The 72089-nt window shown below is 37.0% G+C and overlaps 4 protein-coding genes across 4 annotated transcripts in view; 2 read left to right on the forward strand and 2 right to left on the reverse strand.

Moving 5' to 3' along the window:
- Positions 1 to 10615: 10615 nt before the first annotated feature.
- LOC140138741 (CDGSH iron-sulfur domain-containing protein 3, mitochondrial-like) lies at positions 10616 to 14173 on the reverse strand. The gene is made up of 3 exons (XM_072160501.1): positions 13493 to 14173; positions 12429 to 12519; positions 10616 to 10925 (listed from the first exon to the last, which is right to left on the reverse strand). The coding sequence occupies exons 1-3, from the start codon at positions 13568 to 13570 to the stop codon at positions 10693 to 10695; spliced, it is 402 nt and encodes a 133-aa protein (XP_072016602.1). The 5' UTR covers positions 13571 to 14173; the 3' UTR covers positions 10616 to 10692.
- On the forward strand, positions 13953 to 57678 carry LOC140138738 (eEF1A lysine and N-terminal methyltransferase-like). Its single transcript, XM_072160499.1, has 13 exons — positions 13953 to 14057; positions 19734 to 19855; positions 20481 to 20709; positions 22317 to 22528; positions 23541 to 23676; positions 28785 to 28906; positions 30495 to 30635; positions 32332 to 32518; positions 33264 to 33444; positions 35674 to 35894; positions 54168 to 54303; positions 55327 to 55464; positions 57353 to 57678. The coding sequence occupies exons 2-13, from the start codon at positions 19767 to 19769 to the stop codon at positions 57637 to 57639; spliced, it is 2079 nt and encodes a 692-aa protein (XP_072016600.1). The 5' UTR covers positions 13953 to 14057; positions 19734 to 19766; the 3' UTR covers positions 57640 to 57678.
- Positions 57679 to 61172: 3494 nt separating this feature from the next.
- On the reverse strand, positions 61173 to 66871 carry LOC140138739 (uncharacterized). Its single transcript, XM_072160500.1, has 5 exons — positions 66560 to 66871; positions 65008 to 65077; positions 63586 to 63636; positions 63003 to 63158; positions 61173 to 61284 (listed from the first exon to the last, which is right to left on the reverse strand). The coding sequence occupies exons 1-5, from the start codon at positions 66731 to 66733 to the stop codon at positions 61223 to 61225; spliced, it is 513 nt and encodes a 170-aa protein (XP_072016601.1). The 5' UTR covers positions 66734 to 66871; the 3' UTR covers positions 61173 to 61222.
- A 2735-nt stretch (positions 66872 to 69606) lies between these two features.
- The window catches only part of LOC140138735 (agrin-like), a 21553-nt gene continuing 19070 nt past the window's right edge, over positions 69607 to 72089 (forward strand). Inside the window, exons 1-2 of the mRNA XM_072160496.1 lie at positions 69607 to 69959; positions 70598 to 70759. Coding sequence (XP_072016597.1) covers positions 69872 to 69959; positions 70598 to 70759 — 250 coding nt within the window. The 5' untranslated portion in view covers positions 69607 to 69871. The remainder of the gene's footprint in view (positions 69960 to 70597; positions 70760 to 72089) is intronic.

Consider the following 72089-nt stretch of genomic DNA (forward strand, 5'->3'; position numbering starts at 1 on the left):
AAATAGACACAAATTAATCGAGGGGTGTAGTACCCCCTTAATGCCTTAAATTAAACAGCTAACCAGTTAAGGGCTGGGGTGTGAACGCTTCGACAGTATTTTTGTGGGACATGAGAGCACATCAGGCATATGGAATTGAATATTCTGATTACGAGGAATGTCCTTCAGACATGAAATAATTTTGACTTTTTGTTAATTCGCGATACAATACAAAGTCTATGACAAATTATTAACATTTTATATTTTTTAAATTTTTAATATTTAACAGTACTCGAAGTAAACTTTCCAAATTTAATGATATGTACTTAAACGGTATGTAGCTGGGATGAAAAATCGACAATCAAATATTGATTTTTCAATATTGAAGCTATACATGTTTTTCCCAACTTTTTTTTTGTGTTTTGGGGGAAAATCTATATCTTCAATACGAAAGGTCTCAATTTTCTATTGATCAGCGGCTTTTCATCTCAGCTGCATACACTTTAAATACAAATCATTCGATTTATAAAGTTTACTTCGAGAATGTTAAATATCAAAAATATCAATTTTTAATCATTTGCCATAAAATGTTAAATATCAAAAATAGGCTTTCAATCTTTAATCATTTGCCATAAAATGTGTATTATATCGCGAATTTCAAAAAATCAAAATTATTTTGATATGGGAAGGACATTCTTCGTATTCAGAATGCAATTCGATATGTCTGATGTGCTCTCATGTCCCACAAAAATACTGTCCAAACGTTCATACCCCACCCCTTAAGTTAAGCAGCCAAAATAGGAAGTGGGGTTCGTTCAATGTATTTCATTATTTAAGCTTAAAATGACCCGAAAACCTTAATGGCAATAATATCTCATAATTGTTGGCAACAAATAACGAACCTAACATTTGACCGAAATCGTATATTATGGCTTTAAGTTAGTACTACACCCCTTGATAAATTTGTGACTATTTTCTCAAAAAAATAATAACACACTCTGGTAACAAAAGTTATGTATATTATAGGGGCAAGGAATCCAGTTACTACACTAGAATTTCATAAACTCAAGGCAAGCGGTACATTATTTATGATAAGAAAAGAGGTACCTTCTAGAATGTACAGGGTGTCCCCCCAAAGAAAAAGGCCCCTCATCTTTTTCGCCTATTTCTGAAAAGTTGATCAAATATATTTTGGTATGTAAAGAAACCTTTAATTGTTAGCTTTAATAAACCAAACAATTATTTCAATAGGCTCACAACTTTTGAAGATATGCCCTTTTAAAGACAAGTACCCGTTTTTCACTCTGTCCACGGAGTGGTTGGGATGGGTCATGCTGTGGAGTGGCCTGCAAGATCACCAGACCTCACACCACTTGATTTCTTCATTTGTGGCAAATTCCAAGATCTTTACAAACGTATTACTGCTATATTCGCAAGTATCCGGCGCACAAGGTTGGTACGCAACGCAATTGATGCAATGAGGACTAGGGCTGAAACCTGTATTCGTCAAGGAGGCAGCCAGGTAGAGGGCAGAGCAGCACAGTAAACTCACTTCAAAAGAACCAAAGACAAACTAAACAGCCCTTTTCAGGGCTACCTTTTATTCCAAAAAGAGAAATGACTTATGTTGTCAATAAAAAGAAAGCAAGAAACAATAAAGTAAGAACATAAGAGACATAATAAAACAAAAAGGCATACAATAACCGAGAAAAATACAAGTAATATTTGCAAGTATAGCAAACGAAGTCCCATCCCACATCAATTTCGCCCAAATTAATGACACTAAAATCCATAACCCATAAGCCCACCGGTAAAGCCCATTCCCTAAAATAAAGTTATTATTTTATAAAGTTATCATCGAGGAATGTTTTATATTCATGCATGGTATATGCACTTTTCAATCTTTGAAGTAGCCAAACCTCCTCCGTGGACAGAGTGAAAACAGACACATTTCTTTAAAAGGGCATATCTTCAAAAGTTATGAGCCGATTGAAATAATTGTTTCGGTTTATTAAAGCTAACGGGTAAAGGCTTCTTAACATACCAACATCAACTTTTCTGAAATAGGAGAAAAAGAAGGCGCAATGAGGGGCATCTTTTTTGGGACACCCTGTACCTCATTTCTTAACATTTATAATAAACCACTTGTCTTGAATCACTGAAATTTCAGTGAAGTAATTGGATTCCTTGCCCTATAATATGCATAACCTTTGTTACCAGTGTGTAGGTATTTTTTGAGAAAAATGCAAAATTAGTCACAAAATTTATCTGGGGTGTAGTACCACCTTAAGGTTTAATAATAATGGCATTTCAATACTCCCTTCCTTTCATGTAACTTTGCCTCGAGTATTATTTTACCATTTTGTCTGTGAATCCGAGTTCTCATCAGCGTCCGTTTTTATTTCCTTTGTAACGTCTCTTAGATGTCGTCGGTTCTTGGTCTTTGTTGGATCCTGATGTTTATTGCAAGTGCTGCAGACGTGGAAGTAGTCTGGTGGATTGCTATCATCATTTCTTCTCTGCAAGGCGTACATATTTTCTTCTCGTTCGGTTTCAATGATAAAGCGCGCCAGTTATGGAAAGACTCAGCCCGCAAATAAATTTCGGTGGAGCCAAACTGCGTTTTATTAACTTTTCAATGTTATCTACCTCATCGATTCACATAATGTTAACTTAAATACATAAGCACTTAACATATATAATATAATACGCACCAAAGAATTGTCACGATAATTGAAATAAAAATCAAACTTGCACAAGTATTGTAAATTATATATTAATGTGTTGCTGAGAAAATAATTGTTAATGTTGTTGAGCAATGCTCAACACAATTATTCACATAAACCCGATTTGAAAATCTCACCATTTTAGAAAACGTTGGAGGACATATTTTCACAACTTTCCATTATTAAGACTATCTAATGGCCTTTGCTGGCTTTTGTCTTTTTTAAACATTCAATAAATAACAGTTATTCTGAAAAATATACGTAATTCCGGTTAACCCCACTGGTAACTATAAGAGTGCAATTTTTTAAGTCAAATAAGTAAAAGTCTAAACCTATAACAAGTTGTTCGTAAGGTAAAGCTTCTTGTTCTTAATATACAATATATAAAAAGTACAATACCCTAACACAACTTTCCATTATTACGACTCTCTAATGGCCTTTGCTGGCATTCTGAATAGGAAAGAGTATCCTTGTTTCGGTTGGTCTAAAATATATAAAAGTATACATTAGAATGGCAAAGACATCATGAATCCATCTGTGAGGTCAAATAGGGCAAAAATGCTCAGTTTTGGAGAAAATTCAAGAAAACCGGTCTCTTTTTTACCCAATTTTTTTCGGGCAATGTAACAAAATGATGTTTTGAGTAATTTTTTTGAAATTTCACCAAAAATGATTGAAATAATTCTCAATTTTGCCCACAAATCATAAAAGCCTAATTTTCGCCCAAATTGCAAAAACAAATTATTGTGAAGTTGATCAAAATAACAAAATATTTTGAAAGCGATTTATCTAAAGGAGCTCACACTTTTTGTACTAAAAACATCAAACGTGCTATATAAATGTAATAAAACAGAAAGGGTTCTTGCAAGAAGCGTGAAACGCCAATGATCCTGTGTCATATACTGCGGTACCCAAAAAAGCGGTTTTGTTACATTTTGATGTGCAGCTTGGACTTTAAAACGGTGTCGCTTGAGTATTCCTTCACTTAGAAGATTCGATTAGGTCTTAAATTGAGGCTAATTTATTCTATATTACTCATGTTTTTATCCTGTTTTAAAATAATTTTGTAATTATTTTCTTATGACGTTTGGCATGAAATGTGCCAAGAGTGGTTGAGGATTAGGAGGAGGAGGATTAGGAGGAGGGATTCGTATCGTAAATTTGATCTAAAACCCCAATTAAAAATTTGAATCTAGTAAAAAAATGTCTAAATGAACTCCAATACATCTAAACCAAGTAAATAAATACAGAAGGTCATTTAAAAGACTAATACTTACTCAGAATGATTGTAAATGTGGAAAAAAGAGGTGGGGTTAAATCCCACCTACTTTGTGATTAATTTTGCCCGCACTCTCTCATTTTTTGACCGATTTCCATTTATAAAAAAAAGGTGTCAAAATGCTCAGGAGGAGGATGAACCACTTCAAATGAGACGTGTAGGTAAATAATATTTCATTGTTTTACTATGTAACACAAAGATACAGCAGGTTGTGACACAGGACCCAATACAATTTTATGTAAATAGCTGTTCTAGATATCTTGAGACTCAAGTATGCTCATTGCTTGAAGACAACCCATAAAATATTAAAACCCTGATGGTTTTCAAGAAATGTGAAGTACTGAATTACAATAATGCTTTAGCTGCATTTAGCTTTAAAATATTTCGCTTAAAGCAGGGAAATGAGCATAGAAGCTCATAGTGTTTCCAGTAAATTTCAAAGTGAACATTTTGTGCTAGTACTGTATACTCAGGGTCTTTTTATCTTTTGGGTTTCGGTTCCTGTTTCAGTTTTCGGTTTCAGATCTCATTGTTATTTTGAATGGTACTCATGCAGTCATGGTACGTGTAAACAATTCTTTTATTCTACATAGTCTTTTGTTGCTCATTTAAAGGTTAATGAAGAAAATTTCTGTTTTCGGTTTGTTAAGGGGGTACTACACCCATTGCATTTTTTTTGCATTTTTTGCATTTTGTGAAGAAATGAGAAAAGAAATTGGACAAAGTGGTATGCAAAATGAAGGGGCAAATCTTCTCGTTCAATTGGTGGCATCAGTATCAATGACGCGTACATGCTTCTAATGGTATAAGCCAAAAAGTGGTACATCACTGATGTTTTAAATTCACTTCATTTTGGAAAGCTTACTATCAACGGATTTCGTTAAAATTTTGGATATGTGTTGCTAACACACTAGGGAAATAATGTTGATATGTAAAATGGGAATAAGTGGTCCCTGATTTCTTTTATGACTTCATGAACTTGGTGCTCCACAACTATCAAAAAACGAACCGGTTAAAATGCTTCTATTTTCAATGTTGAGCTATATTTTGTATTTTGAACTTGCGACACTATTTCACTGAAACTTAATTAAGCCATAGGTAACAGGTTATCACAACCACACTACAGCAATGTTGAAAAAGATTGTATTTTTTTTTGTCACCTATACCACCATATTAGGTAGTTTTCCGTAAGCTTCATTTTTGTGATTTTGGTAACTCTTTTATATTTATTTGCCCAATCCATCTCAACTAGGCAATCTAAATTGTACTCACCATTTACATCCCAAGGTATTTTAGTATATCCACCTCACACATTTCCATTATATATCCAGTAACAGACAAAATATCAAAATTGATGCCTCATTATGACGTGTATGATATCACAGACTATCACATGTATTCAGAATTGATGCCTGAATTTGACCTGAACCAATTGACCTATAACCTGACCTTTGATGACCTTATAGCCTTTTTTAATCTCTTTTCCTAACAACACATTATTGAAGATACATACATGGTGTAGTATTAAATTGTCTATGTGGAAGAGATTAGGCCTATTTAATTTATTCAGTGTTATAATCAGTGAGTACATTTCTATAGATAGTATAACAAAGGATTAAATGTATTCTATTCATGTATTCTACTTGGACATGTTCAATAGAATAAATTATGGTTTGTTATGAAACACACATCTCAGTTACTAGGTTACAGTAAACAAAAAAATATATAGGGCTAAAATGATTTTCTAAAATGGTTTAAAATCACTTTGTAGGTAGAGATATTTTATAAGTTTAGGACATGAGATGATGAACATATTTATGTAGTTCATAAATTTGCAAGAAAAAAAAGAAGAGGGGTACTGATGAAAATCAGGGTATTGGCTTCAATTGACACGCATTTGGTGTATATGGGCCTAGGCACTTCCGCCTAAGCGAGAGTGGCTCGTGAAATAGCCTAACATCGATACACTAATAAGTGTTGCCCGAGGTGTTGCCAAGAAGTATTGGGTAGTTTTAAGCATGTAGGTATAACTGTTCGTACAATCGCTGGGTCTTTATCTTTTTAGTTTCTGTTTCTGTTTCCGTATTCGTTTGTCATTGTTATTCTGAAGTGTTGGCCTCCGGGGGAGGGCACTTAACACAAATGACCATACGGGTATGTTCCCCGGAAAGACCCCCTGTTTTTGGATTTCGCAGCTCCGAAAGACCCCCTATATTTGACCAAAATAGAGCTCCGAAAGACCCTTGATTTTATAATTTCAGCTCTAAAACACCCTAAAATTGCTAATTTCTCATCTGTCTGGTTTTTTAGGCAATTTTCTACCGAAAAGCCAAGAAAGACCCTTGATTTTGACAGTTCGCAGCTCCAAAAGTCCCCATTTTGCTTGAGGCCCGGTTCGCAGCTATCAATGCCCCCATTTTACCGGTACACCATCAGCTCCCAAAGACCCACCACCTAAAAATTCCGGGGGAACATACCCACCAATTTTCTTTGATGTACCCCCCCCCCCCGGGTTAGCCTCCTAGGTGTGACCAATCTTTTATTCTAGCCCTTTGTCACTTAATAATAACTTGAAGTGAATATTCGTATTCGTTTTCGTATGTATGATGTAAATTTCGGACTTAAAAACTCCAGGTAAGTGGGTACGTGCGCATTTAGACAAAAGAAGTACCTCACTTTACGCTCCAAAACTCACGAGAAATTGCAAGGCCTCATTTACTTGTGTGTACTTACGAGCTCTTACGCCTAGGCGTGACTTGCTCGCAATATAGTCTAGCATCGAAATATATATACTAATCAGTGTTGCCAGGAAGTATTGGGTGGCTCTAGACATATAGGTATACTTGAATGAGTGGACGGTAACTCCTATGCGCTCTGGGGCAGGCCGCATGCCGCACCCTCGGGCTAAGGGGGCACCCAGGCCTGGATACACTTTCGACACGCTAATACTTTGTTATAGGAAAGAAGTGGAAACCTTTAACCAACTTGCATAGAAATAAGAAGATATACATAGATACGAGGGTAGGGCGACACTCCGGCCCTGCACAGGCCCGTAGCCAGGATTTATCGGCATGGGACCGGCCCATAAGCGGACCTTTTCCGATTTAAGGGCTTACTTGGACCCTTTCATTCGGATTGGAAGTTGTCACATTAATGTGAACCAATTTAACATTAACATCAAAGACGAGATGGGCGCTAGACCAAGTACTCAGGTGTTCCATAATCTTCTCCAACATTTATTGACACAGGCGTCTACCTTTATTGAAATAAGGTGATTGATACTTCAAACTTAACAATGAATTCCACTGTAGAATAACCACCAGTCTTCTTCTTGTGTGATTATGTTCTGTTACAATGTTCTGGCTGGCTGAAAATCCCTGTTCAGCGAGGTCCATTGTTCACTTGTATTTATATATCCTTTGCGTATAAAATCCGCGCACAGAAATGGCGCTGCTTTCTCCAAATACTCAAACCCTCGCACATATGACACTTTATCCTGCAGCTAAGATTCTTCTTTCGCCAATTATTCTCTTTCTCCAGGAAACAGACTTCTTTCTGCACTGATCCACTTTATTGACAGATGTGTTGTTTTATAACAAGCAAGTGGACAGAAGCATTTTAATCCTTTGGGGGAGGTGAAGTACCTTCATATACTCAAAACCTCATTCGGTGCTGTATTAAAATAGCACATTATTGGCCATACAAACTGATTCAAATGTAATCCTACCTCTTTTTGAGCAGCTTCAAATTGCTTTCACCTTTTACTCACAAAACCCCACAATCTATTCTGTCACATTCTATTCCTGGGGAAATTCACAAATGTCATATTCACTTTACATTATCTGAGATTCCCATACTGGTGCAATACACAGAACATTCTAGAGAGCAGGGGATTCCCAACAATCCAAAATTAGATATGATTCAATTTGTTTTTCATTAACTTGATGCATGAGATGGGATTCCCAAAATTCTCTCATTAAAAAGATTTTACGGTAATTGTAAAAAACATAAATATTCAAATTAAATTACTCAAGGCACATCACAACGATCTGGATTCGGAGAAAATCACAACCAACTATGAAAGAAAACCTAATGAACGTCGACGAGGGGCCTACCAACCGAGTCACGTTTATGATTTAGAGGGCGTCATCATCTTCCGATGACGTCATACCATCCAACAAGGGATCGATTGACATACACTAATTGTTCAAGGCAACAGACTAGATTGCCGAAACTGTCTAGAAAACGTGAGTTTTTGATAAAAAAAAAATTGAAAGCATTAAAGATCATTTTTATGCAAATCATGCCTCGTGGGGAGTAAAATCTGACCTGAAAATAAGATAGGCCTACGTGGGCATGGAATCAAAAAATTGATGCCCGATCTTTAGTCCCCGGGGGGGGGGGTACTCAAGTTTGGTTTTGGTAGGGACGTGCCGCTGAGATTTTGGAAGTGGACCCATAAATATACCAATTTTTCAAGAAATTTGGACCCATTGATATACCAAAAGTCGAAATTTTCGGCTGAATTTAACCAAAATTGTCTTAGTTTTTACAAATTTTCCCAAAAAATTAAGGAAAAATTGGGCTGTTTTCCGAAAAAATTGAGAAAATTTTGAAAAAGGACCCATTCATATACCAAAATAGGCTTTGAAAAGGAGGTCATTGATATACCAGAAGGCTGAAAATGCTACCCATGTTTGCGGCACGTCCCTGTATGGTCATTTGTACTGAGTACCCCCCCCCCCCGGCTTTAGTCTTTAGAGACTAGATCTTGATATCCCTAGCGGCACTAGAACAAAAATAGGAATTAGATATTCCTAACAAGAGTCGTTTTTTTTGGATTTGATACCGTAGTCTTGTTAAAAACGGATTGAAAAATGGGTACCCGGCCAGCATCTAAGAACCTCCCGGGCTATATATTCAGTCACTTGCTGGAACCAACCTCCCCCCCCCCCCCCACACACACACACACAGAAACAAAACAATCTTACTGTTTCTTAATTATAGCTCAGTTTATTTGAAAATCATGCAATCTGAACACTTCTTCATCAATTTAGAAAAATATCCTCGCAGAGTTAAACTATACATTTCCTGATATCAAAGCAGATATCACATTTTTACTTCAAGGGCTTTTAAGGGCTCTGGAATGAGCGTTTTGAGTGTTTCGACAGTATTTTTTATGGAACATGAGACCACCTCAGACGTATCGAATTGTATCTGATATCAAATAATTTTCATTTTTTGAAAATCATGATATAATACAAATTTTATGACAAATTATAAAAATTTGATATTTTTAAATTTTGATATATAACAGTCCTCAGTAAATTTTATAAATCGAATGATATATTCTTAAAGTGTATGTAGCTGGGAGGAAAAGCCGACGATCAATTGAAAATTTTGACCTTTCATATTGAAGATATGGATTTTTTTTCCCCAAAAGACCTAATTTTTTTTTTTGGTGTTTTGGGGAAAAAATCCATATCTTCAATACGAAAAGGTCAAAATTTTCCATTGATCGTCGGCTTTTCATCCCACCTACATACACGTTAAGTATAAATCATCAGATTTATAAAGTTTACTTCGAGTACTGTTAAATAGCAAAAATATCAATTTTTAATGATTTGCCATGAAATGTGTATTACATTGCTAATTTCAAAAAATCAAAATTATTTGATATCAGAATGACATTCTTCGTATTCAGAATGCAATTCGATATGTCTGATGTGCTCTAATGTCCCACAATAAATACTGTCCAAACGCTCATACCCCTTCCCTTAAGCCCTTAAAAATGTGATGTCTGCTTTGATGAAATGGCTAGGAAAACAGTTTAGAATTGTTACTCATTTGTCAGTAACATATTGCAGATTCATAGAAAAAATACAGCTGCGTAGTGTCATAGGTGCACCGGGGGGTCGATCAGTGTTTGAAATAAACCATACAGCGCCCCAAAATTCCCCTGTTGCAATACAACTTTTAAAATGTAGTGCACAATTGTGATATCACATTGTACTGACTTTATGTGTTGAATGTTGCTTGTCTGAGATGGCACTTCAAATTGATCTGCGTCAGATGAAATCCTGATCACAAACTATTCAAGTAGGATATTTCACATGGAATTTTGTTTAAAAAGTTGGTTATTTAATTGCACCACAACTTTCAAAATGGGGTTCAAAAGTGCACTCTAAGTTAGAAAAATGAAATTGAAGACTGGATTCGATTTGAAAATATAGAAAACCAAATAGGAAAATTGCTGCTAAATGACTTGTGCCCCACCTCACCCCAAATCCCCTCCCCTATTTGGGCCCTGCCCCCTAACACTATTTGGGCCCCCCCCTAACACCATTTGGGCCCCTGCCCCTAACACTATTTGCCCCCCCCAGCTCAAGAAAAAAAGTGGAAAAAGGAGAGAGAGAGAGAGGAAAAAGGGAGGAGGGGGAAAAGAGAGGCCGAGAGAGGAGGAGGAGGGGGAAAAGCCTTTAAAATATTAGGGCGCTAGCGCCTATAAATCTTTTCTTTTTTTTTTTTGCTTTTTAAACCACAAAAAAAAAATTGGGTCAACCTTTTCGGGCTGTTGAGGAATTTTTGTTTGGTGGATTTGCCCCCCCCCCCTCCTGGAAAAAATCCCAGCTACGCCACTGCCCCTCCCCCATCGGCACACAATCATTTAAAAAAGGTTTTCATGGTGTTCACTATTATTCAAGTTCATCAAAAATCTGGCACCCATCCACAACCAGTGCACATTTTGCAGCATTCAGGATGTTCTGCTTTCTTCGGACATGCAGCTTGTTTAGCTTCCATCTCCATTGGTAGATTAACATGTGTGCCATCACAGAATGGTGGATTCTTGGTGTGCTTACAGCCGCAGATAGAATACATGGTTTGAGGTTTCTCTGGGACTCTCCACTTGTAAGATTTGAACCCTGTTCCTTTGTGTGCACCTGTGAAATATTAAAACAATAATTTTTGTATATAAATAGATTTGGCTAAAAGAATTTTCACAAGTTGTAAGTTGTTAACATTGTTTATAATAAATTGGAAAGTTTTTGATGAAATTATTTAAAAAAAGGATGCCAGTTTTAATTTGTAAGCCTTTTTGTGACACAATCTAGTCCATGGCAGGCCAAAGACAGCAAATTTGAAATTGAGATAAAGGCAAAAATATATGGAGAGATAAACTATAACATTCATAAGAAATACAAAATTTAGAACCAAGTATCCTAGACCTTTGGTGTTTTCAGTATATGATAGTCTAATGTAAAAATACCCTTTGGCCCCATATGGAGCAGATCTTGTCACATCTTGTTTTACACACTTAGTCTAAATGTGACACGTTCTAACAAAACCAGAAACAAGTCGCATTTTGGGCATTTCATGATTTGAATAAAAATAAAAGTACTAGAAATATAATTATTAAGCTTTAAAATGATACCAAAATTATATTAAATAGCATCTAGACACTTTTCAAGATATGGATAATTTTGTAAATGATACCTTGATATCTTTGCCAAATTGCAATTCTGAGTATTAAATGGGCTAATTAGTTTCCTGCCTTACACAGGATTGAATAGGGATTATCATAGTTCAACTGTTAATTATTGATTTAATAAACCTCTTTTTAATAAGAATTTTCAACGATTTGTTCCAGTTTTTGTTGGAGCTGGTCACATATCTCAGATTATTTGTGACATGTTCATATTGTCTTGCATATCAATGGAAAGCTAATTTATTCCCCTTTGCAATGACACCACGTTTGAAACAATCATTATAATACCAAATCTAATCACCATGGAATTCACCATATCACGTCTAGCTCACATTGGGTGCCCCATTCCTTTTTTAAAGGAATTTTATTCATGGATGAGTACACATCTTGTGAATGTAGTGGGATTTCATGGTTTCAAACAGAATGGGCAAAATTTACCATCATTTTGTGCAGCAGTTGCGATCCTATATCTTTACAATAATCTGGGACCTAGTGCAATTCTTTGTGATACAGATGCTTGAAAAAACTTTTTTTGAGGAGTTTAGTTGAAATCTATACAACCAAAGGAATAGTTTGCCATATCTCAGGTGTTTCATTACCTGGGTAAAGGCAAACAAGTCAAAGCCCATTGAATCATGATAATCTTGCCCAGGGTCAGAATTTCGTTTCTCTGTGCAAGAATCAATCTTGATTCTATCTTGATTCTTGCAGAATAAATTTGCGGGAATCATTTGATTCTTGCAAATCAGCTTCTTTGTAAACTACGACGGTTTGCGAGAATCAACTTGATTCATGCAAATCTGTTCACAAGAATCTTTTCGAGAACCATTTATCCGATTCTTCCCGAAATTCTGACCCTGTTTACCCTAATTTGTGGTGATGTTACCCATAGCTGCAGGTAATAAACCATTTGAAAATTCATAATCATTGTACAGAGGTCCCGTATTATTATACATACTATCACACCATGGCTGCTTTTTGCTGAGTCCACAGGTACACCATTTCATAAGCTTTCCAGGCTCTAGTCCTCTGACAGTGTAATATCCATACTGCAATGGAAAAGTACAAAAAAAACATTAATTTTGAAATGGACATACTTTTCTCTTTCAAGTTCTTGATAAGCAATTGGGCATTCTTATTGTGTGCCCCAATCTTCATAGTTGCAATTGCTATCCTTATGAATTAAGTAACCATCTAAGGGGGGAGTGGGGTCTAGGGGGCACTTCAATATAAAATGGATAAGTGTAGGGCTGACATGCTGAGTGCTGACACTAGCTTTGGTGAGAGAAAAAAAAGAGATGGGGTCATTGAGCAAGAGCATTATTTTTAGCATTTGGTAAGAGCAAAAAGGACTACAACTACTGCACTGGAAATTCAGCAACTCTAAGTAGTTATTGATTTATTGATCAAATATTGGTTCCATCATTTTTGACTGTAACTCCAAAACTGTTGTCTGTGTTGAAATAAAATTTCCAGTGCAGTAGTTGTTGTCCTTGCCCCTATAATATACATATCTTATTTGTGCTATAATTTTTGAGAAAAATGCAAAAATAGGCACAAAATTGGGCAGGGGTGTAGTACCCCCTTAACGTGCACAGTTTTTTTACCTATGCACGATCCTGGAACCTAGAATTGATTTTAAAGTGTTTTATTACTACCTGTCCTAGCTGTAACAGTACCATTCAATATTATGCTGTATATCACATATGTATACATACCTTACCGGTACTACTATAGTAAGAATTCCAATTGAATGAACGCAGCGTTCAACAGCTGCACTCAATCCAACCGCGATCGTATATTGCGTATTATAAACTACAACGCGAACGCACGACCTTGGATACAATGCTAACCAATCACGAGTGTGTTGGCATGGTTGGATTCACTTCCGCGTTACTCACGCACAGTCGCACACGCTGGCGTACATCGCGCAGTGTACGCAAAAATTTGTCACGCTATTGAAAGCTGCGTTCATTCAATTGGAATTCCCACTACTATAGATACAAAATGTAATTTGCATACCTGTGCAACAGCTGGACAGCGGTCTTCTCGTGAATCGACTGGTTTTGATGCATCTCTTTTCCCTGATTCACTTGCCATTGTAAAAAGTAATAGTTTATTCACACCAACGTTTATTTAAGCTTACCTTCCTTTAAGCTTACACTATTATAGGCAGATGATGTATGTACGTAGACTTGAGAAGTTCAATCAAGTTGAACTTCAGAGCTAGAGTCTCAGCCTAGAGAAGCATGCACAGTTGTATTGCTCGATTATACTCAATATACTGTACAGATATTGAACACTCTACAATCGGTCCTCAAGTACGGTAATTTACAATTATGGCTATAATTCCCCGGTATATTTTACGGTGACGACCGTTTGCTGATCATGTGCTGATCATGATGATGATATGACTTGGCACTTTTTCGTGTGTTTAATCAGGTCGGTTCATTGTTGTTGCGCACTTCTGGTTTGTGGCATGTGTAAAAATCGCTTGTCGCCCATCAAGAACTGCCTACGAGCTTGATATAAATGCCATACAAATCATGTAATTTATCACGTTTCAAGCGGGTCTGATGATCATTTTGTAAGTAGTGTAGCTTGTAATTATTTGTAAAAGCGTGTACAATTTTCATGTCATATGTCTACATATATTAGAATTGGCTAACGCTGGAAAAGCATTCAAATTTCGGCTTTGGAATATAATCATCCTGGGTCATCATTCATGCATTGGGTGACGTAAACACTACTCGGACACTACTGCGTAACTCAGTCCTCTCAATGATAGTCAGGTGGATGTCAGTTCATAAGAGCAATGTCGGGGATTATAGATCACAATTTTTCAATCGATGGGGAGAGATGAGGTCCCACCAGGTCCGACCGAGTCTCCTACACAGGTTGCGCTCCCTGTGGAGGGGCGGAACCAAACTGGCTGATGTGGAGACTAAGCCAGTTTGCGTCGGTCTGATACTCGTCTATCCTCGTCTTTGACCATGCGCAGATCTGGCTGGTCAGGAAGATATTTAATATCCCGAATTTATAATATGCCTACCAGTTCCACCGTATAACCGATTTGCTAGAGAATATTTGTTAAATAAATAGACATGTCCACATTCCTTATTATAGAGGGCGACATTCAATCCAAAAAGGGAAATACAAAAATTTGAAATTTGGACACCAGAAACTTGACGACGTAGTCTAAAATGTGCCGGTACTTTATCCTTGATACAGAAGTCAGCATGCAGTGAAAGTTAGATTTCATAAAATAAAATCGCCTTTGTGTAAAATGGATCGCCGTGGTGAAAAATGATGCATTACATGTTTTTTTTTTAAAACAGACATTTGCCCATAACTTCGCTAATTTTTGACCTACAGACATGGTTGACCCCTCATTTTTTAAGTTAAATAATCACCTTTTTAAACAAAATAATTTCCATGTGAAATATCCTACTTGAAAATTTTGTGAACATATAATTCGTATTAATCGTATAATAAAATGTGGCCAAATGTATATTTGTGTACATAGTGTGTGGATCCACTCTTCTACGGACTTGGCTACTAAGCATATCGGGAAGGATAGGCCTATGGCGGTATGCTGACCTGGGTCAATATGTTCTGGGCAGATGAGGTCCCACCAATTGCCTACGACCTTGTGTGCGATCATGTGTGACAGGCAATTCCCGATAATAATAGAGGTTCCCTGTGATAGTCAGTCATTTATCTTTTGGTCGGGAAATACGACTATCATTAGAGAACTGAGTTGTTATGATATATCTTCCGAGGAGCAATTTCAGACAATAGCTGGGGATTAGTGGCAGTGGTTATCTATTGAATCCTTTCATGACCACTGAAGCATAGTCAAGTCTGCCAAGGTCGACACTCGGCACGAATTGGCCATGTCAACTCTCGACAAAAGAATGCATGCATGTCAAAGGTCACACGACACCAATTTGGTGTTTGTTATGCTCCTCGAAATAAATACCTTAACGTCTATGTCTGAACCAGAGAAGATGTAAAAGAAGGAGATAGATCCAGCTATCCTCAAACAAAATATGTGTGTTGCCGCTCATTCAAAAGCAATCACGCTATTTAGGTTTAACAATAAAATACAACAAAAGGGTTCGAACCCATGACGGGTGTGATACACAAGTTGCTGCTTACTGGTTTTAGGGAAAGGTCAGTGTCTGTATACCATCAATAGCCCTACCATGCATACCATGCATGCAGATCCTAACATCCAGTTTATTTCAAATAAAATATGACCGAAGTTCCATGGCAAATAATAATTTTGCACGCTTGGTTACACTTTCAACCTCTACGATTTATGATACAGACTATTTTCAATTATCAAAATATCTTTATTAGGTTTGCAGGAAATGACAGGAAAATACATTAAAACAATAAAATATAGATGATCAAAAATCATCCTGTTTCTAACAAAATCCTAAAACACTCTCCTAAATAATTAATATATATTCCAAAATGGGCGGATTTTTTTGGAATCTTTACAAAACTACATTTCTTTCTTATAGTATCCACGTGCGGTATCCCTGCAGAGCAACATCAGGTACTTAACACACACGTGTCATACTTTCAAGGAATTATCTATAGAAACATTGGATATGGTTTCAATTCTGGAGTGAAAATTAATCAACCGTAGTCGGCAAGGCACATCACATCAAAGGCTAAGCCTTTCAAGTAGATGTGTAACTACTTGAGAATAAAGGACTATGAATAGGTGCGACAGGATAACCTACGGGATTATCTCAAGGATATAATTCCGTTCTTCCTCCTTGTTTTTCAACTTTCCTGGTCTGAACACTAGGCCTACCATGGATGCATGCATGCATACACATGCAAAGCATTGCATGCATGGATGATCATGATGATTGATGATGAATATGGTCATGCTGAACATTAACATAAATGTCCACTCATTGAACAATGATGCATGCATGTTTGTAGACTGTGGAAATCAGTCCTAAAATTAGAGGTCAAATCAGTGTTGGTCAATAATTTAAGTGTTGGTCATACCCGGGGGTCATACATTATTTATGAGAATGTCCTACAGTTTGATTTCAGTTTCTGTCAATGTCAGTCTTAGTTGTTTCGGGGGGGGGGGGCACCTCAAAAATTGGTGGTGGGTATGTTCCCCAGGTATTTCGAGGTGGTGGGTCTTTGGGAGCTGATGGCGTACCGGTAATTTACAGGGTCGTTGGAGCTGCGAACAAGTAAAATGGGGACTTTTGGAGCTGTGAACAGTCAAAATCAAGTACCGTACTTTTTGTCTTTTTGGTTGAAAATTGACTGAAAAAAACAGAAATATGAGGAATGGGCAATTTTGGTGTCTTTTAGAGCTGAAATTATTGAAATCAAGGGTCTTTTGGAGCTTTGGTCAAATATAGGGGGTCTTTCGGAGCTGCAACATCCATAAAGGGGGGTCTTTTTATACCACTGTGACAGCACCAAAATCAGTAAGGACATAGAATAAAAAGTTCCATCATTTGATGTGAAATGGTAATTGTCAGACCCCCCACATACCCCCCTCTCCAATTTTTTGGCTGCATCAACTTACTTAATTTTTTGGCCAATTTCAATGAAAAAAGTGTCAAAATGCTCAGAAGATCCTACTGCACCACATAAGCTGGAGCCCTACAGGAATTTAAAACATCATCACCCTTTTTTTTACTCCTATACAGCCCATTCATAATTGATTTACTAAATTTGTTAATTTACATTGTAGGAAACAACATAAAATTTCTAAGTACCGTACCATAGAAAAACCATACAAGTCAATCTTTGTTTGTATGGTGTTAACTAAACCCTGGAAGGATTTTGTTGAGTTACATTTTGATGGCCACTCCATGGTGGACCTTTTCCCCCCCCCAAAAAAGGCACTGGTAACAGAATTACAAAAATGGTACCGTAACGGAATTACATTTTCAGCCATTTACCTGGAAAAATGGGAAGTTTTTAACATTTTTAACATCAGATCATCAGAAATGGCTGTGTTAACACTTCAAATGTTACCAACTTTAATATCACATCCTGTTTGTCAAATTGAAAACTTTTAGGGGGATATACCTCCTAAAAATTGTTTATTTGGAAAACGACATGACACTGTTCTTTTAATAAAATGGTGTGTGATATGCAAGTCTGTCATTGTTTGTATGGTGTCAACTATATCCTGGCAGGATTTTAGGGGGTTATGTGTTCATGGGTACTCCATACACAACCTTTAGTTCTAATAATAGGCAGCGGTAAGGGCTCATATTGAAATAATACCCTACCACGTTTTAACACAGAAAGAAGGCAGGATTCCCCTCGCTAAGCACGTGCCTCAGGAAAGCTCAGTCATAAAACGGATGGATTATATGCATCAGTGAAAAGAAGGCTAGCGCAGGAAAGCTGCAGGATGGCGCACACCTTCCTGTGTAAGGGAATTTCAATATGAGCCCTAACAGAATTACACAAATTTGACATGATCTGGTCCATGGGGGCCAAAGGTGGCAAATTGAAATTAAGATAAAGGCAAAAATATGGAGTATGGTTGATCTTTCTTGAGCGATCAGAGTCAAAGTATACGGTAGTTGGTAACTTAGAAAAAAAAACAGGTCCTACTTGTCGGACTAATCCTTTACCTGATCAAACTGTAGCCTCCGGAAATCAGGTTGTAAATAATCTGTTACCAACAGTGTTGTAGGTCTCGAGACCAGGTCTCGGTCTCGAGACCATCTCGAGACCTTTTTTGTAGTGTCTCGGTCTCGGATATCAAGGTCTCGGTCTCGGAACTCAAAAGATCTCGGTCTCGGACCTCAAAAGTCTCGGTCTCGAACGTTTTTTTGTTCGAGACCTGTCGAGACCTGAAGAAAAAGATATGATTTTCTGTTGTTGTTCATTATTTATTCCTTACCCTAAATTTCAATGAATGTTGAAGAAATTGTTAAGAATAAAGATATAAAAATCATTTTATAAAGTTATAAAAAGTATAAATGAATCATAAGTGAGCTTGTTCGGATGTGAGCTTCCAATTTCAGTTCATGATTTAACATAGGTGGGCAGGTGGTGGAAGCGAGGATCCCACTTAACTTTTGCAAGGGGAACATTCTCCACAAAAGCAAAATAGATGAACAAATAGAAATAGTTGCCCTGTGCAGTGTGCATCTTCTTTTCAGCACGAAAACAAGTGTGTTTTGTGCCCAAATATGGTAAAATCGCTCAATTTTGTGCGCTTGGCAGACTGGCGTTCTGACCCTGCACACACTGGCCTAATTTTGCCTCCACTATCGCCAACATTTTTGAAATTTTCCCAAAATTTGGAAAGAAAATTAAGACAAAAAGTGTTAACTGCAGGTCCAAAAAACAGTTGGTACAATTATGAGTTCCTTTTCAAATTCTCAGCAGCACACCCCTACCCAAACCAAACTTGAGTATCCCAGGGGATTAAACCAAGGTCTCGGTCTCGGTCTTGGTCTCGGAACTTAGAGGTCTCGGTCTCGGAAGGGGTGGTCTTGGTCTCGGAAGGTTTGGTCTCGGTCTCGGTCTCGATCTCGGACGGGCAGGTCTTGGTCTCGGTCTTGGTCTCGGACATAGAGGTCTTGACTACAACACTGGTTACCAATACCAATGTAATTCTGTTACCAATGTTTTGATAGGAATAGGTTGAACTATATCTGAAACTGGTGTTTTAGGCTTTAAGTAGACTGATGAAGGAAGAGAATTTACAATTACAGAATAATTCAGCAAGAAATAAGCTCATGAGGAAAACTTCTTTCATAGTTAGGTAACGGAATTACAACAAAAAATGGGCAGATTTGGCAATTCTCTCCTGCAAATACCATATCCACTTGTACAAAGTGCTTTACCAAATAAGATCCCAGGGTTAAAACATGTAAAAGTAGAAAGCTTACATTAGAATAAGTTTTTGATTCAAGGATTTATTGAATTTTGTAAAATTTAGCCAAGGGTCCGTAAGTCAAGCCAAAAAAATGTTCAAATTTCTAATCAGATTTTCAGGAAAGCCGCTTATAAGTTATTCCAAAACGGTTTTCAGTTCCTTACTATGCATAAATTTGTCCAAACAGGAAATGTAATATCATAGAGGTGTGATTAACTCTAAATGTTGGTGTTTTTGTCATCTCTCATACGGAATTGCCCAAATAATAAAAATATAAAATAAATGATAACATACATGATGAACAGAGCAAATACAGAAAATAAACAAAATAATGTTATAACTTATAAACATATTCTTACACTTCAGGTGGAATTCATTATAGTTTGCCGGGAATGAGACATGGAGCTGTTGCCTACAAGTAATGCTCACGTGGAGTCAAAAGATGTGTGGACCAAGTTCTTAAAACAAAAAGAGAAGATTATAGAATGGTAAGAATATTGCTAAGGGATTAGGCCGAATAAAAAAAAATACATGTTTAGCGTCCAGGTTTTTGAAAAATAAGAAAGGAGGAGGGGCTTTTTTCCCTTTTTTAAATGGTGGAAATCCCCTATTTTGTCCGCTTTTACACAACGATCTGGAAAAAGGAGGCCTGTTTTATTTTGTTTATTTGGTAGGTTAGACCCCTATACTGGTCACAAAGAACTTCTCAAACATCTTCATTAAAAAGTTATAACTGAAATTTTAGAAAATGAAAAGAAAATTTTGGAGGGGACGCTAAACATGTTTTTTTTTTTAAGGCCAAATCTGCAATAGCTGCCCTGTAGACCTGAGACAGAGGGTGGATCAGTTTCAAATAGAGTTGGTTAATGTGCTAATTCCATTTGAAAGTCCTACTCCCCCTTGGAAGATATTACCACAATCTTCCACAGGGGCAGTGTGGATTTTAAATGGAATGGCCCGGCTGAGAACCGGACCTCAATCATAATCTTGGTTGGGTGGTGGCTTTTATTTTAAACTATTATAGATGCGCATGAACACTTTGTACTTCATTCGGTAAGTTATTTTATTTTCATTTTGACAACAATCATAATTTTATTCATTGTTTGTTTACAGCTATGGTGACTACCCAGATCTTTGTGGTCTCTTACACAAGTACATTAAATCAGCGGACCATGCACTTGTATTAGGTGCAAACAACTCGACGGTGGGGGAGAGTTTGTATGATGTAGGCTATCATTCACTGGTCGTCGTTGACTCTAATGAGAATGCTATTAAAAAATTAGTCGCTAAGAATGAGAATAAGCGACCGGAGATGAAGTTTGCTTCTATGGATTTTGGAAAGGTATGTAAAACCACAGTATTGAAGTTTGTTCGGCTTATATAAGGCGGAAAAAATAAGACTTATAACACTCTGTATTGATATAGAATGGCATTCACACAGTTGGGTGCAATGCTTACGCTAGTTGTGCGTTGCGTAATGCGTGGCTATTGCAGGCTTATATGTGACACAATCTGGTCCATGGGGGCCAAAGATAAAGGTAAAAATGTGGAGTAAATAAACAATAAAATACATAAGAAAATAGACATCAAAAAACGTCATAACTTTAGAACCAAGTATGCTAGACCTTTGCTGTTTACAGTAAATGATAGCCTATTGTATGTATAATGTAATAATTACAGTAACTCAATTTTCAAAAATGCCTCCGTTGGCCCCCATGGACCAGATTGTGTCACATATGAATTTACGCGAGCGTGATTTGATGCACGCAGTAACAAAAGGTGAATAATTTCTGTCTTACATAAGCCAAACAAACTTCAGGTGTAGACAGTTTCTATTGGTTCTCAGGTTTTTGTCTTAAATCCAAAATCAGTCATTCTTGCAAGGGGTTTAAATATTTACATATACATGTAGACAAATCTTTTCATATGAAAATTTGATAATAGAAGGGAGCATGGTGGCACAGTCGTGCAGCAGTCCATGACTTTGACTCATAATCCAGATGTAGCTTGAGGTCATGGGTTCAAATCCCCACAGCGTCAACATGTTGTGCACTTAAGGCTCCCTATTACATCTCCCCACCCAGGACCGGAGATACAGGCTTCATTCACCCTGGAGATACAGGATTTATTCAATGCCAGGAAGGTAACAGACTTGCTGTAGAGGAGGTGTAGTGACCCCTCCCCTAGGTTCTAGCCCGGGTACTAGTAATAAATTCAACTATAGATGAGTTGACCTCAATGTTTTTCAACAATGGCATGGAACTGGTATATTAATATGCTTCAGCAAACTGGGTACAACAACTACACTGTTCAATAGCCTTATTGTGAGATGGCGGGAGTTTTTAAATCACAGGCCCTGAACAAAATATGATGCGCACACATACTGCCAGGCAAACAACAATGGAAATTGTGATGATGCCCACGCATGCTGCCAGACAGTGATATCAGAACTCATCTCTAGAGTAGGTGCTTTACAATTTCTAACATGGATCAAAAGTGTTGAAGCATCAGATGCTTATTGCCTAGATGCCAAGTTCCCGGAACCACCGCTAGGTGGCAGCACACAACGAAAGCTTTGATGGAACACCTGAATTACTTTCGTATGCTTAGACCAGGTAATGATCTGAGATGCCCCAGAATTTTTCATTGTAGCGCATGGAATGCCTTGGAAAAGGGTTGGAAACGCTGATAAATATATGAAACAGCATAGATCTGGGCCAAAAAGTGCATTTAATTGACAGATCTAATAGACCTGTGACATCACAGGTCTATACATGTACAGGTAGCCGGGTATAGCCCCCTTAATCTGGCCAGACGCCACCAACGGCATCTATCTCTAGTTCTGAAAAACTCTGTGTCTTTATTGTAGTGCTTTCTTGATAATTCAATTTTCCAAGCATTTTGTTAAGAAGACAAATTTCCACTACTTCTTTACTCCTTATTTTCCAGATGACATACGGTGATGATTCCTTCAATGTAGTGCTAGACAGAGGCACTGTAGATTCATTGATACTACAAGACACATCAGGTGACATCCAAGACAAGTTGTCTGGATTATTTGAACAAATCCAAAGGGTCCTTAAGCTTGCTGGACGCTTTATCTGTGTATCATTTGCACAAGATGAAGTGGTAAAACCGGTTTTGGAGTATTTTTCTAATGAGTAAGTCAAGCCAAACTGGTTTTTTGGAGTATTTTTCTAATGAGTAAGTCAGGCCAAAACCGGTCTTGGAGTATTTTTCTAATGAGAGGTCAGGCCAAAACCGGTTTTGGAGTATTTTTATTAAGAGTAAGTCACAACCTGTTTTGGAGTATTTTTGTATTGATGAATAAATCAAGCTGAAACCAGTTTTGGAGTAATGAGTAAGTCAGGTGAAAACCGGTTTTGTAGTATTTTTGTGAAGAGTAAGTCACAACCAAAACTGGTTTTGGAGCATTTTTCTAATGAGTAAGTCAGGCCAAAACCGATTTTGGAGTATTTTTATTACGAGTAAGTCACAACCAAAACTGGTTTTAGAGTATTTTTCTAATGAGTATTTTTATTAAGAGTACTTAGTCACAACCAAAACTGGTTTTGGAGTGTTTTTCGAATGAATAAGTCAGTTCAAAACCGGTTTCGGAGTATTTTTTATTAAGAGTAAGTCGCAACCAAAACTGGTTTTGGAGTATTTTTCTAATGAGTAAGTCAGGCCAAAACTGATTTTGGAGTATTTTTCTAATGGGTAGGTAAAATCAAAACTGGAATAGCCACAGAATAGCCAAGTTAAAACAAAACCGACCAATAGAAAAAAGATGCGCTGCTTTGAAACATAAAAAATGTATTTTTTCATGGGTATATCACTTTCAATGGGTGAAAGCGATAACGGACAACGTCCAATCAGAGTCAAAGTCTCAGCATCACCTGATAATGAGGGATGATAATTCCATGAACTGCCACAGGCAAGACTTAGTACTATACCACATACTTTTACGGTCTATTGCATAATCCCAAAGGCACACAGCACTCTCTATCACATATCCGCGAAGGTGTGATTGTTAGACACAGTACGAACGACCGGCCCTCATGAATATGGGAGCATTCACAGAGTACAATGCACAGGGACTTTGACTGGTTGTACACGGTCTGTTATTCTTTCGTCCATGGTTTTTCATATCAACTTTTAAAATCTTTCCAGAGGGTGGCCAGTTAGGATACACAAATTGCCAGACAAGGAGCAAGATGAAAGCGGAGATGGGAAGAAAGAATTTCAACCACCAGTCTATGTCTTTGTCTGCACAAAATTCAAGAAAATGCCACAGATGACCAAAAAGGTAGGAATCTTAATGATTGGTTTATTCCACCCAGCTATGGAAGACATGGCATTAAGGGTGGATACAAATATCTAACCATTTTTTTAATTCTTTGAGAAATTTGCACCAAAAATGTTCAACAAAATATTTAAAATTTGGGCAAAAATCAGGTTTTTAGAATTTTTTTGAAAATTGAGCATTTTTTGACCATTTTTGGTGCAAATTTCTCAAAGTTGGTCAAAACTCAAAAAAATAAAAAAGCGGTTCCTAGATATTTTTATCTAGTTTTTGAAACATAATAAAAAAAATTTTGCCCCAAGAATTTTTTTTGTTACGTGAACGAAAAGATTTGACTTCACAGATGAATTCATCAAGTCTTTGCCATCATAAAAATATATACTTTTATATTCTTTAGACCAACAATTTAGCAGTTATGAGGCCCCAAAGTTTCCAAAATTCCAGTGTTAAGACCACCCTTAATCTCCCACTAGCAGGGTGTAGATATCAAATGGAGTCACCCATTCAGGTAACCCCATTTGAAATTCACACTCCCTGTGATTTGATTTGATTTGATTCGGTACTCAGAAAATTACAATGTTTACTATAAATAGACAATTAACAATAATATAAGATGTACACATTTTAAAAACAACACAATAAGATGATAAAACATAAAAACAACATAAAACAGCAGAGCACCAAGGATAGCCCAAAAAGCTTTTCAAAAGAAAAGCTTATTTCCATTGGGGTCCTTAAACATGTGAGGGGAGGGGGAATGCAAAGAACACTAAAGACAAAAAAATATGAAACACCAACACAAAATATCGCACATGAAGTGAGACCAGCTCAAATTAATTAGCTTGACCAGCAAGGTGTTTTTTGACTAAAATTTTGAAAGTATTGATTTTATTAACTTGCTTGATTCCCTTTGGCAAAGCTTTCCAATGATGAATAGTGGTGTTGTAGAATGTGTGACTAGCTTGACCTTTACAAAGAGGAACTACAAAGTTGTATGGGCTACCCCTGGTACTGTGCCTATGAGCTGCAGATATATGAGTAAAATACAATTTTAAATATTCAGGGGCAAGATTATGAAAAATCTTGAAAGCATGATTTAGTTTAAGCTGAATAACCCTATCATTGACTGAAAGCATTCCAACCTTATTCATCTCATTTTGACCAATGTGGGAACGGGGCCCCAAACCCAAAATAATATCTGACAGTCTTATTTTGCATGACTTGAAGTTTATTTTTGTAATGTTGAGAAATTGATGAATACCACGAAGAGCAAGCGTAATCAAAATGACATAAAATTAAGGAAGCCAGCCTGTCTATATAAAAATTTGAGTCTACCGCTGGTCTTCTGAATGACATTTGCAGCAGTAGAATCACCAGCTGCAGACAATGTGTTATCAAGAGTGACACCCAAATATTTGACAGACGTAGAGTTATCAATAGTCTCACCATTGCATTTGACAGAGAAGTTATCAATAGTATTGAGCTTCCTTTTGGTACCAAACAGAATGCAATCAGTCTTACCGAGATCAATGGATAGTTTGTTATCAATCAACCCATGTCGGCAAGACTCCAATTCTTGACTTAACTTATCAGCAACAATTTTTGGATCTTTATGTGAAACCAGCAAGGCACTGTCATCGGCATATAAAAGAAGTTTGCAATTGACACTGATCGCCATGTCATTCACGTAACAGAGAAATAAAAGGGGGCCAAGTATACTGCCTTGGGGAACTCCGCATGAAATTTCCAGTGGACCAGAATCCAAATTTATTTTCGCCCAAATTTCAAATATTTTTGGTGAAGTTGGTCAAAATTCAAAAAAATAAAAAAACAGTCCCTAGATATTTTTGTCTAGTTTTTAAAATTAACAACAAAAAAAAATTTGGCCCAAGAATTTTTTTTTTTTTTTTTTTACGTTGTACTGAAAAAAAGTGGGGCAAAAAACATTGTTTTTTGGATTTTGGACCAAAATGAGCATTTTGGCCCAAATTTGACATCACAGATGAACTTATCAAGTCTTTGCCATTCTAAATATGTATACTTTTATATCCTTTACACCAACACTTTATCAGTTATGAGGCCCGAAAGTTTCCATAATTCCAGGGTTCAGACCAACCTTAAGAACTTCAGCACCATCCCAGAGGAATCTAGCTGAGATTCCATCCAGCCCAGTACTTTTGGATGGATTTAAAGCACATAACTCTTTATAAATTATACACAAAATCGGTAGTAACAGGTGAGAGCTGGAAAGAATTAGGAGAAACACCTTTCAGTATATTAATTTGCAAAAACATCTGAATCTGTACAACAATTTCCCTCTGATGGAGGAAGATTATTGACCAATTAATTATTAGCAACATTTGTATAGAATTCATTAATGTAGTTAGCCACTTTGCTTGATTTAAAGCACATTTCACCATTAATATTCAACACAATTTGAGACTGATCTTTGTTCTTCGTGCTGAACCCCAAGGTTTTGAGTTCTTTCCAAAGAGCTTTGGTGTTGTTTTTGTTTTCCTCGATCTTATTAGCAAAATGAGTAGCTTTTGCCTTCTTGATATCTCTTTGCACTTTATTTCTGAGTTGACAGTAACTGGAATACAGCTCAGGGTCTTTCTTATTTTTAAACATGTGCAAAAACTTGTCCCGAGCTCTTATATCAGTAAGAATTTCACTGGACATCCAAGGCTCAGTTCTGTTTTTAAAACGAATTTCCTTAATGGGAGCAATGGTGTTTAAAATACTCAAGAAGGTTTGTTTAAAAAAATTCCACGGTCAGTGCATCCAGCAGGACATCTTTATTGTAATTTTTAAGAGATCTCACCTTGATCACATTATGCCTATTGAGTTGCACCTTTTCTGATCTTCCTGGTGCAATAAATGAGAAAATGATCGCTGAGGCCTACACTGACCGTGCCCGACTGGCAGATATTATTCCAATTATTACAGACAACATGATCAATAATTGTAGAACTAGTCTCAGTAACTCTGGTATATGAATCAATCAACTGCTTACAATCAAATGATTGTAAAACTTGTTTCATTTTCTTGAAGATTTTGTGAGGCATAATCAACATTAAAGTCGCCGAGAATAATGAGTTCTAATTCGGGTTTGATCTTAGATAAAATATCTTCAAGTGCTCGAAGAAATCATTATCATCAGGAGGTCGGTAACAAGCACCAACGATAATTGCTTTTGTTTTTGGAAATAGCAATTCTACCCAAACTGATTCAATTTGATCATTGCAAATATCAGATCTTACATTAAATGCAATACTTTCTTTAATATAAAGACATACTCCTCCACCATTCCACTTGTGTGGCAGACTAAGGTCTTGTCTGTCATAAGGGGTGTATGGATTTCAGCTGGAATAGCACAAGGTCTGCAGCTTGCCGTCATCACCCAAATGTATGCCAGGTAAATTGATTTTGGAAATAAAAATAAGGGGGCTATCATTTTCTTCAGAAGGGGGGGTGGGTCCCAAATACAGAGGGTCATACATTTTTTTTAAGAAAAATAGGGGGTCATAAAATTTTTGATGACCAAAATGTAGGGAGTCACAAGATGACCACAGATCATGTGTTTATTTTATTCAAAAAGACTGATTTTAATACAATTTTAGCCTGTTTAGGGGGTAAGGTGTATCAGTGGTGGGGATCATAAAATTTTTGTTGCGGAAATATGGGTGTCGCAAATTTATTGATGCCGACTTTTTGTAAATTTGATGCCCCCTAATTATGGAAAACAAAAGTTAATAGTGATGAGTGATTGAGTGATGATGGCAAGCTGCAGAAATTAGGCTATTCCAATTAAAACCCTTATTTTACACCCCCCTATGGAAGACAGGGCCTTAATCTCCCACACAGGGAGTGTAGATTTCAAATGAAGTCACCCATTCAGGCAACCCCAATTGAAATTTACACTCCCTGTGTGAAAGACGGGTTATGTTTTCCATAGGGGTGTGTATAATGAATTTCAAGCCAAATTTCTGCAGTTTGTCATCATCAACCAAACATACGTGACCAGCGCCAACAAAACCTGAAACATTTCGCCAGACATGTTTTTGAGTTATAGGCCTTTAAAGATGACATTCCCATAAAAAAACTAGAGCGGTTACCGCACCATAGCTGAACCATGGGGCTTTGGCAGTATATTGTGACATTGCATTTAAATTTCAGCTCAATTGAACCATTTTGAAAACTTGACCTTTGACCCCTTTATTGACCCCTTAATGACCTTAAATGAATTTTAAAATATTTTAAACATGTTTAGAATGTCTTAAAGATCATTGCATTTAAATATCAGCTCAATTGGAGCATTTTTGGAAACTTGACCTTTGACCCCTTTATGACCCCTTAATGACCTTAAATGAATATTAAAATATTTTAAACATGTTTAGAATGTCATAAGGATCATTGCATATAAATTTCAGCTTAATTGGAGCATTTTGGTTAAAATGACCTTTTTGACCCCTGTGACCCCTTGGATGACCTCTGTCGTTAGGAATTATTTTTATCATATTCTTTACTTCTTTCTCTATCATTTGACACCACTTGGGGGTTCATACCTTCGTGGCATTTAAAGATATGTCCATTTTAGACCAAATGGTTGGTAAGTAAGTAAGTAAGTAAGCAAGTAAGAAGTAAGCAAGCAAGTAAGGGACATACACTAATATAGGCTGATACCATTTCATGGTTCAGCAAAAATCAAATTTTGGAATTCTTAATTTCATGATATTAGACTGTGGAACTTTCAAATTCTTGAAAGTACTTGTAAAAAGAGATTTATTTAATCAATAATTAAGAGTTGAACTATGATAATCCCTATTCAATTCTGTGTATGGCAGGAAAGTAATTGTCCCATTTTACTCAGAATAGCAATTTGGCAAAAATATCAAGGTATCATTACAAAATAATCCATATCTTGAAAGATATTGATGCGGTTTATATAATTTTCGTATCATTTTAAAACTTATTGTCTAGTGCTTATATTTGTATTCAAATCATGAAATGGCAAAAATGCGACTTGTTTCTGGTTTTGTCAGAGCGGGTCACATATGCAAGTTTTATTTTAATTTTATTTTCCCATAATTATATTTTCTAAATTTCAGATACTAGAAGTATGTCTACATGACAATCAGCCAACGAAAAGATACGACACAATAGATGCAATACAGGGTGCGATACAGGAAACTCAACAGTATGCTATGGTTAGATATAACATTCAGAATAGGTGAGTGGGTTATACATGTACGAGGGGGACAGGGGGTATCAAAAAGTTTTTGAAATCGCCCAGAAGTGAAAGAGGTCAAAGAGCTATATCAATGAAATGTTGTCTGTGCAATCACTGGTCCTTATGTATACTATGGTGCAAAAGTGGTCTCATAAGTATGTTTACTTTTTTTACAGGTGGCGCTAGATGCCAATAACCTGCTACCCCAGTTACTGCGCATAAACTGCAAGATTGAGAAACTTGAGGCAAGCAGCATTATTAACTCTCTTCACGCTGGTGTCGACTGCAGGCGACAAGTTTCAAAATTTTTTAGAAATTCAAAAATTCAGAAATGTAAATTTTCATGACCATATTTGGAATCAGCATGAAAAATGCATTAAAATGAGTACAAACAAGCCTAGTATTGATTCAGTAGTTCTTAAGATAGCTCTTGATATTTTGAGAAAATATTTCCAAACTTGAACTTTTTCCACGGAGGCGCATGGATAGCACGCAGAGCATTAAGATCCTGCTTTTGAAGGGTTGCATGCAGTGCCTAGAAAATCGAAAGTTACCTTCGGTGGTGATTGTGATAGGTCACTGTGCTTTTTGGAAACGGAATTTTTATTTCATCACAGATTTTCTGGGCACTGTAACCCTTAAAATGGAACTGATTAATCATGCTACATGCCTTAATTTTCTCCATTTTGCTGGTTATGCGGTTACATAGGCAGGTACTGACATCTAGCGCCTGTAAAAAAAGTAAACATACTTATGAGACCATTTTTGCACCATAGTGTACATAAGGACCAGTGATTGAACTGACAAAATTTCATTCAGATAGCTCTTTCACTTCTGGGCGATTTCAAAAACATTTTGATACCCCCTCGTATATAGCTATTATTTATGTAAATGTGATGGTATGCAATCCTACAATTAAAGCCATAATGTGTGATTTGCATAAATAATAGATTTCTATTATTATTTTAAAGTCACATTCAGTGATCCCAGTGAATGTGTAAAAAGTTAAAATTGTTTATAAATTGCTTAAAAGTGAAGGATAAGTCATTCATATTGTCATTTGGTATTTTTGAAATGCAAAATTTGGCAGAAAACAACAGTATTGACTAAGTTGAAGCCCCATTCAAATACATGTAGCTAATTTATATACTGTCAGTATATAAATTACAGATACATGTAAAATGCCTTATTTTGTCTTAAATACACAGCTTTCTGCTGAACCACTAGCCGGCTATATGTTAACACTTAATTTTGTTGATTTGTACTATCGTCCGGATGAGGAAATCACTGAATGGGCCTTTAAATGTTACTTTTCACTGATTACAATGTCCCCTCTTATAAAAGTTTGAGCCAATCAAATAAGGTAAAATGAAGAAAATTGCTATTTCATTCCAGCGACTGTATGCATGTATTAGATCGCTGATTGTATTATTATCATGATTATTGGCGGAGCTTCATGCAGCTGGGATGTACAAACAAGACGTAAGACTAATGTTTCACTCAGTTTGGAATTTTATTTTTATAAACATACTAATATGTACTGCAGTATATTTGACAGCTATTCTCAAACAAATTATACCCCATACAGGAATCAAACAGAAGATGGTATATCAGTAGTCTTATGCAACAGCGCCACCAACCAACCACGATACACACTGCATGTTGTGAATTCAGCATCAGCAAAGAGGGCGCACCAGAAATTTGCCATCTTTATAGTGCCAGAAGGCAGGTGAGTCAATCACATAAAAGTATAGTGTACAAAATATGATTGCAGGTTTGAAAAAACTCAGTAGATGTCTAAAGTACAGATATCCAGAATTACTTTTGGTTTGTGAAATCAATATGTCCTCTCCATTTCAAGCAAAATAAGTAAAAAAACCAAAATAAACCCAATGATTTATAGTGCGCTTTATGCACATGCGCAATGCCTACACATTGATCCACAAGCCTCTGCACACTATGGAACTATATCATTCCACAAACCATTGAACAACAACACTTGCAGCTGAGAAGCCCACACCCTATAGATATTCCGCAATTGACCTTCGCAGCCAAGATCAGCTCCCCAAGTGTCGTACGGGTTATGACAAGACATTAAGTCTATTTCAATATATTGAAATAGATTATTACAAAAGCCCCTTGAAATTATCCTGGAATTATATAGATAGCTACTGAAATTGAATAAGCTTGACATTTTCTAGAGTAATTTTACAGATATATAGAATTGCTTATTTGATTTTGCAATCAAGATGTTATTTCCAAGCAAAATAATTAGATAAATCTTGGTGATTTAACATGCACTTCAACGTAATAGCAGCAACACACGTCACAAATATTTATTCCGCTGTTACTGATGAGATATATCGTTCCAACAAGGACGCATCAGTAGCACATCTCCTCTAGGCACATAGATGCAATTATCCCCTAACAGCCCCACATTACACCTTGGTGGGGTGAGACAAATACATTGGCACAACAGGGATTCGAACCCACAACTATAAGCTGACTCACAATCATCATAGTCAAAGCCTTTAACCATTATGCACTATGTCAGTGCAAAGTTTGTAATTGGATTTTGTGGCTATACTATAGACCACAGGGAGCCATTCAACTTCAAACTTTTCACGTAAACTGGGCAGCTCATAAACAAACCGATCCCGAGTTTGATATCTTTTATAAATCTTCTGTCGCAACGGCAAAACCACACACAATATGTCAAATTATTAAGCCTGTAAGTAATACCCAGGAAATCATGTCCCGCTCATAAATTGTGATACCTGGGTTCAAAAACCAGTGGCTAGATACCCAAGGGCATTATTAAATGTGTTTACAAGCCTCGCCATGATCATGATGATTGAAGTCTGAATGCAGTGATAAAACAGTGTGCCTTATACAAACAATTAATACTCATAAGTTTAATATGACCTAGTGATAGGAAACTTTCTTTCCTAAAGGCCTTTAACATTTGCCTGTTTATAATGAAACCTACTTAAGGCAGCGGAAAAACTGACATCACATGTTTTTTAGCTGGTTTAGGTATACGATTTATTCCGTGTAAGAAAATAAACAGGGGTCAATACTGCCAAATATGGATTTGTGACGTCAGGTTTTTCCGCTTTCCTTAGACACATTTGTTTATAATAACGGCATTATCGCCATTTTCTGTGATTCCTCTTCTCTGATGAAGGCACCAGATGAATCAGCTTCCCTTTTATGTGCAATTAACCAATCACGGGCCGTGAGGAGTTTGATTGACAGGATCGATTGTCAGACATTAAAGTAAATATGTCTGGCTTTTCTTAAAGCAGCAAATTTGTAGCTGCATTTTTTCAAATATGTTACCCTTTGCATTTTGTCTGTTATGTGGTGGTTATTTGGTGCAATATTTCAAGAAGTATTTAAAAAACATTTTTGTTTTCTTTCAGAGAAACTGAGTGGCTGTTTGCCAGTGATGCTGGGAGGTCAATAGTAGCTAGCCAGGCTGGTTTCCAGCGTGTTTTGATCACCTGTTTACATAGAGATAACACATATGAAAACTTAGATGCCATCAAGAAGGAGCTGTCTCAGAAAGTAATGGAACTAGCTCCACCAGGATTGGATAGGAAACATAAGGTTTGCCAAATTCGAGTATTACACCTCATGAATTTTCATCAGCCAAGGCCAAAAAAAAGTGGAAAAGAAATGGACAAAACGCAAAGCAAACAAAGTGGCCAAAAATGCAATAAAGTATAGCGTAGCGCATAGCTTTTTTTTCCCATATAATGTTAACACACAACATAGAGCTTTCTGTGTGATGCTTACGCATAACAAAACACTGGCTTGGTCCATTGAAGTACAGATGAGTAATTATGGACCACCAATGATAAATGTTATTTTACTTTTGGTATTTTTTAATACCTTAATAATAAAATACCATTTTTAAAATATAGTTTTATTATGACTTTCCCTTTAATTTTTCCCCATCTCAATGCACTTCCCCTTCGGTGTGTGCATTGAAATTTGTCATTTGTATTGAACACCATTAACCTCAAATGACTGGACTCATATACCGTAAAAACTTGATAGTAAGCATATGTGCTTACTATCGAGCGCTTTTAAAACATGCAAACATGAAGAGCCCCATCCACAAAAGTGTAAAGGGTTTTGAGTAAATCAATGATACACATAGTTATATATATATACTAACAAGTAAACCTACAAATGTGTGTCTCAACCCCATAGCTCAGTTGGTAAAGCATCAGACTTTCGTACAATTTCATGTTTTCTCAATCGCTTGATAGTAACCACATTATGCTAACTATCAAGTTATTACGGTGTATGCTGATGTTGAACTTTTTTCCACTGGTTTTTTTTTTAGGTACCATTTCTCACGATTGGCGATGACTTAGGATACAGAGAAGTGAGGTATAGAGGTAAAAGTGACTTCAGTGGTGCTTTTGTCGTGGAAGATGTGCGCAGTGGTGAAGGTGCTATGCTAAGGCGGTTGGTGTTTTTGTCTGCAAAGGATGCGGTGCAATCTGAAGTGCGATTATTGCCAGGTATGTGTTCAGCAGACATAGGATAATTGGGTTTAAGGGTCATGCCGCTCCGCATGCAGAAAAGCGTAAGTGCAGAGTGGCAGAAAGTATAAAACCAGCATTATTGGTTTGAGGCTTCTGGGCTCTGGGATGGTGTTTGTTTTTTTCTATTTTTTCCTCTTTTTTTTTCTTTTTTTTTTTCTTTTCTTTTTTTTTTTTTTGCTTCTCGATTTATTTTTTATTCATGTGTCTTCATATCCTGTCCACCCACCTCTGATCTGTACATGATAATATCAGATTACTACCTCTTCCAATTCGTTGTCATGGTTCTGAGAAATTAACCAGAGAAAATTACTGATTCCAATCATTTTTTATGTCTTACTTACAACACTGTAAAGTTCTCAGTGTATTATAGGCTCCTTCTAATTCTAAGAACCATGACAAAGAAGAGAGGTAGTAATCTGATATTATCATGCACAGATCAAAGGTGGGTGGACACTGTCTTCATATCCTGTCCACTGGACAGGATATGAAGACACATGAATAAAAAATAAATCAAGAAGCAAAAAGAAAAAAAAATAGAAAAAAAAACACCATCCCAGAGCCCAGAAGCCTTGAACCGATAATGCTTGTTTTATACTTTCTACCACTCTGTACTTACGCTTTTCTGCAAGCGGAGCTGGCGTGTCCCTGAAAGCCAATGTTGCCACTCGGCCCGCTTTGTGCTTATTGGCAAAAAAAGTTTTTTATTTTTTCGGTTTTGTAGTGTCTCTGGACCTAGACCTAAATGCCAGGATCATTCATGGTTGACCTAAAAAAAAAAAAAAAAAAAATTTCAAGATATTTTGTTATTTTTATATGAAAATTGATAATTTGTATTCATGTCATAGTCTATTAATGATTTCAAAATGTATTGAATTTGAATGCATTTTGAAATCATTAATAGACTATGACATGAATACAAATTATTAATTTTCATATTAAAAATAAAAAAATTTTAAATTTTTTTTTTTTTTTTTTTTTTAGGTCAACCATGAATGATCCTAGCATTTAGGTCTAGGTCCAGCGACACTACAAAACCGAAAAAATAAAAAACTTTAAATTTCGGTACCGGGAGGGTATTTTCTACCCGGTAATGTAATCTCGGCGGTACCCGTTTACCCGACCGAAAATGCCAGCCTTATTATTCACCCATTTTATTTATTAAATGCATATTTGATTAAAAACAGGCAGTATTTCCATTTAAATTCACTTCAAAATCGCAATTTTTTTACCATAAAATGATCAAGCATTTGTCAATGCTTGCCTTTTCAAAATTGAGGAAATATAAAGGGAGAGCCCATGAAGAAGAAAAAAAAAAGATTATTATTATTTTTACGTGAAAAAATGGAGGTGTCTTTGGTGGCAAACGTATATCTCCCCCTTCCCCACCAATCAATGTTGCCCTTCGATCTCCACCAATCAATGTTAATGTTGGGTGCCACTATGTGTGTGAGACCAAAAAAGTAGGATTCAACCTTGATCTGGGGAGTGGGGGCTTATTTCCACTGCCCTATCAAAGGTATCCCAAGACTTATGGCTACCATTGTAGATCTTGGTCTTAGCATCCCCTCCTAAGGACAGAATTTGCTCATGGTTCATTTTACTCAACACTAAATGCATCATGAGGAGAATGGAAGTCTGAACTTTGTCGACAGATGCTGCCAATGAAATCCAGATTTTGGTTTTTACAAGTCAATACCCCAGCAAGCTTTCCACTGCTCGGAATCAAACCCAGGACCCCATGTAGGGAGGGCGAGTTAAGCGAACGGTAATTCCTCGCTTTGCACCACTGAGGTCCCGGGTTCAAGCCCAGCGCGCCCAAGGACTCATGTGCACTTGGTTTATCCCGATTCCATGCTCGCTCTCGCAGGTTTTCTCCGGGATCGCCGGTTTCCTCCTGTATCGCAAAAATCGGTGATTAGTTGTTTGGTTATCAAAAACTTCCTTCACCCAATGGAATTTGGGGAGCTGCACAGATGGATGTTACAATCTAAATGCGGATAGGTGTGCGCCGTTCGGCAGCAACCTACATGTAGTTGATGCGATCTGATTGTGATGATTCACCATTGCAGCGAAATTACAGCACTTTGAGTCCTCTAAGATCTGGAGAAAGGCGCTTTATAAATCCAAAATGTATTATGTACCAGAAGGGAGAATACAATTATTATACAACCCACTGACACTCCTGTATTATTTTTCCCATTTCAGAAAAGCCGAAAAAGAAAGGTAAACAGGGAAGTGAAATGGAGACCACCCAAGTGACGCAGATAGACACTAGTTACTTGGCATCTGGATATCAGAGATTCCAAGTGGTTGGCATGGCAACAATCCCACAATTCCAGAGTCTACTTGAAAAACGACTAGATATGCTTATCATAGGTTTGGGCGGAGGGATTATACCAATGTTTATTTACACACACTTCCCAAAGGTATGTACATAAAACTTCACAAAAAGTACCACAGCCATTGCAAATATAACTTCAGAACAATTGATTGTATTCACAATATAGACCATGATGGAGTCACTCTTTGATAATGCAATCATGTTTTAGAGTCAGTTAAGAGTCACAAACTCAGTCAGTTAACTACTTTGGGTCCAGTCTCTCCACTGATGTTTCATAGAACTTAATTGTTTTATCATCAGCTACAGCGAGCAAACCATCGTCGGTGAAAGTGATACCTCGGGGGTCTTTCAGTCCTTCCACGAGGCATGCTATTTTGCGTCCGGTGCGCCAAGTATTGCTCTATAACACCGCCATCTTCTGCGTCTTGTTCTGCGTCTTTGCGACCAATAAGCAAACAGTCGGTTGCCTCATCATAACATAATGCAGTGGGATTACCAATGTCAATACTTGCAATCACACTTTCATGTTTTGGTTTTTCCTTCCGTCTATAAGCATCTACCAAATCACCCCAGCCTAGCTCACTGTTAAAGCTCAAGACAGACACTTTGTCTTCTAAGTTTGATACAGCAACACATTTATCAGTTATGAGAGCTATCCGCCATGGATTTACTGGTGTAGATATTGCTATTCGATGCTGTACCACAAGCTCGCTTTCAGGTTCCTGATGATAAGCAACAAAACATATGATAGATTGACAATGGATATCACCTACCAAAATAATACTGTTAACTTTACCGACTGCAACAGTGACAAGTTTTTCAGGTCCATACTTTCCAAATATATCAAACTTTGCAAGGTTGAAATGATTGTTAAGTTTCCCTGATGCAGAATATATACCAAGCCATTGAGCCCCTCCAACCACAAACTGTCCATTCTTCACCACTGCAACACAGGTACATTCATCATCATATTTAGTGGTGGGTACAGCTAACAAATAAAACTGGTGCTTGATTTCTCCCGTCTGACATTTTTTGAAAACTGTAATCGACTTCCTTCCTGAAATACATATTGCTATTATACCACCAGGCCCTGTTGAAATATCATTAATGGTTTTATCAAAGGTGAAACATGTATTTTGCACGGGCTCTACCTTTCGTACTGGCACAGATGCTACTTGCCCCAAGTTTACTAGAGAATCTTTCACAAATCCATGTGACGTAAGTTGAAACAATCCACAGTCGTTTGCTCTGTCAGCAATCTCAAATCCATGAGATGTGAGCCGAAACAATCCACTGTCTGAAGCATTTGCTTGGTCAGCAATATCAAATCCTTGTGATGTGAGCTGATACAATCCACTGTCTGATGCGTTTGCTCGGTCAGCAATCTCTAAGTCATTAAACTTGTTTGCTAATGCTGCATGTTGACCTATGTATTCATGGCTTGTGCCCTTTTCAATCAGTCTCTGAGTATCGCTAACTACAGTTTGCAGGTCATGTGCTCTCTTGTTTAATATCATCTTTTTCCTTTCACATTTTTGTAACTCTATTGTACTCTCCTCCTGTAATTTGGCTTGAAGTTTGCTTGATTGCTCGTTTGCAGTGGCCAGCACCATTGCATGAGTTGCTTTAATATCATTCTGCGATTGCTTCAGATGGATTTGAATTCTCTGCTCACATTCAGTTACATGAAGCGCCTGTTTCTTGAGATCCGATATTTTCTTCTCATTTCTTTTCACCGTGGCTTCCATAATCTGCAGCTTTTCACTGTGTACCTCTGCCACATTCTTGACATTATGCTGCGGTCGTTCATGAGATAAAGCAAGACATGCTACACAAACAGTAACTTGACAAGTTAAACAGTAAAAGTGCAGTTTTTCACCTTCATGTTTTGGGCACAATGGCACACCCTCTGATCTTTTGTCAGTTGTTGCTTCAAGTTTTGTGGAACTTAGCTTGGTATTTGCAAGTTTTTTTGAATGCTTTATGTGCTTCTCAGCAAGACTTCTCAATCGAATATTAGTAAGTAGCGTACTTACACCTCCATCATTAATGCGAGTTATTTCCCTACACTCCGGGCAAGAAATAATGCGTTTGCCTTTTTGCATCAGCTGGCGCAGGCAAGGCTGACAGTATATATGAGGACAATTCGTCGGCTGTATTCCATAGTAGTGGCGTATAGTGATTTGGTCATTTTTTTGAAAATTGGCACATATGTTTTTAATTATGTCCTCTTTCATTTTTTCTAAGTCTCATCAGTCATAATTAGCTAATTAATTAGTAATTAATTAATTAAATGTGGCGATATAGTTACAAAGTGACATTTTTAAGTATTCCATAGTGGCGTATCGACCATACGCCACTTTTTATACACATTTTATAATTATGAAATATCGGCAAAATGAAAAACATTGTATGTCATAGTGGCGTACACGTATCGGAGCTATACGCCACTATGGAATACTGAAACGATTTAAAAGTAACGCCATAGGGATTACACGGCGACCGAGGTGGCGTCACGGTTAACGTTAGGTTAGGGTATTGCGTTTTGTTCGCTTTTCCATAGTGACGTATAGTTTTATTTTCAGTTTGCCAGCAATAGTATGTATTTATTTCTTTTGAAAAATATATAGCAATAAAATCTATTTAGTTTACTACAGAAATTTACAAAATATAATGAATGTCTGATTTACACAACTCGATTTTAAATTGGCATTTCTTCAAACCCGATTTTCTCGAAAAGTTGTTTATTCGCATGGCGCCCACTATACGCCACTATGGAATACGGACGACGAATTTAGTTGTTTTGGTGTATGTGGATCAGTGAATAAATAACAACACAGTGGACATGTTAAATCCTCTTCTGCACTAGCCAAGTAGGATGAAGCCATTTTTGGTATTTATGCTCAAATATAAGTCACAATATGTCTATGGACAGAGTTTAGCGCTTTAATATTTGAACAATGTTTAGTACATGCAGGCAAGCTACCTATTAATTAACTGCTTTGAGGCAACTATAGATTTTATATGATATCTGATTGACTTACCAGATATGAACAAGTACACAGTCATTTTGCCTGACCTGCTACGTAGTTAATTAGGTATGTGCAATTATTATAGATTTAAATGTACTATGCTTTTATCAATGCTAGTACTGCACAGTTTGTGCATGTATATTTATATTGATATTTATTACAGGCATATGATTATTTTATTATGCATGAGGTGAACTTCATGCAACCTTGGGCTCCCGAAATACACACTATAATTGGTGATTGGGTCAATGCATTCTTTGAATAGGGGTGGCCAATTGCGCAGTATGAATGACATGCATGGTAAATTCATCTGAATTCTGTTTTTGTGATAAACCATGGAAGTAGAGCAGATCTTTTCCTACCACAGTGACCAGACAACATTGAATAAAAATGCACAGCTCAACTTTTAATTTTCTGTGAAATACTTTTATTAGAAAGAACAACATCTTAAAACTGGAATGAGTTGAGTAGTATAATTCTGGCTACCGGTATCACTAAATACAGGTAGCAACGATCATGATACAATGTAGACCTAAATTTTTCCGAACTTTTTTTTTGTTAGTTTTGGCAGGATACATTTTTGTCATTTCCTTATTGGATTACACAGTTGGCGTGGGTCTTTAGTCACAAATTCTATACCAAAGTGAGTCCTGTATAAAATAATTCAGAACTTGTTTTGTTTTACTTGACCTTTTTGTTTGTAATTGATTGACATATTGGAAACTATTATTATATAAAAGGAAAGAAAATGAAGCACAAGAAATTAAAAGAATTTATTTATGAACGACTTCAATTGGTGTACTGTGTTCATGTTCATACACGTGTGTAGCTGTTTCAGTGGTTTTTATCTTTGATCAAGACATATTGAAGTACGAACACTTGGGTATGTACCCATCATAAGAGAATCCATTTTCCAGACTGGAGTTTGAGGGGAAAAAACAGGAGAAAACACCCAAAATCAGGGAAAGAGGCGATTAAATTTGGCATATATATACATGTCTTGTCTCTCATATCAATTTCTAAGCACTTTAAGCAAAGTCATTGTTTATTGAATTTACAACCGTATGACAAAACAGGCGAAAATAGTAAGTTTTTGCACAAGATTTTGCAATAAATCTAGTATATGGACAATATAAGTGTGCTCTTTCATTTAATGATATAAAATATGCAAAATATTGTAAGCATCAACCAGGGTTTTGATTTTTAAACCCTACATCTTAGTCAAAATTGTGTGTGAATAGGCCGTTTTCAACAGATTTACCATATTCACCTTAATTGCTATAAACATTGAATTGCATGTGATAGATCTGTTGACATAATGAAAAAAGTGTTTTAGTGGGAAGTCTTAGCTCTAGTTTGATATAAAAACTTTTCTGATTGGATGAAGGAAACTATCGGGGTTTTGACAAAACCAATCACAGATGCCGTATTTTCCACTAGTCCCCAGCTAGAAGCTCACACAGCTCTTATGACGCTATGCACTCAACTGTGTAGTGTAAACACAGACTGTGTAGAGACAAGGTATTGCTAGGCTCACTGTGCTTGGCCAAATTTGTGTACTCAGGTGTATCGAGGTGGAAACTGTGCATAGATGCATTGAGAATTGCTTTGTAGCCAGACCTTTTGATATGTATTGCCCTGGGCTTAGTTGTACCCATTGACTAACTGGCTTTGTGGCTTTATAGTGTACATGCAGTGTGACTTAATATAACACATATTTCATTTATTGTAACCACCTCTTGCCTTCCCAACAACTTTCATAAATTGGAAATATTTCTCATGGAACTTCAGGTATTTGTCACAAATGAATAGGAGAATTTTTTTAATAAATCATGACTTTTTTAATAAACTGCAAAAATTCTGAGCATTGGGCGATTCTGAGTTTCAAATACAATGCACAAAACAATATTTGTCCAATTTTGTCGAGAGATTTAAAAAGTTAAAAAAGTTTTGAATTAGCAAAAAATACAATTTTCTAATTAGAAAAATGGCCACAGTTACTATCTTGCCATTGAAAACTACAGGAAGACCGCCCCAGAGCTTCAAGCCACATGCCAGACATCCTGGCGCCAACTGCAAATGGCTGCGCCCATGTGATGTAAGTCGATTTTATATTATCGACTTTATAAAATCTAAATACAGGACTGCACATACTGACATGAAATTATTATTTCATTATTTTAAACTAAATATATTACGGCGTATTTTGCTGTTTGCATGTCCATGCCATTGTTTACGTGTATCGGAGCTGTCACCATGGCTGCTGACATTGACATGAAACCGAAGTTGCCTTGGTTCAATCCCAGAATGCAACACAAGCGCAAAACTCAAGATCCATGCTTAACGTAGTGCTCACAAATTGACATTTATTTTACTATTTACTATTTACTTTTTATTGAAATTGCAACTGCGGTGGGTTTCTATTGATCCAGTCTATCAAAATATTTAAGTGAAATGTTTTCATTTGATTTTCCAAAATTAATGTTTCCTTTAATGTGTGGCCAATCCTTCATCTCAATCCTGCAATCCTCAAAAAATCCACCAACATGAACAGATTATGTGAAACCTCAGCCCTCTCTAGATTAAAGTCTGTCAGTTTATAAAATGGTTTTGCGGACCCAGATTGTTGTTTCTTTTTTTCACTGTTTGTTATTCCAGTATTTGTTATTCCCATTCTTGTTATTCCAGTCTTGATTGTTCCATAGTTTGTCATCCCATGCTTGTTGTTTGCAATCCTTCTGGTTGCTTGTATATAAGCTTGTTCTTCTGATGATACCGATGTCACTTCGGTAGTAGTGCCTGATGAGCTTGCACAACCCATGGTGATTTGTTTCTAAAAATGTTTAGATTTTTCACAATGCTCTCCAAATAATCAACACACAGTTATTTACCTAATTGGTGATGACTATAATAATAATTATTGAGTTAGAATAATGATGATTCTTACAATGAATTGAAGTGATATTTATTTGACTGCAAATGTTTTGAAAGTTGTTACTCGTCGACAATCCAAATGCATGCAGGGTTGATGATTTTAATTTCCGTGATATGCTCTGTCACAACAAATTTCTGCAAAATCCACCAAACTTTTGCAAGATTTTCAATTGTGTCTGCTTTGTTAAGACTCCAACTGCTGATTAAAACTGTAATAATTGTTCCCCAAGCTAGCAATGAGTGGAACAAAAACCTCTGCAAAGACTGTGGTGATATACATGTAGGAATAATTATATTGTCAAGCACAATGTCTGTGTCAGTTATCCTGTTATGACAGTCAAATTGTTACAGCAAGTCTATTGAAATATTTACAAAATTCTCCAAATTTGGGTACGGTATTAAAATCCTTTGGTACAACGATGTAAGACGATGAAATTTCCACAAGCACTGCAGATCACGTAGAAGTATTATAGTATATCTATGGTAATCTCATTTGAAGAAGCTGTTGGTAGTGTTTCTCTCTTGGTTACGGTATTGTATTATGTCATATCAACTTGAGTCTTCAAGATTAAAGATCACTTTACTACTTAACAGTCGTTGTCTTGACTGTATCAATGTTTAGGTTTATTTGTTTGAGATTCCAATTTATTGCTATGGTGGGAAGATAGAGTAACTGATAAGTAACATCAAACATGTAGTATATTTTGTCTAAGCTTATCATACTTTCGAATATAGCACCGTGTCATTTGTTTACATATTACACAGAGCTCGTCTCCATAATTGAGCTGCCTTTACCTATGAACTTTAACACACCTTGAACACACCTTGAACACACCTTCTTCTTGGGCTCTTGTTGAAGGAAAAAAAGTCCTTATGTAGCCCATCCAATTTCATCACAATACCCTTACTGCATAATCTATTATGGGGCCATGTTAATAAACAACTTTCTGCCAGAGAGCTCCTGTTCCATGGGTGAACTTGTTGTATGTCTTCTCTAGAGCTCTATCTATGCCATTCTTGAATGCATTGGTAGTCTTAGCATGCACTGTATTTGCAGGCAGTCCATTCCATGCGCTCACCACTCTATTGCTGAAAGAATTTCCTCTGATACGGAGTCTAGTGTGTTGTTTCTGCACCTTGAGGCTGTGACCTCTTGTTCCCACACCTTGCTGTGCCATTTGAAAGATGGAGGCTGGATTGATGTCATTAATACCATGCATTATCTTATACATCTGTATCAAATCTCCCCTTAATCTTCTGTAGGCTAATGTGGGTAAATCAAGCTCTTTCAATCTCTCTTCATACGTCATCTCTTTCAGGTCTGCAACAATTTTTGTGGCTCTTCTCTGTACTCTCTCAATCCTTACATTATCTCTGTGTAGAACTGGACTCCAAATACAATTTGCATATTCTAGGTGTGGACGACTAGACTTTTGTACAGAATCTTCAGCATATCTTTATTGATGTAATCAAATGTTCTCCTTATGATTCCAACCATCCTGTTGGCTCTATTGGCAACCATATCAACATGCTTTGAAAAGGTCAACGAGGGGTCAAATTTCACTCCCAAATCTTTCTCTTCTTCTAGTACTTCTAAATTTCTTCTATTACCTTCTTCTGACATGCTATATGTACATGGTGTTGGTTGTGAACCATAGTGCATTACTCCACACTTTGCTACATTGAATTTCAGCTGCCAGGTATCTGACCACAAACTCAGGTTGTCCAAATCCTCTTGAAGCTTCTCGCAATCCTCTTCTTTCTGAACATGCGTAAACACCTTTGTGTCATCAGCAAATATCTTTACATAACTTTCAACTACATCAGGTAGGTCATTGATGAATATGATGAAGAGGATAGGACCTAGGACACTGCCTTGCGGGATACCGCTAATGACGCCTGCCCATTCAGATGTTCCACCATTTACACAGACTCTCTGTTTTCTACCTGTCAGGAAGCTTTCTATCCAACTCTGTAGATTTCCATCTATGCCATGAGCCTTCACTTTCTTGAGTAGGCGCTGGTGTGGTACGCTGTCGAAAGCCTTCCTGAAGTCCAAATATATCACATCAATACCTCCGCCCTCATCCAACATGCTGGACCACAAATCCATGATCTCTATCAGCTGAGTCACACATGACCTTCCAGCTCTAAACCCGTGTTGGTCTTCACTAAGCAGCTTATTCTTGTTCATGAAGTCCATGACGTGGTCTCTGATAATTGACTCAAGGAGTTTACAAATGACTGATGTTAGACTCACTGGTCTGTAGTTGCCTGGGCTTTTACCGATCCCTTCTTGAAAATTGCCGTCACATGTGCTATTTTCCAGTCATCCGGTATACTACCCCTTCACCAAGTGATTTGTTGAAGATGATGGTCAGTGGTTTTGTAATTGCATCTGTGACCTCCTTAAGCACCCTTGGATGAAATCCGTCAGGACCTGGTGATTTATTTGGTTTTAATTTATCCAACTTTTTCTTCACCTCCTCCTCTGAAACTGTAATATCCTTTAGCCTATCACCAACATGTTTCATCTCAGGTTCTGGGATGTCTTCATCCTTCTCTCTGGTGAACACACTAGCAAAAAACTTGTTCAATTCCTCCGCTTTCTCTTCATCAGTGTGCGTAAGTGTTCCATCTTCTTTTTCCAAATCACTTATCCTTTTTTCCTCATGGGTCTTGGAGCGGACGTATTTCCAAAAACTTTTCGGATTTACTTTTATCTCCTCAGCGAGTTTTCTTTCAAATGATCTCTTAGCTTTCCTAACTTCATTTGTTGCTGCATTTCTTGCTGTACAATAATCTTTGTAGTCTTTTCCCTGCCTAGTAGCTAAGTACCGCTGCCATGCATGGTATTTCTTCTTCACCTTACTCATCGCATCTTTATTCATCCATAATGGGTTTCTCTTTTTCTCTGGCTTACTTTGTCTTGGTTTGGTCTTGGGAATATTGTCTTCCATGGCCTCATACATCTTAGTTGCAAATAACCTCCAACTGTTATTTGCATCCATACTTCTCATCTCCTCCTCCCAGTTAATTGCATTTAACTCTTTTTCATTGACTCATAATCTCCTTGTTGAATAGATATCTCTCTTTTTCAACTTCATCATCCTCTTCCATGTAGCACTGAAGTTCAAAATGTAAAACAACATGGTCACTTTTCCCCAACGGACATCTGGCTTGCACCTCCTTAATCAAACCATCTTCATTAGTGATGGCAAGATCCAATAAGCTTGGCTTTTGACCCTCTCTAAATCTAGTGTTGCAGTTAACCGCTTGATAGAGGAAGTTGTTCTGTAAACAATCTATCAAACCCCAACTAGGGTGATTCATACTGGCTTTACTAGACCATGTGTCCCATTCTATTTCGGAGTAGTTGAAGTCCCCCATAATAAGTAGATGTGAACTTCCCCTTCTACATGCTGCATCTATAAGGTGATGTAATTGGTCATTGTTGTCACTATCGGAACTTGGGCTCCTGTAAACGCAGCCAACAAGTAACTTGTCTTTATTTTTCAGCCTTACTTCACACCAAATGCTTTCCTGAAATGGTAAACTCGAAAGCTCATCGACAGGAATTGCCTTAAACTTCTTTCTTGTGTAAATGCAAACTCCTCTACCTCCGGTGCTAACTAAGCAGTCATAGCCATCTAGCTCCAACTCAGCTTTCTGGACTTCCGCTCTCTACATTCTTCGGAAAAACTTCTGTAATTGCAATTACATCTGGCTGCAAGCTGGCAATATTTGCTTCAAGCTCCTTCCTCTTATTCAATAAACTATCTGCATTTGTGTACATGCATTTCAAGTGTACTGGTGTGGTATTGGCTGCATTTTTTTGCTCGCAATTGACACTGGTTTTTGTCTCCTTATTCGGCTTATTGTCATTAGCTTTCGAGGTACTCTTTGTCCTCTGCTTTGTAAAGTCATTAGTCTTCTTCTGTCTCTCCTTATTTGTCTCCTTCAGTTTTACTTCCTCATTTATCACCTCATTTTTATTCAAAGTAGTACTTCTGTGCTTCTCTCCAAAGCTTGGTGAGTTTTCCTCTCTGACTGAGGTTTTTCTATTATCTTCCCTCCTCTCACTGTATTTCTCCTCTCTTGTCTTGTTAGTCTTACTTAATGTCTTCTTTTTCCGCTTCACCTCCTCGTAGGTCACCCCTGCTGTATTCGGGGTGGTAATACCATCCTTTACCATCTTCTCACTGGTTTCCTTCTCACTTAACTTACTGAACTTACTTGAGCTTAACAACTTCTTCCTCAACTTCACTTCCTCATCATTCATCCCGGCTGTATTTACAGTGGTACTTGTGGGATGGAATGATTTCATCTTCAATTTCACTTCCTTCTCTGTCTCAACTGTGTTAGAATTGTCAAATCCATGTCTACCGCTCAATGAATCTATTTCCCTCTTCTCACCGTTTTCTTTCTCAGTCTCATTTGTCTTACTGAACTTACTTGACTTACTTATGGAGGAATTAATCATCTTCGGCTTCGCTTCCTCCTCCCTCTTCTTATCTTCACCTGAAGCGGTATTTCTATTCCTGTCCCTACTTCTCAAATAGTCTTCCTCCCTCACCGAGGATTTTCTATCCTCATCCCTCTTCATCTTGGATCCCTTCTCATTTGTTCTGCTCAACTTACTTGTCTCACTTATCTTACTTGTGTGGCCAGAGAACTCCGGTTCCATTTCCTTTTCTATCCTCTCGTCTACCTCATCTATCAATACCTCAAATTTATTTGAAGTGGTACATGCAATCATTACTCTACTACTTGAAGTATCTTCAGAACTCACCGAGGATATACTATCCTCATCACTTACATGTAATATAACATCATTGTTTGAGTTCCCACTTACATGTAACTTACAAATCTTACTCATGGAGTACCGGTAGTCAGTCTTCTTCAGCCTCACTCCTCCATCTATCTTCTCTTCTTTACTCGAAATGTTACTTTTCGACTCATCGCTACTGCTTGCAGAATCTTCATCCCTCTTTGGGGATTTACTGACCTGCTTCTCACTTAACTTACTTATGTATTTACTGACATGCCTCTCACTTAACTTACTTGTGGAGTATCTATTTACATCATCAATCTCCTTTTCTGTGCTACATCTGATTACTGTCGAAATTTTCGCAGCTTTTTCTGTGCTCCTGGCACTATTGTTACAAGAGTCCACTTGGGTAAACTTACTGCTACTTTCATTCAGTTTATACTTCTGAGTTTCACTGTTATTGGAATTCTTTTTCCTTTCAGTGGCTATATCAACATGAATACGGTGCAACTTTGTAGCTCCAGAGGTGTATATGGTGCTTTCAACATACGGTGCGGTGTGCAAAACATGTTTGTTGTGCGGGTCCCTGCAGCTACTTCCTTTATCTTTCTTAACAAAAGGATTGAGAATTGGATGGTTAACCCCTAATAAACATGCTGACAATATGGACGACTGACTGAGTACATTGTGTGATTAAGGTCTCGGTAGCAGAATGAGAAATCCCACGTAACCAAGCCGTTATTGGAACTCCTTTGAGGTAATCTAATAGTTAAAGAACCCGCACATATAACACTGGCGACGAGATGGCGGAAGTACGACTGGTTGGGGATATTCCGTGTTCAAACCTACTGAACAAGACTTGAGACGACGCTGAACGTTTAGAATTTATGTTCATTGCTAATAAGATAACGGAGGGTAAAAGCTCTCATCTTGTGACTCACTTGGACCACACCACTTACAAGTTATTGAAAACGCAAATTTCCCCAGCTAAAGTGGAGGAAAAAACGTATGCAGAACTGAAGACAGTACTCACAAATCATTACTCGCCCAAACCCCCAATTATTGCAGAAAGATTTGTATTCTGGGGTCATTCTCAAAAAGCAGGAGAAAAGGTCGCTGACTTCGCAGCTGAATTGCGTCGTTTGAGCTATACATGTGAATTCGGTGACTTCTTGTTGGAAGCCTTGCGTGATCGGTTTGTGTGTGGCCTTCGCGATATTGCAACCCAGAAGAAATTACTCAGTGTGAAAGACCTCACCTTTCAAACCGCGTTGGATACTGCAATTGCCGCAGAGTGTGCAAAGCAGGGTGCGTAGCGTTTTAATCAGTCTGCAAATGCCAGTGCTAATTATGTTGGTCATAATAAGAAACGTAATCGTGGTTATGGTAACAAAAATAGATACCAGCAAAATGCAAGTAATAATAATAGAGATAAAGGGCCTACTACTAGTCAGTCAAAGAGTCACTTTAATCAGTCTCGTCCCTCAAATACACAGTCCCCATGTTATAGATGTGGAACACATGGGCACGCACCCACCGACTGTAGGTACAAATCGTACAAATGTAATTCTTGCTCACAAACTGGGCACCTTGCAAAGGTTTGTCGCAATAAAGGTGCAGACAATAAGTATGTTGCAGCCCATAATGTTTGTGAAGATGACAATGCACACGTGTCACAAGGTGCTACAGGTGGTGCATGTGGGTGTTCATGTAGGTCTAGTACTAGTATGTATAATCCTGAACCCCCTCAAGATACATATCATGTCAATGAAACAGATCCGCTTGGGTTATATCATGTTACTGCGGATGTCCCTACCCCTAGTGGTACATTTGATGATAATGACCCTGTGAGTTTGTATGATATGAAAATGAATGACACATCAGGGTTATATAGTGTAAATGATGCGATACGTAGATCGCATGAACCAATTACAGTAGATGTCAGAGTGTCAGGTGCTGACATAACCATGGAACTTGATACAGGTGCAGCGTATTCAATTGTGCCGGAAAGTATGTATCATGAAAAGTTATCCCATGTAGGCTTGGACCCAACAGAAATTAGATTGAAAGATTATTCAGGTAAACTATTGCCCCTGATTGGTCAAGCCAAGGTTGATGTTATTTATGATGGTCATAGATATATTTTGCTTTTGTTAGTAGCCAAAGTAGAAGCAAACCAGCCAGCAATTTTTGGCCGTGACTGGCTTCATGTGATTAGATTAAAGTGGGAGGAGCTTTTCGTGCACAATGTAATGCATGTATCTGAGTTAGATTCAGTAATAGCCAAACATCCTACACTTTTCAAGCCTGGACTTAGTACAATGAGGCACCACAAGGCTGTTGTCCATGTCAAAAAGGATGCAAGACCAGTGTTTGTGAAGGCACGTCCAGTCCCTTATTCACTTAAACCACAATTAGAAGCTGAATACAAACGTTTACAGAAAGAAGGTATTTTGATACCTGTCTCACATTCAGAATGGGCCTCACCCGTAGTCCCGGTTGTGAAAAGTGATGGTTCAATTAGAGTGTGTGGTGATTTTAAAGTTGGTCTCAATGATTGTATTGATGTTGATAAATACCCATTACCCAATCCTCAAGATCTATTTGCTGCTTTAGCTGGAGGGAAGCATTTTAGTAAGTTGGATCTTTCACAGGCATTCCAACAGATGGAATTAGATAGTGATTCAAGGAAGTATGTCACAATTTCTACTCATATGGGTTTAATGTCATACACCCGAATGCCTTATGGGATTGCTAGTGCGCCCTCTATTTTCCAAAGAACTATGGAACAAGTATTACAGGGTATAGATGGTGTATTATGTTATCTTGATGATATTTTGATAACAGGAAGCACAGAGCAGGAGCATTTGCAGAGGCTCAACAAGGTGTTGGATCGGTTAGAGGCACATGATATGCGACTCAAGGTCTCAAAGTGTAGCTTCCTACAACCTAAGGTTGAATACTTGGGTCATGTGATTGACGAGGAAGGTCTACACCCAACACCGCAGAAAGTTGATGCAATTCTGAATGCGCCAGAGCCAAGAAATGTTACTGAGCTGCGTAGCTTCCTGGGAATGATACAATATTATTCTAGATTCTTGCCTAACTTGTCCACATTATTGAATCCTTTGAACCATTTGTTGCAACACAGTGTAAAATGGGTATGGAGTGAAAGTTGTAGAAATGCATTTAATCATGCAAAAGTAGCCTTGGCATCTGCAGACGTGTTAACACATTACGATGTTACGAAACCATTGCGCCTAGCAGCAGACGCATCTCCCTATGGTATAGGCGCAGTGCTTTCGCACATCGAAGCAAACGGTGAAGAGCGCCGGTTGCGTTTGTTTCAGCAGTACATTGACTAAAGCTGAGCAGAACTACAGCCAGTTAGAGAAGGAAGCCTTAGCTTTGATATTTGGAGTGCGTAAATTTTATGCGTACATTTATGGTAGAAGATTCACGTTGGTTACAGACCATAAGCCTTTGGTAACTATACTTGGTCCAAAGCAAGGCATACCAACTCTAGCTGCAGCACGTTTACAACGCTGGGCATTGATTTTGTCTGCTCATCAGTATAACATTGAGTATAGAAATACGCATGATCATGCAAATGCAGACGCGTTATCGCGATTACCGATGGATGGTGTTGTTGACTATATTTGCTATTCAGAAGAAGCTTTGTATAATGTATCCTTTGTAGCTGAATTACCAGTGGATGCAACTGCAATCGCAAAAGCAACACACAAAGATTCAGTCCTATCGCGTGTTCTTGAGTTCACACTTAATGGATGGCCACATGAACTTGATGGAAATTCCAAGTCATTAGAGCCCTACTTCCACCGCAAGTTAGAAATATCAGTGGAGGACAATTGTTTGCTATGGGGCAGACGCGTTATTATTCCCACTGCTTTGAGGAAGCGTATTTTGTGTGAATTACATGATGGACACCAAGGAATTTGTAAGACTAAAAGTCTGGCCAGAAGTTATGTTTGGTGGCCCAGACTTGATAATGACATTCATGATATGGTACAGAACTGCCAAATTTGTCTTAGCGTAAGAAAGCAACCACAAGCTACACAGTCCCAAACTTGGAAATGGTCAACTGCTCCAATGGGCGTGTACACATTGATTTTGCGAATTTCGTGGTCATAACTTCTTGATTATCGTCGATGCACATGCTAAATGGCCTGAAGTTTTCCCCATGTCATCCACAACGTCAACCCAGTTATGCGATAAACTGAGACTCTGGTTCGCAGCCTATGGGTTACCTAAAGTAATTGTGTCTGATAACGGACCACAGCTTGTGTCAGATGGATTTGAAACATTCTTGCGCATGAACAAAATAAATCATGTTACAAGTCCACCATACCACCCCGCTACAAACGGAGCTGCGGAACGTATGGTTCAGTCAGTCAAGTACTCTCTAAAGCGTAGTTTTGAAGAACACAGCAATTTGTCAATGCCACACAGAATTGCTAACTGTTTGTTCTCATACCGCAATACGCCACATGCCACTACAGGACATACACCAGCAGAACTATTTCTCAAACGCCAACCACGCACACGGTTGTCAATGGTTAAACCTAGTTTAACGGCACGCATGCAAGGTCAGCAGGAAGCTGCTAAAGATCGTGGGAAGGAAATACGAGCATTTACGCCAGGAGATTCCGTTATGGTTCGCAGTTTCAGAGGAAGCGATAAATGGAAACCAGGAGTAGTTATGCAGCGACTAGGCCCGGTGTCGTACATGGTTCGCGTGAATGAACAACTTAGACATGTCCACATAGATCACCTCATTATGGGAACTGTTTACTGCAGAGATAAAATGTACCCAATGGAGATCCCTGTGGAACCCCATGTAGAAATACCAGTACCGCCTGTGCCACAGCCACAGAATGCACCTAACGCATATATTCCTATTAATGCACAGCCTGCAGCGCAAGCGCAGCAGCGAGCAACATCCTATTATGCAGCCAGCGGTGCCCTCGTGAAGTGCAACCTGCACGCAGAAATCCACCCAGACTTTGTGGACCACCAAAGAGACTTGATCTTTGAACTCTTGGACTAAAAGTTGAACCTTGTTGTTCACCACTGTTTACTATATTTAACCCAAGGTTGTTATTGTTGTAAAGTCAGCAATTTGTGTTTTAGTCATGTTTCCAAAAATAAGGAGACCTCACATTATATAACATGAAACAGAACTCATTGCAAGTTAATTTTATTGATTGTTTTATTTCATAAACATGTAGTGCATTACAACAGGTAGTAATGACATAAATGTGAAGTATATTACAAGTAGTAATGATACAGTTTAAATTTGATCAGATGAGTCCCCCAGTCTCTGTAAAGGCATAAGGCACTCTCAATGTAAGAGGGGAGGAGTGTAGTATATTTTGTCTAAGCTTATCATACTTTCGAATATAGCGCCGTGTCATTTGTTTACATATTACACAGAGCTCGTCTCCATAATTGAGCTGCCTTTACCTATGAACTTTAACCCCTAATAAACATGCTGACAATATGGACGACTGACTGAGTGAGTACATTGTGTGATTAAGGTCTCGGTAGCAGAATGAGAAATCCCACGTAACCAAGCCGTTATTGGAACTCCCTTTGAGGTAATCTAATAGTTAAAGAACCCGCACATATAACAAAACATGTGATAAGAGATTCATTCATATCAAAGTTGTATTTACAGAGGGCCAAGTCTATTATGCAAATTTATAGGCTCATATCTGCAGTATCTGAGCTTATCTGATAGACGGCATAGCGAATACTTTTGTTTACTTAGGATCCAAGTCTTCTTGAAAGTAAGATCTTTGTATCAAGGAGTATAAAAATGAATGGATTAGCAACATATTTGACCACAAAACCTTACACAATACACCCCAACCAAAAAATGCAAACATGCATCCAGCATCCAGTATGTTGCCCTTTGTTACAACAAACACACCTTTTTCGCCATAAAACAGCATTTTTTTCTTGGGCAACTAAAAATGCCCTGTTCTATCAGTCAAGATTAATAGGTAAATTTTCACCGGAAAATTGCGTATCAATGTGAGTGTAACCTCGAGCCTGACCCCCGGCGGTGATCTTGCTATTCAAGTCTTAGTAATTTTGAATTGGAATAGTATTTTTGGCCGCAGTTTCAATAGAAATTTGTGCATTGCAAAGTTATTGAAAATTATGCAATCTTAATTTCTTCATGATATCATCAAAACATAATTTCAAAAATATTTACCTATGGAAAAAAATATTTATCTATAGAAACTCTTGTTATAACATTATTAACTTTTGACAAATTACTTATTTTGCATCAAAGGAGAAATTGTCGCCTATTTTGTGGCATATCAGCCACAGTAAATCTACAACAAAACATAATAATTCGTTTTCCCTATCCCTATCACATATTTTGTGGCATATCAGCCACAATAAATCTGCAACAAAACATAATAATTTGTTTTCCCTATCCCTATCACATATTTTGTGGCATATCAGCCACAATAAATCTACAACAAAACATAATAATTTGTTTTCCCTATCCCTATCGCATATTTTGTGGCATATCAGCCACAATAAATCTACAACAAAACATAATAATTTGTTTTCCCTATCCCTATCGCATATTTTGTGGCATATCAGCCGCAATAAATCTACAACAAAACATAATAATTTGTTTTCCCTATCCCTATCGCATATTTTGTGGCATATCAGCCGCAATAAATCTACAACAAAACATAATAATTTGTTTTCCCTATCCCTATCGCATATTTTGTGGCATATCAGCCGCAATAAATCTACAACGGAACAGTATAATCTTCAACTTCCTCTTAAAATATAATAAAAAAACAATCACAAATTTGCACACTGTATTTTCTTTAACATCACCTGTCATAAAAAGTGGCTCAAATTGCCGTAAGTGTTGAGATTAAAAAGTACTGTTTACTTCCGGGCGTGCAGATTTGTGTTTGTTAGTAAGTTAGTCAGAGGAAATGCACCCAGTCTGGGGTAATGCACATATACTTTGATCAGCTCGTAATCGGTGGGAAATGTTAGGCTTTTACCACTATGCCGAAAAGTAGACCCACCTTAAGAGTGCTATTAGTTTTCCTGTCTGGTCTATATTTTGTGTGTTAAAGAAAGTTGATAAATTACCACAAAAACTTGATAGTTTGCATATATGTGCTTACTATCGAGCGCTTTACCAACTGAGCTAATGGGGTTGAGATACAGGTTTACAGGTTTACTTGTTCATAGATAACTATGTGTATCGATGATTTGCCCAAAACCCTTTACACTTTTGTGGATGGGGCACTTCATGTTTGCATGTTTTTTAAAGCAATCGATAGTAAGCACATATGCTAACTATCAAGTTTTATATGTTTGGGTATTGGGCTACAGTTAAAAGTAGTCAATACTGAAAAAAATGGAACTTTTTTTTTCAAAAATGTGGTCTCATCTCCTGTCCATCCTTTTTTTTATAGATTCTTGGGTCAACAATTTTTAATTTTGAAATTGAAATTTTAAATTTAACTAACCCTAACCCTTTTCTAAACCACACCCGGTGACTAAGAATGTGAAGTGACTTCCCTTAATTCCGCTGTATTTTCTGTTAATTCAGGTTTATTTAGATGTTGTGGACATAGACCCAGCAATAGTAGATGTTGCTAAGAATTGGTTTGGTTGTGTGGAGGATGAAAGGATGACATTACATGCTGAAGATGGTATCAAGTTCATTGCAGATAAAGCTAAACAAGGTTTGTTTTGTTTTTTGTTTGTTTACTTTTACGTGTACATCTGGGTACCGTTTGATGTGGTAATGGCGGCGCCCACTGTCCACGATAATATAAAATCAAGTATATAAAATCATAATACAGAACTGTCTCACAAAAATAATGTTGAGGCCAACTAGCAGTGTTTCATTTACAAAGTTATTAACCTCATTCATAACTGTCACTTTGATCTCTTCACTTTACAAGATAACACAAACTTTTCGTCAAAAGTTTGTAAAAATAAACAATGTTTTACATTTTCCCTTTCCAAAAATCGAACAGGCTAAAACAGGACAACCAATAACAAAAGTGCATATCACAATCTGTGCAAATATATGGTAGCCCGCAATCCAAATTGTGGAATGTCTAGGGCAGGCCTTCTCAACTAGTTTATTTGAAGTGCCAACTGAAAAATTTTAGTGATCATGAAGTGCCAACATGTCAAGGGAGGTACCATGTACATGCATAGCGGGTAAGGTGCAGTGATGCTTTACCGGGGGTCCGGGGGCAGCGCCCCCTGAAGCTCATGGATTTTAAGGTTTTTTAAAGGCCCAGATTGGGTATTTTCACCCCTTTTTATTCAAGATTTATGTGAAATTATTATTTAAATTACCGTGCGCTACTTCGTGCGCCACTTCGACTGACTCCAACCACCACAAGTGGCGCGCGCCGCCAGTTGAGAAGGCCTGGTCTAGGGTGTGCGCTCTTGAAGCTGCAAAGTATAGAACTAGATCTAGTTTCTCGAAAGGGGGTAAGCGCGAAGCGCGCCAGCGCATTTTTTAATGTCAGAGAGGGGTTGTCATGGTCCCATATACTGATATACTAGGCACTGAACAAGTGCTACTGCAAAGTCCCTAATTTTTTGTTATTTGGTTTATGGAATGATACAGGGCCGTACTGATCAATCAGTGACAACCTGTAAAGTGGTTAGTGTATTTCTGAGAACTGCAATGAATGATTGTATGTAATTGCGCTATATAATAAATCCATGGCTTTGTTTCCTTCTAGATACTGGTCATCGTTATCATGATGTTATCTTTGACATAGACAGTAAGGATCTATCAGTTGGGATGAGTTGTCCTCCTAAGGTATTTGTGGAGGTGGAGTTTCTTCAGATGGTTAAAGACAAGATCTTACATCCACAAGGTAAGGGAGCAGTCATTATTTACACCGGGGGATGGAGGATGTGAGGGGGGAATGTGAAATTTGTTGGTGAGCAAGAGGGGGAAATGTTAAATATTTTGCAAGGAAAGAGGGGGGAATGTTAAGTTTAAAATGGAGAAATTTCATAAAATAAGGGGGAGTGCAGAATTTTGAACAGAAGCGAAGGGGGCACTCGAAATTTTTCATCAAAAAAAATTTTAATCCTCCATTCCCCCTGGCGTAAATAGTGACCAGTCCCTAATGGTGCTTTCTGTTTTTCAGACATTTATGATACTTACTATACCAGAAATAATAGTAAATACTTATTCAGTTGGTGTTCTAAAGTTTGTTTGGCTTATAATTGGCAAAACGAATGAGACTCATGATAAAATATTGCGGGCACACAGTTGCGCGCAGCATCTATGTGTGACTAACTCTTATGTGAATTTGTGCGAACGTGACTTGGGACTTAATTATTGACGTAACAAAACTGATTTTGCTAATTTTAAGCTGAACAATTCTGGCACTTTGGTCATTCAATAGAGCATTACACCATTCAGTTATCCAGATTTTTCACTTATCCAGCCAATGCTTGGTCCCATCATGGCTGGATAAAAGAGGTTGGACTGTACTCAAACTTGAACCATGCGTAACGCTATAGTAAATCCACCATCTTGGTGTGTTGTTCGTGAATGCAAATGGTGTACCTCAGGCATTGCAACTATTATAGCCCTAAATCAAACCATAATTTTTATCATTGAGCTTGAGTGTGACAAAGGTTTAAATTCGTGCATGCAGTGCTTAGCATGTGTTTTTGGCACAACACGTTACTCACCGAATGCAAACAGCCACACACATTGGAACGAAAGTTGGCAGGCACATAGCAAAATGATCATGATCAGGAGGTACACTATTTTACCTCCATGAGTAACACACAAACATGCTGGACTCTGTACTATTTGGTTGAAAGTCCACTCATGACAAAAAGTCTGAATAAGCCTGAAAATGACCAGAATGGCCCTAAAACCCCAGGGGGGCCACTCATATATAAAAGTTGTAAGCATGCGTGTGAATGCACTTCAGAAAAGCACCCTTAACAAGGACAACCATTGTGTCTTCAAAATGACCCTTAACAAGGATAATGGTTTGTTAACCATACCCTTAACAAGGACAAAGTTACAAGTGGATTGAAACCAACCCTTACTAGCAAGGATGCATGATCAATTTTGAAGAAAAAAGTAAAAGACATTAACTTTCAAGGTTTCTTATTTCCTTTATTATTATACTCTAATTGGATGCTTCCTAACTGGATTTGGTAGGCTTAGGCCTACTCAGCATAATTATCGCCTGCATTATTAGGGCAGTAGGCCTATATTTTATTATGACGATTGTAGGGGTAGGAATGTGATTAGATTTAACTATACCCTTAACTTAGCACGGACACATGGTGTCAAAAATGACACCCTTGCGGGCCCGTGTTGCAGTAGAAAAAAACACCCATATTCCGCGTTTTTGTTCACACGCATGCTTACAACTTTTTATATGAGTGGCCCCCCTGGGCCTAAAACATGCTGAAAAGAAAAGAAATTGCATAAATCTGGACTACAAAAAAAGCTAAATTCAGGCAAAAGCCTGAAAACTTACATCATTGCATTTAAAACCCACACTTCCCCTTTTGGAAATACCTCAAGTTCCACATATAGGGAGTATGAATTTCAAATGGCATTAGCACATTAACCAACTCTGTAAGAAATTCAAATGAAGTTGCTTCATAATATGCTCATTCCATTAGAAATTCATACTCCCCCTGTAGAAGATATTGTCAAAATCTTCCACACGAGGACTGTAGATTTTTAAATGGAATAACTCATTTCATTATTTTCATTTGCAGGTGTCTTCCAGTTAAACCTAGTCGCACGTGACAAGGAACTAAAAGAGCAAGTAATCCAAGACATCAAATCAGTCTTCCCTACAGTACTAAGAAGAAGCATTGAAGACACTGTCAATGAAATCATATATGCCTTACCACAGGCATCACCATTGAGTGATGCCCAACTCAAGGAATCTGTGAAAAAGGCGGGTGTGGCTATGCAGAAGATAGCAAAATCATCAAGTACTCCTGTGGACCCCGAGACAGATTTAAGCAAAGTTTTGGAGGGATTAGTAATTCAGTGTTAACACATGGGACTGAATTCACTACTATTTTAACTTATCAAATGTTATAAGCAACTCATTGTTAAGTTGCAAATAAAAAGTTGTTTGTTTGTCCTCCACCTCCCGCTCCTCAGATTAAGGCCGCACCAATATATATTTTTTTTCAATTTTTTTTTTAAGATTTGGAGTTCATAGTTGAAAATAAAAAGCCAAAATAAACATTTTGTGTCTTCAATATGCAAAGTTATAATTTGTGTTCATGTTATAGTCTATAATTATTAATGACTTCAAAATACATTGGATTTATATCCATTTTGAAATCATTAAAAGACTATGACCTGAACGTAATTGCCCAAATTATAAGTTTGCATATATATTAAAGAAACAAAATATTTTTATTTTAATTCACCATGAATGATTGTAGCATTTAGCTCTACCTAGGTCTAGGAATATGCTAAATCTGAAAAAGAAGCCACAAAAATACAAAAATTGCCCTCCTGCACCTCCTCTTTCAAAGCTGTGGAAGACAAGCAAACAATTATTTTTGGGGGGCCATATGAGCACTCTTTATTCATCTTTATTTATCCTAACTTAATGGCGAGTTCCCGCTATCAATTCATATTACGGTACTTGCCAGCGATTCATACCAATCGTAAATCTCCTTTGTGATCCTGAGTTGCAAACTTGCACCCGAGTCCACAGTCCACATGAATATGCCTGGCTACTGTACTCCTATGGACTCAGATGCAACTTTTCAAATGGCCTCTTTTTTATGAGGCACTTTATTATGGTATTCTTGTGGTTTTGTATAATTTATTGTAAGCACAATTGGGACCCATTTTTGGGTGTAAGGCACTTTATAAATGTGTTTTTTCTTACTACCTTGTATAACACATATGGCATGTCACAGATATATATATTAATAGTTTTAAGACACATAATGTGACATGATCTGGTCCATGGGGCCAAAGGTGGCAAATTTGAAATTGAGAAAAAGACAAAAGATGGAGTAAAAAAACATACATAAGAAAGTACACTTCACAAAACTTCAGAACCAAGTATGCTAGACCTTTGGTGTGTTCAGTATAGATGGCCTAATATTATTTTTTTATAAAGTAATAATTATAGTAACTCAATTTTCAAAAATACCTCCTTTGGCCCCCATGGAGCAGATCATGTCACATAATTATATAATACTGAATGGCTTTGAGTGTGATACAAGAATATTTTTCTATCGAGTGCAATATATTCTTGTATCACACTCAGGGTGCGATTTCATTTGAAAATTTTGTATAGCAGTTCTGGTTAATTTATCATACATGGGACGCTTTTACGTATCAAAGCATTGTAAAAAATGCTATACAAGCCAAAAAATGTGTAGCAGTCACTTAAAAATGTGGAGCATTTTGCTATGCGATACAGCCGAATTCGCACCCTGATCACACGAAAATAAGCCATTCAATATTATTATTATTAATATCAGGCTTTCGCTCTGCAGTAAAATGAAAATTTAAGCTTACCTAGCCACCGTCGGACCTAACCAATGTGTAGGCCTATTGTAATTAATGTAAGCTTACCTTTTGACCTGCTTATTTTCTGCAGGTTTATTTGTAGATGTGGATTTATTATTTTTTTTAAGTTTTTGGTTTCACTTGTTTATAAAATCTCCTGTGAGCCGGTACGCCGGGCTGGTACAGTGGCCATGTTGTTGTGTTGTTGTATTGTGATGCGTGTTGGTGCTGTCAGGCGCCGTGACCATGGTGATGTGCGATAGCGTACACGATACTCGTACAGTATTAAAAAAATATATTGTATTGCATCCGGGTATTTTGCAAAAACTATGCAATATATAGTTTTGTTGTATCGCTCAAAAGCCTGATATAAATAATCATATTAGTTACCCTCTGTTTCTTCACGAAATATTTTCTGGTATTTTGTGAGAACAAGCAAGGGGTAATGATTTTATCATTTAGTGAACATGAATTCTGTATCTTCAGACTTGTTCTTAAACTGTGGTGAAGGAATGTATTTTTATAATCTTAATGAAATGTAGGCCACTAAATTCTTTCTTTCTTGGTTATTAATACCTGAAGTATGCATGTGTGGTTGGATATCTTGGTATATGTGTATGCACGCATATTAGGATTGCACAGATCATACAGAAAATAGTACCGTCTGTATTATGTCGGAAATTAATGAGTACGCAGGTAATACAGATTTTATCCAAGTGGTGTTTGACCAATGATATTACAGAATTCATATTAAGTAAAGGATTAAATTGAATCTTGACTCTTAGCAAACAATAGCTGAAGAGTTCAGATGCAAAAAGTGATATATCAATTTTTATCAATTTGAGATATAAGCAAATATAACTCGTCAAATATAAAGAACATAAATAAAGTTTCAAACTTTACATAGAATTTTGAAGTAGGATATATGTCAATTAAAAGCTAGCATGATAGGGCATATGTTGGTGGCCTTAAGTTTGCAAAAAGTTTGGAAATGGTGTATCTCACATTTTGAATCTGAACTCTCCAGTTATTACCTTCACTGGGCTATTCCAGTTGCAATCCTCACAGCCCATATGGAAGACATGACCTTAATCTCCCACACAGGGAGTGTGGATTTCAAATGGGGCTACCTGAATAGGTGACTCCATTTGAAATCTAGCTGTGTAGGAGGTTAAAGATCATCATGTCTCCTATAGGGGGTGTGTGGATTTCAACTGGAATAGCCCATTTATTATTCTTTGGTTCAATCACCTAAAGTTCAGAAGTGATGTAAATGCCTTTTAGCGGTTGTGCTGCAAGCATGCCAACAAACCGCCCTTGTGCGCATGTGTGTACGCTCTGTGTGATTAACTTTACGCGCATGACTCGATACTACGGCCAATGAAATATGTCACTACAGAACTTGATGCGAACCAAGGTATAGCATTATCAAGACAGGGATTATATAGAGTTATATAACTGTATAATAGTCTCTCAGTGAAGTTTTGACATTACAAGAGGCTAATTTGGTTTATGCTTTGGCCTAAAAAAATATTTGATCGGTGTAACATAAAGAAGATTAGGGTAGGTAGGTAGGGATTTTGTACTTTTACTGATGTAAATTGGATTTGATAAAGGCCTTGAAACTTTTTGTCTTTTTTTTAAATTTAATTTATTTAATTTTTTTTAAATAAAAAATCAGGGTCGGGCCTACTGTTAGGGTTGGTCGGGTTACACCAATCAAATAATTTTTTAGGCCTTACATGAAAGCTAGGCCAAACAATGCTGTTGCAGTGAATTCGACAATATGTCATACCTCATAGTTAATGGTTCATGCTTGGTTTGCACACCTGTTTATAGCAACCCATTGACTTTGTGTTGTGATCATCTTGATCATGGTTCCGAACACAGATAGCGTAAACCAGTTGACTTTGCATGGATCAATATATCATGCTACAACGATGAATAGGGTTAGTCAGATACTATTAACTCAGAAATGCAGATGTAAATCATGTCAATGTAATCCTTATTATATCTTTATTTTTACCAAATTCTATCAAGAAATCAAACCATTTCACCTGTTGACTACAAAGTTTCAATTCTCCATATTGCTGGTATCATTTTGAAGTAGGTGTGGGTGTTGGTGATGGTGGTCTTAATGGTGGTAGAACGTTAGGCACTGGGGGAAACAAAGAAAACAAGTAAAATTTACAAGGCTATTCCATTTCAAATCCATACCCTTGTGGAAGATTTTGTAAATATCATCCACAGGGCAGGTGTGTGAGAGTTCAGCTTTTAAGCTGATTTCAGCTTTTTTATTGCCAAACTTTATGTGTTTTCTTTTATTTTCAGCCCATATTTGGCATTTTTACCCTGATTTTAAGCTGTTTTTTCAGCTGTATTTAGTAATTTTCCTCTTTGTTTGTCTGAAGCTCGGCACACTCCTGACAGGGGGAGTATGAATTTTAAATGGAATTAACATATTGGCAGCTTCATTTGAAACACATCCTCCCTTATGGAAGATTCAGGTTGAATCTTTTTTTTTCATAGGGTTAAAGGTAGCTCAGTGGTACAGCAGCATGGTGGCACAGCGGTATGGGCTCTGCCTCGCAATCGAAGGGCTGTGAGTTTGAAGCTGTTTTAGCCCTGGTGGTGCCGTCATGCTGTGCACTTGGGCAAGGTGCTTTACCTCACTTGCCTCTCTCTACCCAGGGGTGAAATGGGGAGCTGTTATCCACTGAGTGCTGCCCAAAGGTATGAGCATGCATTGTATGGCAGCTGACATATTCTAACGACAGTGGAATAAAATGTGAAGCGCTTTGATACACATGAAAGGTGCTGCATAAACATGTATTTATTATATTATTTATTTTATATGTGAACAAGCCTTGATTCACATAATGGGCAAGAATATTACATTAAATATCGAAGAGAAAAATTTGAATTAATATTATGTGACAAAGACTCGCTTGATTGTGTCGTATTAACACTTGTTCAATGCCAAGCAGACAGGCCCTCTCTGGCACTACAAATTTCCCCCAGTTGTCATCTAGCCACTGCGATCGAGGCTCAACGTCCGCTTTGTGCGCCCCCTCCCCAAACTAAAACCAGTTCTTGTGTTGTATATCATATTTTATGATTTTGGAATTGGGTAACAAAAGTACATGCAGTATAGGGGTCATGCAGCCAAAAGTGCTCTATAGGGCAGATGTTTCAAATGGATGAATCATATATCAAAATGTTCCAATTTTAGGCCTACATATGAATTCCAAGAGTTCATAGGTCAAAAACCATAGGTCACAGAAAGATGTTGTGATTGACTGTTTTGATCCAGACATTCATCTTAGTATGTTGATACACTTTCCAAGATGTATGTATGTCATTTTTCAAAAATTTTCCCACATAAAAATTACATTTTTTTAGTCAAAACTGAACTCAAATCACCAAAAAATTGCATTTTTATCCATAAATTAAATGGATTGAATTAAGCGATGATTTTTTGTTCACAGATTTTAAATATCATTGTGACATGTGTTCTGCACACTATGAACTTTCTACTCCATTTAGTTTTCAAGAAATAGCCAGTTAAAATATGCTATTTTTTGGTAAAAAAAATAAAAATCCATTAAATAATGTGAGCGTTGCCATGGAAACGGAATAGAACGCGCGGGTTACAAATTTGGAATGATTCCTCCATTTGAAACATCTCGGTGTCCAACTTTCAGGGGGCTGGCCCCTATAATCTGATGGTTTCGTGCAGCAAAGAATAAAAATTCCTTTAAGAGGGACGTGTAGTGCTGTTGACATTACTTGTAATTAATTGTTTAAATGACATTGTCCTATCAAATCGATTCACAGATAGTGCAAACTATTTCGGATTTAGCAGCTGGTACGTACCTATTCCTCTTGCGGGCATTACTTGAGGTGTGTGTCCAAACCGAGTGGTCTTCTGTTTTCTCTCGTATAGATGAGGAAAATACGCTGGTTCTCGGAAACTTCTTCTTGATGTTGAATCAAACGTGTATTTAATTTCTGGTGGTTTCCCTTCCGAACCTATAATTATACATGGCAACAAAAAAGGCAACAACATTTAAGAAAGTTATGCATACTTTAATTTGTTAGCATGCATACTTTAATTTTCACTTAAACTTGGTTAAGTTTAATAAAGGTAACAATGTGTGCGGAAATATCACGATTTTAGACCCTCAGAACTTCACTTTGTACCACCCAATGCCCCTCCTCCTCCCCTCGTAATAAAAAAAATATTGTACCGCCACTGAACATACTGAACAAAGACCTGAAACTTTTCCTCTTTTCAGCTGATTTCCTTTTTTATTCCTGAAATTTACGTGTTTTCAGCCCAATATGAGCCATTTTACCCCGATTTTACGCTGTTTTCAGCGTTTTTTGAGAATTTTCAGATTGTTTCCTCTTTTTTTTATAAAGACTCTGTTTCAGGTCTGTCAGAACAGGAACGTACCTGATGGAGAAGATGGTTCAAGGTCATGGCAACACGTCCAATTTGTCAATTCTAGAGACAAAATGCAAAAGAAACAATTCATAATTACACTTTCGTATAGGATTTTTTTATTCACGACATACCAGCAGCCTAGTGAGCTTACAGGTTTTTTTAAATAAATAAATAAATGTATGTTGACTTGACAAAATTAAGGGATGTAGAATGAGCGTTTATGGCGTTTCGACAGTATTGTTTGTGGGACATGAGAGCACCACAGACGTATCGAATTGCATTCTGAATACGAAGCATGTCTTTCTGATATCAAATAATTTTCATTTTTGAAATTCACGATATAATACAAATTTTATGACAAATTATTAAAATTTGATATTTTTCAAATTTTGATATATAACAGTCCTCGAAATAAATTTTATAAATCTAATGATATATTCTTAAAGTGTATGTAGCTGGGAGGAAAAGCCGACGATCAATTGAAAATTTTGAGCTTTTATATTGAAGATATGGATTTTTTTCCCCCAAAAGACCTATTTTTGTGTGGTGTTTTGGGGAAAAATCCATATCTTCAATACGAAAGGTCAAAATTTTCAATTGATCGTCGGCTTTTTTCATCCCATATACATACACTTTAAGTATAAATCATCAGATTTATAAAGTTTACTTCAAGTAGGCCCTACTGTTAAATATCAAAATATCAATTTTTAATGATTTGCCATAAAATGTGTATTACATTGCGAATTTCAAAAAATCCAAATTATTTGATATCAGAAGGACATTCTCCTTATTCATAATGCAATTCGATATGTCTGATGCCAAACACCTATTGTGTTTTCTATATCTCTGAGACCTACCGATTCAGAATCTGATGGCGGGGGCGGGTGCCCACCTGTCACCCTTGGGCATTTTGAAATAAATGACCCCATAGGGTTATACAGGGGTCAAAAATTGAAAGTGTTCAAATATCACTTCATTTTCGGGTCTCAGAGATATAGAAAACATCAAAAAACATGCAGACGATACTTTTGAGTCTTGCCAAATTATTCCTATTTCAGCACCAGACTATAAGGGACCGTTTACAAACACTTGTAAGGTGTGGCCTGATGCAAAAAGGGGGGCCTGAAAATTTTTGACCCTCCTAAGGGGGGGCCCTGAAAAATGACCACACATTTTCCTGGAAAAATTTATTTTATATGCTTTTCTATGGGGTTGACCCATAATTTTCATGTCAAAAGGGGGGCTGAATTTTTTAGGTCTGTAAAGGGGGCCCCGGAAAATTTTCACGATGAACTTTTTTTGCATCAGCCCCCCCCCCCGGTCCCTAAACCACTAGCAGCTGCTAGCAGGCTGTGTTTTAACACAGCCTAAAAAATCTGAAATGTGTTGATTTTTATGGTCCTTCGATCGGATGATAGGCAGTTAACTTACGCATGTGTTTCCTTTTCGGTGGAATACTCTTTCGAATCAGATTGAAGTCTGGATTCCATATCCCAAATGTCTGGAAAGTTGGCAAATGAAAAATGAAAATTTTTTATTAAAGTTATGTAGGCCTAATATTGAACTGATAATAAAGTTATAAATGGACATTTTAACCAGTGGCGTAACCAGGGGAGGGGCGCTCCCCTGTGAGAAGTTTTGCCCCCCCCCCCCATGCTCGCTGCCCTGATTGAAATTTAAAATAATGTATGCATTGTCTGTATGCCTATAATAGGACTACTTTTTAGTCCACCCCTCTTTTAAAAAAAAAAGTCCAGGCTACGCCATTGTTTTTAGTGTCGCTTGGACTTGGGAATTAACTAAGAAACAAAACATTATTTATTAGACTATTTAAAGTTGTTATATTTCTCACAAATCTGTCTTGCAATATGGTCAACAATATAAGAAAGAAAGTTACAATTTTGATCTGAGAAATTTCAAATCACCCTCTATATTAAACCCAGCTAACACAAAAATATTTTTAAAACAAACATTATAAACGTGTCATATATAATATTAATAATCACATTTTCGTGGATAAAAATTGACAGCGAAGAGTAAAGTATCATTATAATGACCAAAAATAGGACAAAAAATTGACGAATGGGAACGAAAATTAGGCTTTGCGCCCACCCCCCCCCCCCCCTCACATGCGCAAAAATGTCATTTTAAGATCATGAAAACGTTTTCAAAACCGTTTATATGAAAAAAACACCAGAATGTTATTGTAAAATATTTTGGCAAACATTTTCACAAAATGTTTTGTCAGCATAACAATAACATTAATAGTTATAATGATTTTAGACCCTCTATATAACCCGATAAAAAAAAAACCGTTTTCTGTCTGCTTGGAACCAGCTCAGTAATAAAGTCCATTAAATTGTGTGTAATAGGCCTATACCCACGCCCGTCCGCAGGATTTATTTAATGGGTTTTTAGGGGGTAAGTTTTCTTTCGGGGGAGGAGGGGTCATTTATCCACTATAGTTTTTGAGTTTATAATCACATATATAAACTTCACACCAAGATTACAGTAGACCTACTTCCTTGTGTTGAGTTTCATATCCATACCAACTATCTCACATTTGTCTTTATTACACAATGATCATGACAATAACAAAAAATGTCAAACTTAAATACAATATAGATAGGCTCTTCAACATGTTCAACCCGCACCTTCCAAGATTCTGTCGAGCATGTTTTGTTTTGTTTTGTTTTTTAAGTGGATCTGAACCACCTAAAGAAAGAAAGATTCGCTTTTTGAATGCCTTAGTTTTCCACCTAAAAGTTGATCTTTTTTTTTTAATTTTCTCCAACTTGTGGAACTTTTTACTGCAAAAATTATTATTAGCCAAAAATGGACCTGGTTCTGGTTCCACAGCTCAACACACCCCAAGTGGGGAAAAGTGAACCTTTGTGGATTGGGGAGGGGAAGAGGGGTTCACCCCTACGTACAGGCCATAGGCCTATCTCAGTAAATAAGTTGAAAATATATGCCCACTTACCGTGCTGTCCTTATTATAAGGGCTTTGATATAGCAACCCAATGGAGTGCGGGTTCTGGCAGCGCGTTGGAGACAAAATCCGCGGGAATATACGCGGTTGCGTATCTACACTCGCGAAGTCAGACAAAGTTGTCGTCCGCGGTCTTCTGGTTCTTCGAGTGAAAACATTCGCCATGCTAAACGCCTAGTCTTGACGTTGAAATTCAAGTGAAGCTACCATATAACTATGCCATGAACTTGATCCAGGTTAAAAGTAAATTATAAATTAATTTGGTAGATTTAGGTAAGCGAGTCACTTGATCTTTCGTTTATGCAGTTTGTTTAGTAAGATGAGAGCTGCGCACAATGCGTGCGTTTATTTATCGCGCCGTCGCCATGGTACGCTTTCAAAGCGTGTCAAATGACGTCATTGAATAGGTTGATGGTTTCTTGGTTAATTTATAATAGAGGTCACGTTACTAATATGCAATGTTCAAACCTGGTTTGTCTCCGATAAACGTGTTTTATCCATCTAACAAACAACAAGTTTTTCGATAGGGAAAAAAACACAGATTTGAGTAGCTTTTTTGGTGGTTTGTTTGTTTGTTTTGTTTTTTTAAACGTGGTGTTTCGGTCCGAAAAAAAAGTCTAATCTTTTGTTTCTCGATCTCATAAATCGCATGGTTTTTGAATTTGCCTAACTAGGAGTGACGCGACGGGGATGTGTGGACACAAGTACGAAAATATAGGTCTATGAGAGATTTGTCACTAAAAAGGAGGTCATTGGGTGAGAATACCCAAAAAAATCCATGATTCTATGGAAAATTTTACAAACAGTGGGTGTTTTTTTGAGACAGGTCAAAACAATCATAAAGTCATCAACATCTGAAATGTTTTGACAAATTTGAGGAAAAGTAAAGAATTTTTGTGAATTTTAGAAAAATATCATATCAGGAATTTATTCAAAATTCAAGAGGTCAATCTTGTGACCGCACCCGATAATTTTTTGTTCGTACATCATTCTTGTAAATTTTGATTTTTCCGTTTTTCATCAGCATCAGTCGGTTGCGGAGCAGGCGACTACAAGCTTTCTCCAAATATTTTACATAGGCCTAATTTAAAAATCCAGCCATAACCCAATCAAAAATTTTAACATTTGACGGTCTCTTTAATTTAATCATTTTGCTATGAAATTTTTTTTTTATTACTTCAAGCTTGATACCATTTCCCCCTTCGTTAACCACATAGGTCAATAATTATTATGGGTCTGATGACATCACTTTCCTAATTTTATGGAGTGTAATTGTATACCCGGGATTTTATTTCCTCCCACAAACACGCTATTAAAACCAACTGGTTTGAAATGAGCTCTACATTACTTCCTTTGCTATATACCTCTTAAGCTTTTGTTTCCTGTTTCCCGATTTCAATGTGTGTAGGCCTATTATAGCTATAATAGCTGTAGAGTAATTATTCAACATTGGCACTTTAAACCAAACATTTCTAAAAAAAACATAGATCTATTTCAACATTAGGCCAAAAAATATGATTTGTATTGCCTTATCGACCCTAAAATCTGAAAAAGTAGGGTCGCGGGTTTTTTTTTTCCGTTTTTGAATGTTCATTATTTGGTATAAAATGTTTTGTCTGTTTGTATATTCGTACAACAAAATGAAAGGGGTCATTGGGTACACAATTTCAATTTGGGGATCATTGGGTAGAATTTTTTTTTTTTATAAATGGAGCAAAAATTCTATTTCTTTTTCCGAATTTCCCAAATTTACAATACAAATTTGCTGAAATAAGAGAATTTGAAAGTTTCCGCATTATTTTGTGGCATTTTGATGATACAATTCTAGAAAAAAAGGGGGTCGTTAGGTAGCTGCTGCTCGAGACTGCTCCTAAAAAAAAGGGGTCATCATGGTCATCGGGTACAACGTTTTCAAAAAGAGGCTCGTCGGATACAGGTAAGCCTATATTCGACTTCAAAAAAGGGGGCAGTCACATACAGTCACTTCTAAAGTTGAGTCCACGGGGTGGGGGTGGCACAACTGCTTGAGGCAGTGGCGGCAGGATCATTATAATTTAAGGGGGTGAGCAAATTTTTTGGACGGTGTTGACTGGAACAATAACTGCTCGTGAAGGCGCGAAATGAATTTATTTCAAACTATTGACCCAAAATGAAGGTAAATTTTGATATTAAATGTCGGGTTATAGGTGATGAACACGTTCATTTATATAAAATAAAACAGAGATAAACAAAAACCACAACAAAAACACTAAGGCCTATATAGCAAATATTTTGGCAACACTTAGGCCTAAATAACATTAGGCCTATTTTTAGAATGTTTTGAATTCTGTTTACAAAATTGTTTTATAATGTTATTGAAACGTTTTATACCCTTTATCATGTTTGTTATATAGGCCTCGTCCTTCATTTTCGATTTTCATTATTTAAATCAATATTGAAAAATAACACTTTGATGTTTTGCACAAATTCATTCTACAAATCATATACTTTGAAAACTTGTTTGATTTTTTGTTGTGAATGAGTTATGCGTTTTACAAAAGTGTTGTTGTTTCAGCACTCTTTACAAAATAACTCAAGAACCACAGGACTTACAAAAGCATATATGATATTTGAATTCTTCTACACACTCGCTATGAAATGATCAATGCAATTTTTGCCAAAGCTCACTACCATTCGCAAGATGCTGTAAACTACCAAATCGCAACAGTTTAAAATAGTTGCTAACCTTAAGTGGTTCAAATAGTTCATCATTTTGGCCGACCATCGATGGAAAACAACTTACTCTGTGGGGCAAACGGCGATTAAAAGTAAAATTAAAAACAATGTATAGCTATAGGACAATATGTATAAATTAATAACAGATAAAACCGTTTCGGAACCACCAACTGGTCTCAACACCCGCAAACATCCGTTATTTCGGGAATTCCCCATTATCAATCTGAATATCTAATATTAACACGATCAAGGCCAAAATAGGTTGAGAAATATTATACAGAATCAAAAGTTGGCAAGGAAAAAGACTTAAAATAATCCCGAGGTCATTTTACTTTACAGTTATTTTGTTTAAGGTTGTGTCTAGAACTCACAGAAATATTGCTTATTTCTATGAAAAGTTGGTTCACGCAAATAGGCCTTCTATTAACGGGAGTACCCAAGTATCTGCAGACATTAGTTGTAGGCATATCCACCTGGAAGCCATCTCAATTTTATAGGCTTGATAAAGGTATCAGAGGAACTTTGATGGTATTAATAGGCTCATAGGCCTACCCTAGTTCTGGCACATTATAACGGGATTTTTTTGCGATGCATTTCCTCAACCGTAGAAACACCAACGGCAGATCGAAAGAAGACTTCATTTTTGTAGTTGTTCTATGTCTATCCAGCTTGAATGGTGAGTCTATATGCTTGTTTATTGTCTAATTGTTTGAATACTTTACCAGTTTTGTTTTTAATCATGTGGCATGATTTCCTTTGCATTACATTTCTTGCGTCAACTAATGTGATATTTTCTCCGCACCATATAGTCGTGTGGAAGATTCTTTCATGCTCATTCATCTGTAAAGAGATGTCCTTGAGCACGTGAAATAGGGATAACAAAATGCAAGCCCCGAAATGTCAATGTGAAAGCTACGGAGCGTAAACTGTATCTTTGCATAACAATGAACCACTTTAATAGAAAATCGCAAAAAAATTAAGAAACTGGGAAGGGGTCAAGTGGGGGTCAAATGAATACATGCAAAAAAAAAATCTAGAATTTTTTATTTCAAGTCCTTTAATATTCCAAATTGTTAGTTAATGTAGGCCTACTTTGCTTGAATCTTATTTCAGGACTCCCATGTCGGGGTAATATATTTTCAGCCCCATTTACATCAGCCCCAGTGTATATGAATGCTCCCTAAACATGTTGGCCTATATAAATAAAAAAGAGAGAAACAAATTTGTCGATACTGACCAACAAGGAAAAAAAATTCAGCAGAACTTTTTCATATAATTTTTTGCTTTTCCCCTACGCTTTCCCCCTCTTTCAAGCTCAGGGACAAGAGACAGGATGTCCATACGTACCAGAGAATGCACAATCTGTAGGACAGGACTGTTCTATAGCTAAGATATGTGTTAGCACACGCGAGAGTTGCAAGGGTAAAAGAGTATGTGCTTGCGATGGGTTCTGCGGACTTAGATGTCTTAAAGTCAGTAAGTATTAAGGGTGGTGGATCATGAACGTTTTAAAAAAATAATGAAAGTTGGGTCAGATTTTGAGTTTTGTGCATAATTATCTTGCACCTTTTGTATTGAAGATACACATTTTCCCCTCAAAATAGGCCTACTTAATTTTTTAAGGGTTTTTTTTTTTGGAAAAGTGTATAAAAACTATATCTTTATACGAAAAGTCAAACAATGATCGTCGGCCTTTCCTCCCAGCAACATACACTTCAAGTAAATATCATCAATTTTACTTCGAGGATTGTTAAATGTCAATTTTGGATCATTTGCCATAAAATTTATATTAGGGGCCTATATCGCGAATTTCGAAAAATCAAAATTATTTGATATTAGAAGGACATTCTTCGTATTCGGAATGAAATTCGATATGTCCGATGTGCTCCCGCGATATGCTCCCGGGATGTGCTCTCAGGCCCCCACAAAAATACTGTCAGTCAGTCATCAGGTTTAAAAGTTACCATTTATACAAGCATGTGCTCGTCTGGACCGACTGTTTAAATAATACACAAACATGACAAACAAACTTTTATTTTCAAACTGCCCAGCAAACACAAAAACGTTTTTAAAACGTTTTAAATAAGTTATATTTTGGGTTTTGGTTTAGGTAAAAACATTTGAATAACATTAAAATGTCGGGTTATTATATAAAGGTCATGAAAACGTTTTGTATGAAAACACACTACAACAATATTTTTAAAATGTTTTCGAAATGTCATTGTAAACTATTTTGGCAAAAATTTTTGGCCAAATATTTTGTCAACACTTAAATAACCTTATGTTAAAATATTTGCACCCAGCAATTGCAGAAATGTTCGTTTAGTGTTTTTTACAAAACGTTTTAATAACATTTAAATGTCGGGTTATATAAAGGTGAAAACATTTTAAAAACGTTATTGTAAATATTTTGGGCAAACATTTTTTTGCAAAATATTTTTCAACCCCCAAATAACATTCTGTTTAGAATGAATTATACCAAGTTTTCAATAATGTGTTTGGAATGTTATTAAAACGTTTTTATACCCTTTATATAATCCGACATTTAAATGTTTTCTGCAAAACATTTGTGTTTGCTGTGCAGTATATTACCAACAAACAAGTGTTATTTAATGTTATGAAAACGTTTTATACCATTAATGTACCCTTTATATAACCCGACATTTAAACGTTTTCTGACAACCTTTTATAACCTTTTGCGAATGATGTTGAAAACGTGTTGTGTTTGCTGGGTGTTCTTGCCACCATTCATATTTAGACCTAAGCCTATAATAGCAGTTGTGATGTTGGAGTCATATTCCAGAAA

Source organism: Amphiura filiformis, chromosome 18, assembly GCF_039555335.1.
Source record: "Amphiura filiformis chromosome 18, Afil_fr2py, whole genome shotgun sequence".
NCBI lineage: Eukaryota > Metazoa > Echinodermata > Ophiuroidea > Amphilepidida > Amphiuridae > Amphiura > Amphiura filiformis.

Coding starts and splice junctions, on each gene's coding strand:
- LOC140138741 (XM_072160501.1), bottom strand. CDS start 13,570: ATGGCAAGTGAATCAGGGAAAAGAGATGCATCAAAACCAGTCGATTCA. Junction 12,520..13,492: donor GCTGTCCAGCTGTTGCACAG/GTATGCAAATTA, acceptor TTTCCATTGCAG/TATGGATATTACACTGTCAG. Junction 10,926..12,428: donor AAAGCAGCCATGGTGTGATA/GTATGTATAATA, acceptor AATATTTCACAG/GTGCACACAAAGGAACAGGG.
- LOC140138738 (XM_072160499.1), top strand. CDS start 19,767: ATGGAGCTGTTGCCTACAAGTAATGCTCACGTGGAGTCAAAAGATGTG. Junction 20,710..22,316: donor CTTCTATGGATTTTGGAAAG/GTATGTAAAACC, acceptor CTTATTTTCCAG/ATGACATACGGTGATGATTC. Junction 23,677..28,784: donor TGCCACAGATGACCAAAAAG/GTAGGAATCTTA, acceptor TCTAAATTTCAG/ATACTAGAAGTATGTCTACA.
- LOC140138739 (XM_072160500.1), bottom strand. CDS start 66,733: ATGGCGAATGTTTTCACTCGAAGAACCAGAAGACCGCGGACGACAACT. Junction 63,159..63,585: donor TGAACCATCTTCTCCATCAG/GTACGTTCCTGT, acceptor GTATAATTATAG/GTTCGGAAGGGAAACCACCA. Junction 61,285..63,002: donor AATGCCCGCAAGAGGAATAG/GTACGTACCAGC, acceptor TGTTTCCCCCAG/TGCCTAACGTTCTACCACCA.